This window comes from Melopsittacus undulatus, chromosome 3, assembly GCF_012275295.1.
Source record: "Melopsittacus undulatus isolate bMelUnd1 chromosome 3, bMelUnd1.mat.Z, whole genome shotgun sequence".
NCBI classification, from domain to species: Eukaryota; Metazoa; Chordata; class Aves; order Psittaciformes; family Psittaculidae; genus Melopsittacus; species Melopsittacus undulatus.
The window spans coordinates 81,786,143-81,858,231 of NC_047529.1; the positions used below are offsets into that span (position 1 = coordinate 81,786,143).

Sequence of the window (72,089 nt, forward strand, 5' to 3'; positions counted from 1 at the left end):
CAGATCAGGATTTATTCTGCAAGATTCCCAAAACCATGAATTTGTTGTCAAGTAAATACCAATTTTGATAGTTTATGAAAATAATTCCACTTGCCTGGAATTTGAGGTCATGAGTGGCACACTCAAGAACTATTAAAATCTTGGCCAAATTAGTGCCTGTTATTTATCTATGAATCTATGAACTTTTCTATTAAGGTTTATCTCAGAATAGGAAAGGCTTTTGGCAACATTTTATATAGCAGTAAACCTTCCATAATGATCTTAGCTTGAGAAAACAGTGTCTAAGTGTGCAGATGACTTAATGTCTACAAGTAAACCAAGAAGGAATATAAGTAGGACAGTTTAGATATAGGTGCTAACTTTCAGTAACTTGAAAGCACTCTGGGGGGAAAAACCACAAGATGTTTCAAAGAGCTTGTATATTTTCATGCACTAAGGAGCAAAAAGTACTGAGAAAGATCGTCATTTGAAAATGGAAGTGCTCACAGCTGTTCAAGACAATGCAGTATGCAATTATAACCCTAACTCTACAGTGTGTGCCACTGTACTTCAAAGGCTATTATAATATTGTTTGTTAACATGACTGATCTATTTTTAGGCTGATCTCCAAATTCTGTTATTCCTTCAAAACAGGTGAAGAAAGAACTGCAAAGTGGTCAGTTGGTGACTTTGAGGCCAGCTGTGGCTTCCATGTTGGCATTGCCTTGAGTGATGGGCTGTGCTAATGGCAAGGCATCTCTGTGCAAGAACTCGAGCTGCAGTGGAAACAGGTCACTATGGATCTCAGCAGCATACACACACCAAATTAAGTAGTCGGAGTCCCCTGTCTATGATCTAGTCTCCAAAGTATGTCATACAGATCTTCTGGCTCTTGGCTGCAAGCTGTTGCCATGACCTGTGGAAGGTTGCTAAGCTGCAGGCTGTTTACACGCTTGCTCTAGGCTGCAATCCCTGTTTTCAGGGGTTTCTTTGTGGCTGGATGAAAACAGTGTTTGTTCCTCAGCAAGGATTATTTGTGTCAGGTAAGTAAATTCAGTGAAGCTTGCTAAAGCTCTTAGAAGAGAAACAAGAAAGGTACAGTTGAAAAAATGGTAAAGACATGAAACCAAGATGAGGGGGCAGCAGCAATTGCACTGGATTGATATAGTGATACAGCAAAATATACAAGGAAATAAACTATTTCTGAAATATTGTTAGTCATACATAAAAAACTTGCAAGAAAGTCTATGTAATGAAAACTAAAGAATATATTTTTCTTAAAGTGGTGACAGCAGTATAGCATTCTAGAACTTTGTATCAACCACGAATTTGGTGAGGGTCCAAAGAACACTGAAACCATGCTTGATTATAGACAGTGCACTAGACTGGAGGCACAGTTACTTGGGTCGAGTGCATCTGTTTTTGAAAGTGGAAGGATTGTGTAAGTCTCCACAAGAAAAGGCACATTCTTCTGCTTAAAACTTCATCTGTCATGTTGCACATCAATTTTGGGTCAGACTGTACCCTACAAACTAATGGAATAAGTTTTTGGCATTCCACACAGCCAAGTGTTTGGTTTTACACTAGGTCTTGTTTTGAAAGGGCTGAACACTTTCCCCCCTGCCCCTCCAATCCCCAGCAGGTATTTTAATGGGAAACCTAATATGTCATTGCTGGTAAAAAGCCATTTTCAAACAATGTACCTTATAATCAGTTGGCATAGTAACAATTTACTATTACTGTTTTTCACACAAGCAGCACTTTTTTCACACAAAGCACTCTGCAGTCACTGAATCCTTCTTCTCCTATAGGAGTTTCTGCAAGCTCTCGAGTAAATCCCTGGTCCCTCTTCTGTTCCTGTGAGCCAGGCAGAAAAGCCACATTGCCAGAACGCTAGTTTGCTTGGGGACATACTACCCCCATGAAGGCACTCCACAGATACGTAAGGCTGGCCTGGAACACTCTCCTAAGAACTCTGTAGGTCACTTCAAAGGAGGGAAGGAGCTGTGTGCTGGGCTTGTCTGTGGTGTTTGTTGATACCTGGGTGTTGATGGGGCTGATACAGCATACTGAAAGGGCTCTCTGCTTCAGTATGTTGGGACTTTCTCCAGCTCCCAAAACATTTCAGGCTGGGGAGGATGAGAAATAGCTTTATATTTTTATTAGGTTTTGAGAAAAAGAAACCTACCAGAACAGTTATTCCTGTATGTGTTCTCATAATGTTTACTGTAATGTTATTGCATACTTATGCTGCCTAGTTACTTCTAAAAATAACAAACTTCTTTTATTTTTAAGGCAACAGGCTATACAGAACCCTGTGCAAAAGTGAAAATGATCTCCTGTAGTGTCCCACATATTGTTACAATATAATTTTCCAACACAATTCCTAAAATGGTCAGTCATGTCAGAACTTCTGTAGTTTTGTCTGCATAAAAGGCTGCTACAGGCACTAAACAGCTAAAACAGTTAATGCAATTATCACTGCTCTGACACAGCACCTCAGTCTAAAAAGTAAGAACAGCAGTGCTTATCTGGTAACAGGCTGTTAAATTGCTTAGTCTTCAGGCTGTAGAGATAAAATCTCAGATTTTTTCTTAGCTGCTGTACTGTCCAGTCAGAAAAAACAGTGAAAGTATTAGTTCATACTCCTCTCTGAATTACCACAAGGGCAGTTAGACTTGAATTAGAAGGTTCGGATCCACACATCACTGATTAGTTTTATTAAACATTGTCGTAACTTTCACTTAAAACAGCAGTCTTAAATTATCTGCATTAGACTAGCTGTTTTTTTTTATTTAGTTCAATCTCTGAAGAAACACAGGCTGTGTAAATTTTTCAGCAATGAACATTTTGCCCAAATCACTAATACACCTAAATCAGCTTACCACATGATACAAATGTTTTTCCTTTTTACAAGCAAGTTGTACAGTAAGCTGCCTTTCTCTCCTCTATAATTAGCACAAAAAATTTGGAAATTGCAGTAACACTTTCTCTGTATCTTTACAAGAAAGAAAATGACCTAAAAAGGGAAGAAAGGCTAGTCTAGGAAGGAGCACAGTTAATCTAAACATCACCCACAACTGGCAATCAGGGGCACTCCCCCACTTTCCCTCCCTCCCTTCTCCAACCAGATCCTTTCAGTATCTGTGTTTTGGTTTTGTTTTTCTAACTCTGTCTTCACTACACATTTCCCTACTTGGAAATATTATCATTTGAAATCACTGTACAGCAACAACAGATAAAGCCGTGCCAAGCAGCAAACTGGCCCATGGTGTAAGAAGGCTTGTCATCGGTAAAGAACATGTACTCCACAGACATAGCCTGCTCCAGCATGGAAGTATTAAGTTCATTGGTTGTTTTAATTGTATTCATGCTGTTCTGTGTGCTATTGCTATACCTATTAGACACTTTCCAAATAACAAAATTATGAAGAAAAATATGACTTTACACTTGGAAAGCAGAATTGTGGACTCCTGCATACTGTTTAACTTCTTAATTAGGATTTTTGTTATAATTTCAGCCAGCAATATTTTGTCCAAGTTTCTTGAATGTAACAAATCAAAATTCTTGAGTTTACAAAAATACCAGAGCAATTTTATGGCAGGAAGAGACAGTATTGCAGGGACTTCTGTAGCATATGAAAGCCATAACCATATCTTTCCTGACTAGTCAATCATTCACAGCAATGAGATTTGTATGAATGCAGATCTCATCATTAGCATTTCAGCAGGCCCCTATGCAGAAAGTTAGATTTGTGATTCTGCAGAAATTTAGCGCACAGCAATAGAAAATGCCTTTAAGCATGTTTTATGTGTACATAAATATAATAACAGCTCTGATTTTTGTACATTAAAAGTTTTCTTTAGAACCCTGTTGTCTACAGCAGTTAAGCAGAAAGTGAAGATGTAACTGTTGATGTTAAGTTGGTATACAGCCTCAATGATTACTGCTGTGAAATCTCCACTGCCTACACACAATTTGGATAATAAACCAGACATGAAGGCTAATTATCTGGAAATTACATAAGGCTAAACCTCTCAGTACAAATCGGGAGAAATCCCACAAAGCAACTGATTCTCGCAGAGATGCTAATGCTATGGAAAAATAATATTTTTTTTCATACAATTCCTCCTATATAGTTAGTTAGAAACACAGCATTGACAAGTAGCCGGTAAGGTACCAGGACCAATAAATTGAAGGCTTTAAAATATATCTGGCACTAAGCATCAGTGCATCGTTTACTTAGGTTTGTAGTGAACTGAGGCTTCTATTCCAAAGATGCTGTAGGTTAAGTACACTGCTAGACCCTAAACTGCTGTCAAGGATACTAAGGCATAATGTTTATTATTACAGTTCAGTCCTATCACTAAGATGGTAGCTTGTTTCTTCCCACAGGAATGAACAGTTACCAGTAGTTTGAACAGGTAACAGTAGTTTCTGGAACAGTTAAAAAGCAGCTTGACTACTGGGGTTTGGGCCCCTTTATGCTAGATCTTTTTGATGGGACCTGTAAGGCTTGCCAAGTTGTAAGCAGGACTTAACAGAGGAAAAAACTTAGAAAAGGAAATGGTTGTATTTAATTTTGTGGCTTTAAAAGATGACTGGATTCTAGGGGGAAGGCTTTTAGGTATTAGAATTTTGTTGAGGACTGCAAGGGAAGAGCAGAGCACCGATCTGGCAGTACTAGGATAAGGAGTCATTTTGGCAGAGGAAACTAGCCCAAAACCTTATGGTAATTACAGCTCACCAGTCTCAGATGTAATGATAATCCATCTTGTCGGGTCCACAGCTCTCAGTCCACTATTCGATCAATAAAAATTGCTCTTCTATTCCCATTATCCCCCAGCCATGGGAATTATGAGTCCTAAACTAATCTCTAGTTCTAGTTTTTATCTAGTTTTTATCGCAGTGCAGGATCCAGAATTAAATCAAAATTTTCAGCCTTTCTTGTTTGATCTCTCAATGCTAACCCTAATCTGAACTAAGGTTTTTGAGGAAAGAGCAGGAAGTCAAGCTTGTCAGTTTCTGTCATCTTTAACTGTAACCTAGCACCCAATATTGACAGGCACAAAATGGATTAAGGCAGAACCTGGAAAAGAAATCGACTGAATTATTTATAAAGCTAGTATTTGGCACATCAGTCTAAAGAACAATTTTTTATATCATTCCACATAGCTTACAGGTCTAAAATTAGGACTTGGTACTTAAAGGCACAAAGAAGTTAAGATTTGTCTAAAGGTACATATGTTGCTGGTTTTATTTTACATTGAGGCTTAGCAACAGCCAGGAACTAAGCTATCAATCAGATGTATTATTGGATCCTAAAGTTTCTTAGCTGGCACTATGACTGAAATGAACAGAAGTATATGGTTTTATCTAGACACAATATGCTGGGGTGCTTTTATTGCTAGTGGCGAGCTTGAACTGCAGGATAAAACCCTATAGTTCATAGTTACATTCTGTATTGCCCATAACACTAAAACTAAGGTGTATGGTAAAGCAGTAGAAAGACAATTCTAAGCAGGTTATCTGTAACTCAACTGTCAGGTTATGGAAAAGGTAAGACAAAAATGTAATGTTCTGTTCCACAAAGACAGCAGTGCTACAGTGAGGGCTGGTACTAGCAGAAATGCAGGGAGCACAGCCAGAATTCCCTTACCTTTGGTGATGTCTGAACAAACAGTGGTGTATCGTTCACACAAGTTCAATGAGGACCACTGAAAATGAGCTAAAGCACTCTTAAAAATAAATTTGGCAGTACATACACTTCAATGTGTCATCACCCCTGAACGCAGGAAACAAGCAGCCGCCATTTGAGGCAGGATTCCTTTTGACTCACTGAAAGGCCTTCATCCTGTTCACACAACTTGACCTGAAGTTATAACTTCTCTTGTTTCTGTCCTTAAAACGTCCATGAAATGGGTGTATTCACACAACAATGGACCTATCAATGGCTGGATTGCATCCTTTCTCAGTCATTCCTTGCAAGTCCTACAAGTAGCACCTGCCAAATTACAGACAGAAGGGCAAAACAGAGTACTTGGGAGCTAAAGAATTCTTTAAAAAGCTTTCTAACCTCCCCAACATTTCACATTTCTGATCTCGCCACAATTGGCTTCCCCGCCTGCCAGGAAGATACACACATCCTGCATACCTAAGCGTTACTTGAGGCTAAACCTTGTTTGTAACACTGCACATATGGTGGTTATTTAATGACATTTGCTGTGCTAAATTAAGTCTGGGCTCCCTAGAGTAACTGCAGTAGCTTCATCTAAGGAAGCGGTAACACATGCAAAAGGCTGTATACACAACGTGCACCACTTGCAACCTCGGATCCCAGTGTGTACTCTCAAAGGTAATGCTCCAGTCCCAACTTTAGGACCCTATCCGGGACAGGTATCGGTTTAACTCCCAGAAGTGTTTTGGGAAGGAAGTCCTCTCTGCTACGTGCGGGCACACAGGAACACCCCTGAAGGACAAGACGACACGATGCTCGGTCCAGCCCGGCCACCCCCAACCCCACCCCCACCGGCGCCTCGGCTCCGCCCGGAAGTGCGGGCCCGACACGACCCCCTAGCGGCGCCGCGCCCGAACGGAAGAGGCTCCGGTCAGACGGAGGCAGCTGCCCGCCATGCTCTTTCGTTTTGGTGTGGTGCTGCCGGCGCGGATGACGGAAGGCGGAGGCGTGCTCCTGGTGGCCGGCTCCCGGCCGGAGCTGGGACACTGGGATCCGCAGCGCGCCGTGCCCATGAAGCCGGCGCGGCCGACCGCCCCGCTGGCCGGCCAGGAGCCCTCGCTGTGGCTGGCAGAGGTGTTGCTGCCGGACCAGGACGTTCCTGACCCCTTCTGGTACAAGTTCCTGCGGCGGCAAGGTGGAGACCTCATCTGGGAAGGTAATAGGGGGCACGCGGCACTCGAGGAGGTGCTTGCGGACCCCGATGGCTGGGCGGTGCCACCGCTTTTGTCCCGCCCCGGGGAGGGGTTTGGGCCTGGGGGCTGAGGCGGTGGCGCTCGGTAGTTACGCTCACGTCGTAGGGCGGGTGGGCCCGGAGGGGTTTCTCTCCAGGGCTGGGCCGTAGGCTCCAGCAGCGCCGCCTCGTGTCCATCGTCCCGGAGTATCACCCAGGGGCCGGGAGCGGCGTCTCGGGCAAGCAGGTCGTGCTCTCTGCCTCCGGCTGTCGGCGGAAACGGCCTCCTCCTGTAGAGTGGATGGCCTAAAGCCTGCTTGTAGGTAGAACCTCCTAGCCTGTCGTGACATGACATGTCGCTAATAAAACTGTTTTTAACGATGTGATGCGGGAGAGTGAATGCGGAAGGCAGCCGCTGTTCTAGGTTAGTAAAAGGTCCTGGAAACTGTTTCATTATCTTTTCGTTACTTTAGGTACCCGTTGTCATGGTGAAGTTTTTGGTTCTTTTTTTCTTTCTTTCCCAACAAGTAAAGATGTCGGAAGTTCCTACTTAATGCATTAAGGTGTAACTTTATTTCAGTAAGCTGAAATGTGCTGATGGCACTCTCAGGCTGGTTAATTTTGCTATTGGAATTGATTAAAAGAAAAAAAGGGAGAAGTTCCAGGCTTTGTGCTGTTTCAGTAGTACTTCCACGGAGATTTCCTCCTGTTCTGTGTTGTCAAATGTTGAATAGCTTTAGTCGGTTTTCATGTGCTGTTCTGGTGTATTTAAGTATGATAAATAAAAGAGAACATGCATAACAATTGAATGCTGAGTCAAATAAAGTGCTAAATATACCTCTTGTCACTGAGGAGTGGATCCAGCTCAGTGAAAGGGAGACAGATGACTAGGTAGTTTGTGAGTGGTTTTTTGTTTTCTTTTTTTTTTAACTAACAAAATAGTTTTATAATCCATATTCCAAAATAAAATATTGTAGAGCAGTTGCTCTTCAGCTATGTTTTAGGAACATATATCACCCTTTTAAAGTGCCATTCTGTTACATAGACTAAAACGTGCATGTCATCTTAACTGTTCCATTTGTTTTTTCTTCTCTATACTAATAAAAGACTCTGTGTTGATAGTGCATTCACAGAGGTTTACATCATGAAGTACTGTTTATGTCATGCATTAGTATTTGTTTTATTTAGCAGCTAAAATAAATAGCGTATTTGCCTGTTTTAACCATGTTTTTCTTTTGCAGAAATGCAGGAAAAGAGAATTTATGGAATAGAAATCTTTACATCTTTCCAAGGAAGCAGAATTGGGTCTCTTTTGAAGGTGCTGTTGTACATAACATGCCAATGATGCTGGTATATAAAAGAGGTCCTCACCACATAGAATATAGCATTAATAAAAGAGTGTTTCAGTCTGTAGGGAATCTGCAATTGTAAGGTGATGGTTACTGTATAGTTTGGAAGCAGTGATACCTCAAGGTATTGTCCATACCTGGAACTGCATTTTGTAAATGCAGTCTGAATAATAAACATACTCTGTTTTGGCAGTAGGCCTACTGCTGCAGCTTTAGGATTAACCTCTGTGGAATTTTGTTCTTGCCATGGTGAATGCTTAGCAATTTGAGCTTACTTAGCTACAGTGATGGAAAACAAATGGGTGTATTATTCAAATGCAGAGGTGGTTTTTAATAAGTCATTCATATCAACTATTGTTTTCTAAGTTATTATTTACAGGAAAGAACTAAATTTGAAATTTGTTGTTGTTCATGTATTATATGAAGGGAGCATAATAAGGTTTTTCTGTGCAATAATTAAGCAATATCAGTCCTTTTTGATCTTATTTTAGTGATTTTTTTTAAATTATTATTTCAGCTGTAGATTAATAAAAGTTTTGTCTGTCATCTGTTCGTTCTTGTAAAAGTCACAGTTTGCAAAGGCAGTTGCCCTTTCTAAAATAGGAAAACATTTTGGTGATACACAAATGATGTGCTTTGACTTTTTTGTATCCTGTGTGTTTAGGATTAAGATGTGCTTTGGGAGACATATAACAGTTAATGGAACATCTGCAGTTTTGAAGACATGGTTGTAAGAGATAGAGGAAAGTGCAGAACGATACTTGCTCTAAGTTTATGAGTTGAGGCATTCATCTGTAACCAGAGAAACTCCTGTACAGTTATGGATGTCAGATGTTTACTTGGATGGGATGTGAAATAATGTACTATGTTTAAGAAAATTACTCCTCAAGTTTTTTATTAGTATGCCTTGTGTGAGGATTCCACTACTAATGCATATGATTTTTATATTACAGTACATGTTGCATCATGTGTTTTGAGTATGAATTTAGTTTATCCTTACAGCCATTCAAGTGCAGTGAGGAAACTGAAAGATGAAATTAATGTATTTGTTCCTGTGGTCTAGAAGAGTCAAAGTCATGGGGCAGTGTTGTGTGGCTTTTGGGTTCTGTCAGGTGGTTTGCTAGGAAACTTCAGGTGAGGCTCGGCCTGTGGAAGGGCTTTGTTACTTGTGTCTGGAGGGAACTAGTTCTCTAGGAGGAGGAGGTGGCAGAGAAAACTTTTGTCCTTCTGAAGAGTCACGTACTTACTGTGCTGCCCCAGGTGACAATGCCAGTCTTCATCCAGAGCCTGTCACAGCCATTTGGCTCTTCTGGCTCAAATCACAAAGTTTCTGTATGGACTCTGGCCCAAGTGATGTTTCTTCAAGTTTGGTACTTTGCTTACCCTCTGTGAGTTAAGCTGAAAGGCCTGTTACCCAGGAGGGTTTTCAACTGCTAAAGTATCTATGGAAAAACAGGTTATGTTGAACTATAGAATCTGGGAATAGGTTTGCCCATTAGAAAAAATAAATGAATGTATATACCCTTTTTTTGGTGTGTGTTTTGTTTTTTTTTTTTTTTTTTTTCTTTTCCTTCCAACTACATCCCATGTATCTTTCTGTGTGCTTTGTTTTTGATCTAGATTCTGCAGAACTCAGTTTATTTCTCCCTTCCAGCATGGAAAGTAAAAGTATATTGTTCTTACTGTCAAAACTAAATAAACACAAGATGAAACTTATGTTTGAATTTGTTTTTGTGAGTTTGTTTGAATTCTTGTCAGTGCCTTTAATCCCCTTTAGTCTGGTCTAAATAAACTGCAGGTACTATACAAGATACATGTTCCATAAAAGAACAGAAGAGTTACTAAGGGTATGCCACCATCTGTATTTTGAGATGCTGGAGTGCAGTTTGTAGACACCTTATGTTTTGTGAAGGGGTAAAAAAAATATTATATATATATGTATATATATATATGAATAAAAGCTGATATTCTAAAATATTGATCCAGTTTCACATAACCTAGTTTGATGAAGTTGGTGCTTGCTTGAAGCTAGACAGATGCCGTATTGCCAGTTAAAGATGAAAAACACGGTTAACCTACCTTGTAGTAGTTTGTACAGGTGAGGCAGAGCCTTATGCATTCAAAAAAAAAATCTCTAGTTTTGAGTGGGGGAAGGAGAAAAAAGAAAGTGTTTTTTTTTTTTTTACACTTACCTGCTCCTGTGCTCTTGGGGGCCCAAACCAGACAGTACAACACAGTTCAGTTTAGAAACAGCTAGGTTATGCAGCCTGTGGCTTGGTATCTTGGCTTTCCAGCATTTCCAGTTCATGCTCCTCTGAGATCATTAGTTACATTTTAAGCTGTCTGTTGGACAACAAACACTTATGATGGTAGTTAAAAGACTTGTACATTTATGAAGTAACAGAGCTTTTAATGATACTGTAATTAGTGAAAATATCATAAGTAAAATTTGATCATGGCTTTTAAGGGTTGAGCACTTCATGGGCTGAAAACATCTGTGATAGTAAAATATTTCACTTGAAGTGGCAGTGTGTTGAAACTGGAATCACAGAATCCCAAGGGTTGGAAGGGACCTCGAAGGATCATCTAGTCCAGCCCCCCTGCAAGAGCAGGGTAACCTAGAGTACATCACACAGGAACTTGTCCAGGCGGGCCTTGAGTATCTCCAACGTAGGAGACACCAGAACCTCCCTGGGAAACCTGTTCCAGTGCTCTGTCACTCTTGTTTCTTGGCCTCAATATGAAACTAAATGTGTATAATTCTGTGAAAGCTATATGGGAAGTTAATATAATGCTGAGATTGTAGCAGAATAAAAAATTATCTGTGGCTAAGCCATTGGCAGAAAGTAAAAACCCTTTAAGGCTGGTCTGGAGAAGTACAGTTGGATGCAACATTATTTTTCTGTAACTGAGATGCATCTCTTTTTCTTTCTTTCTCAAAGTTAATGTACAGATACTCAAATTAGGTAGCAGTTCTATTACTAAAAACAAAAAGATGGAGAAAAGAACCTGAAGTAGAGAACATTTCTTCATACCTCTGTTAATGCAGGTATTTTACGCAGTGTTCCCACTGGGTGTCGCCGTTTTACCTGCCTATAGCCAGTGCGTACCTAAGATTTTGCAGCTGCTTGCGCATTTCACCAGAATCCAGTGTAATCTGCTCTGCTTTTGAAAATAATCCAAAAATTGCTTCCCCCATCCTAGTCTTGTTTCGAAGTAGGTAGTGACTAGGAAGGAACATAAAGCATAACTGGGTGTTGATAGCTGAATAATTGTGTATAATATGCATCTTGTCCAAGCAAGGCTGTTACTTTGTGGACAGTACTAGATGTTTAACACTTTGTGATTGAGGAAACTTTGTGCGTAAAAGTGGATTACTTGAAAACTACTACCCAATATGTCTAATGAGTAGAGAGAAACTTTTGTTTACAAAGTATGGTAAGTCCTGGTGTTTTATCCTTCAAGCCCCTCAAGACGTATATTTATTGTGGATCGTAGTATAATTAATTGGTAGCAAGTTTTTCATTACTTTCTGTGTGTCAGCATTAACCAATTTATACTGAGCAGACTGCTGAAGATCAATAAAGCAAGAGAGTTGCTCATGAAACTGCAAAATTAGAAGAGTAAAAATAGGATACATGCATTCCTCTGGATTTCATAGATGTGTGTAGTTTCGTACCCACAAAGATAATAGGGGGCCTGCTCTGCCTGCTGTGAGAACCTAATTAGAGCACTTGTGGTTATAATGGTAAAGTTAAAATAAATGTGTTATTTACTCAAAAACTTTATTTACTAATGTTCCCATCCCTCACTTCACTCCCTGCCCTCACGTCCAAGTGACAGCAGCATGCAGTATGGGTTGAGAATTTATTTTCAAGGGCAAGAAGCACTAAGAAGTGATAAGTAACTGGGATAATATCTTGGTTAAGATTTTTGTGATGGTTACTCTTTTGGTGTAGCTTGTTTCCTGCCTGTAGTTCAGTGGTCTTTCTGGTATTGTAGAAAGTAACAGTAATAGACAGTACAATGCCATAGACTGTTTCAAAGCAGTTAGGAAGACTATTACATTAAACATTTTGTTGCTATCAGACATTCTCCTATCATCTATTTCCTTTATTGTTATTTTCCACCATCTCTCTGAGAAGAATCTCTTTCTTTTGTTTGTTTGTTGTTCTTTTTTTTTTTACATGATCTGATTTCCCTTTTATTTGCTTTTCTCTGTCTTAATCTACATAGTTAGATTGGGCATTTGCTTGAAAAGTGTTAGTGCAGTAGCAGCTCCCACTCAGAAACACCTGTGTCTAAGCAGACCTAGAGAGATAAATTCTTATTTTCTCATCTCTGATTTAAAAGAAAAAAACGGCCTTGATTAACAGCATTAAGCACTGAGGAAGGCTTTCTTGTAAGCAATTTAGTTATAATTCTGGCATACTTTTGAAAATCCATTAAAAGAATTCTCTTAGGAGTAAGACTAATAGACTAAAAATATTGAATTCAGACTGGATTTTTGTACAAATAAAAAAACTTGTTTTCTTGGTTATATACCAAGATGAGAAGTTGAAAAAGTCTGTTTTAAGTCTGGTAGAAAATAAACATGCAGTGTATGATGCAGCTAGTCTTCTTCTTTTTGGAGATCTCTTTTGGGCTGGCAAACGCAAGGAAATGTTTCTGAAAAGCAAACCAGTCATGAAGGAGGAGTTAGTGAACTAGGTGCTGCAAATTAACAATTTTGTCTTATAACAATATTAGGTATGCAAGTAATACAGTAATTTCACGTACTGTTGCAGAATCTAATGGGAAGATGGTTTATTGACAGCCAGAAAAGTAGCATTAAAAAGCAAACCAGGCTTTTATTAAGCATACAAGTAGGGTTAGTACGTGACATACAGAATTTAAATGTGTTATTTGGTGCTATTTGTCAGAGGTGTGAAAACAAAGGGCAATTATTCAGGGGCTTTGCTGAGACTTTGGGAAGGTGGCACTCCAGTCCAAGATCCCGTGGCAGACTCATACTGCTAAAATACCTGCCTCACTCAGTTCCAGTGAGGAGAATCTAGCCTCCCCTACTTCTTTTTTTTTTTTTTTTTTAACAGTCAGCAGCAATTTGGCCTTTGGGGGATTGAGACTGATCCTATTTCAAGACCTCAGAGACTGAATTTCGTAAAGACAGTTAGACAGCAGGGAGACTTCTGTGGCAGAAGCTGGTGTAAAGGTTAAGTAAATTTGAGTATTTTGGGTATAGTGAAAGAAGCTCAATTAATGTCTGATAATGACGCCATGCAGTAGCACATTCAGGTAACTGAGTTGTGTCCAAAATAGGACTTGAGGCTATTCTTCACTGTAATGTTGGTATGAAAGATACATAAGCTAGCAAATACTTAATCTTTTAAATCCTTAATTTCTGAGATTTTTTTCCCCATGTGTTTCCTTTAGTTCCTGTTGTTCTATTACTTTTTTTTTAATCTTCTATTCCTCAAGCCCTCCCCATCCCTTTGCCCCAGAATATTGATAGTGCTTATGATGTTACTAAACACCTCCAGGGGAATTTCTAAGCATGAACTCAAGCTGCTCATTTACCTTGTTAAATGACCTTGTTTAATACTGCAAATGTAATTATGTATAATATTTAGGCATATTTAAAAATGTTACTTGCCATATAAAGCTTGCTGCAAAATAAATGACAAGTATTGTAAGAGTAAATCTTTCTTCTTACTGATTTGTGAATAGGTGGTCTGAAAATTGCCTGGATATGTGCTGTTTGGGTTTCTTAGTTGCCATTGAAGCTAATGTGCATATACAAGGTTATTTAAGTAGCCCTGTGGTTTTTCAGAGGTAGCAGTGAACTGCAAAACATGTTGTCCTTGCTGGGGTTTCGAGGTTTGGAAGTTGTACACCTGTGGTTTAGGGTCTACCTAAGGCAGGGATGAGATACACATCACCTCTGTGGCTGTTGCTGTGCCCTGGAGTTTCTACATACCTTTCCTCACACAGTAGAAAACAGACAAATATTAAAACTTCCAGCAAGGTATACAACAAGCCAGTGGCTGAGCAAATTATGACTGGGCAGTGCACTAGTGCAGTCTCTGCAAAGGACACAGTGAAAGAGGCAATCTTAGTTATTTTTTATTCATTCATGTTTTTCTTGTTCACCACACTCAGTGGTGCAGAGAAATTTCATTGACCCAGATTTGGCTCATTATCTTTTGAGATCAAGCTAGTAATTTCACTACTGTGGCTCTTCTATGCAATCTGGGTGCAGTTGTCCTCTCTTTCAAGATGAGTCTGTGCTGTTGGCAGAATGCTGGATTATATTTTTTCATCCCTGAAGTAGAGCTGTAATAAAATACTAATTGAAGATTTTTCTTTGCATTCTGTTACTGTGTGATTAGATCAAATTTCAGAAGAGCCTCTTTTGGTCCCTGTTTATCTTCTTCTAGTCCTTGGTCTTTGGACATCTTTTTCTTTCTTACTGTATCTTCATGTTTTTCTTTTGTTTTGATCTCATCCCTGTCTTTTGCCAGTGCCATGTATCAGTTATGTGGAAATCTTCGATTTTAATCTTTTGTTTGGTTGTTTGTACAGCCAGCTTCCTTCTTATGCTGCTTTGATCATTATTTGTATGCATTAAAGCAGGAGCCAAAAGTGCCATCATGCAGGTTTTGAAAGACCCCTCTGTGAAGCTTGAGCTGTAAGTGGGACTGCTTGGTTCCTTTGAACTCTAGCAACAAGTGAGTTGCAAAAGCAATGAGAAACTTTCTATTTTAATGCCTAGAAACTAGCTTTTATGTTTCTCTTTTAGACAAGCATTTTTGCTGTGGAGAGTCACAAAGAATTTAAATAAAATCATTCTGGACCTTATTGAAGGGAAAAGGTGATACCCTATTGATTAAACTAGGACCTGTATCTTCTGACAAACTCTTATGAATTCCTTCTGTTCTTTAATTAGGAAAGTCGACATGATCAATCAACAAGAGAATCAGTACTGTTCAGATATTTAACTTACCCTTTTTTATCTTTGAATTTTACATGTTTTTAAATGATTGTGTATTTGCTTCCCCAAAATAATTAAACCAATGTTTGCTACTTGGAATGATATGAATAAAACCAAGAAGAATTAAAAATACTGATTTAAAAGTGTCTTGAACTGTAAAAACTTGTATTTCCTGTTGTGTATTGCCCTTTCTCAAAGGGCATTTGTGCTTGTTTTCATTTCTGCAAAGGTGAACAGGTGGGTGGAAAACAGATTTGATTTTCTTTACTTTACTAGGAAACAGGAAAGTTGAAATGCTGTTGAAATTCCTCCAAATCTTTGAAGTTGCACAATGTTTTCTTGACTACTAAAAAACCCCAAACTAATCATGCAGATAGTTGTTTATTTAGTATTAGAAGTGCCTGGATGCCTACCCAGTGGTCTTATGGTGTGTGCTGTGAGCAGCATGTTAGTTCTGAGACAGGCGATATTGCTGTCTCACAAAATGCAGGTGAGGAGGTGCACAGATGCTGTGCCTGAGCAACATGTTTAAATGGGAGTTGTGATGAATTCCTGCTCTGGAGACTGGTAGAGTCATGGGGGGCTTATTCAAAGTTTCTTGAAGTCTTTGTAAAAGGTTTGGGTAAGGTTGGGAACACTATTTAGTGTAAGGGGACAGACACATTTACATTAACAATTTACGCATCAAAGGGTTCGTTTTGGTGAGAATTTGCCTTGCAGCTCCCTCAGGGATTCTGTGGTACATCCTCACAGTCAGCACTCTCTGTTTCAAGCTGTTGCCCTCCTAATGAAATCTAAAGCACCCGACTTGTAAAAGGGATGTGAATCTCTCCAGCCATTCAATCTCTGAGTGTAATGTGCCTGGGATTGGCAGTGGTGCACGCTTTGTTGTTGGTAAAGATGTAAAGTGCATTTGTGGTCCTGGAAGCATGTTGGATTGTAGCAAACTATACCCTGCACCTTCTCTGTTTGTGCTATGCCAGACAGTGGTGTGGAAGCACCATGGCAAATGTGGTTTCCTGGCACAGTCAGGATAGCCTTCCCAGCTTGTAGGTGGGGCCCTTTCCAAGCTTCATGTGCAGAAACTAAACTTCAGTACTAGGCCTTCAGTTTTGGTAACATACTTTAGGAAACACTTTGTACATTTGAGAAGTGAGCAGTAAGGATGAGCATGGTTTCTGTGAGGAAGGGCTTCTGTGTCTGACTTCTTAGCAGAGTCACTTAGAAAATCCATAGGTGCAGTGCCCTTCCAGATAAAGCAGATAAGGGGGATTTCTGGAGTAGGACAAATGTAAACTTTGAGTGGAGTTGGGAGTTGGTGTGGATATGAGCAGCTTCAGGTATGAGCAGGCATGTCTGGACTCTCCATACAGGCAGTCTCATGTAATTTCTGTCTGCACTGGGTGCTATCTTTTATCTCTTAAGATAGATAAATAGATAGATTTATCTCTAAGATATCTCTGTGCCTAAGCGGAAGTTAAGAAATATGAAAGGGCAGCAACACATTTATGATGCACTGAGAAGAGTCAGATTCTGCTGAGCTTGGTCCCACTGCCTTCATCACACACTTGTTTCCTCCCAGAATAACCAGCCACATCAACAGCCCTGGACTAGAGAGAGAGCAATGAAGTGATGGTCTTTGGACTATGGTGCTGCTGGTCACTGCCTCAAGCTTGTCCTGGGCATGGGAAAGTCCCCATGCTCCAGGGATCCAAATGCAGCAAGATTTTTGCTTGGCCTATTGTGGTGATGGAGGAGAGAGTAAATGTTTCACTTTGTATGTCAGGTTTTTGTCCTGCCTCTGAAAGCTGTTTTGCTTTTGGCAGGAGCTCTTCGAGGGCTTGTGAGAAGTCTTGGGCTGGCTGTTCTGAGTCAAATCCGATGGAGTCACATAACTTTACTGCAGATGAGATGTAAGGAGTCTACTCCATCACTGGAGCTAAAGGGGCTAAAATGAGATTAAAGCATGTCTTGCCTGGATGTACATCATACCATGAGGTTGATGTACCTTGCTTCAGACAGAGGAAACTTGAGAGTAAAGTTTAAAAAAGGTAGGGGCAGACCAGCTAATGATTTCTGCTCATCAGCCAGGCTGTGCCTATTTTCCTAGCTGTATACATTCTGCAGATATATAACAGAACATGTAAGTGATGCTGATTGTTTTCTATTTGAAACATGGTTTATGATCAGTTACCTTGAATGAAAGCTGGTTTAGTTGGCTGACTTTTATTTTTATATTAAATGATTCTGGAAGATAAAAAAATGCAATCTTTAGCTCTTTTGTAGCAGCTTGAAATAATTGATAAGTTCTACATTACTCCTCCAAACTTGTCACCTGGCTCTACTTATGAAACTTTTCTTGCATTGTTTTATGGAGTCTAAAATATTATGGTTTTCCTGTGACAAACTGTGCTAGCAGAAGCCTGATATGAAGTGATATAAAAACTTCCTCCTTTTTTGAAACTTATTTGTTAAATGTGTCTTGTGAAACAGGCTGTGTCAAGAAGCACCTGTGTATCATTTGGATGATACCTGGGTAGTGAGATCTTGATCATTTGTGGTAATTGCTTTCTTTCATAACTCTTGCAAGGGGAATAGAGAATTCGGCTTCCTGAACACAGTTCAGTGTGATCATACTGTTCTCTAAATTAGTATTTCTTTCAGATGGTAGCACTCTTGCCTTCCTGTCTGAAATTATAATGTTGTATTTGTTGAATATATATAATTAAATATATATTCAACAAGTAAATGTATATACACAATATATATACACAACATACATATATGTATGTTGAATGTATATTCATATACATACTGTTACACAGACATCTTATTTCAGTGAGAGGGTTGTTAATTCATGGATCGTGTATAACGTAAGGAGTAGTAAAAAGCTATGCAATTCTCATTAAAAATGTTAGGAATGCAAGTAGTTAATGTTTACCTTAGTATCACAGGCAAAACAGAAACTAACTTTTGAGATTCCCATTTGAATTTAGGCCACAGTGGAAGGTGAGGTTGAGGGGTACAGAATAATCAACAATGATAAATGACAATTAGAGAAGGAAGCTTTTCAGAATGAGATTTGACAAAACCTGTTTGAGGGAACAAATCAAGCAGCATCTCTTGGTAATTTACTCTAGGCCCTGCTTTTATGTGGTGTTGTAGGCTGGGTAAGGAGTGAATAGTGGTGAAGGTGAATAGGTTACAAAGCCAGGAGTTTTCTGCCGTTTAAGAAGACAGATAATAGAGAAGGGGAAAAAAAATTAAAAGACAAGAATTAAGGCTGGAGAAGGAGAACAGAGAGTAAAACTGCCAAATGACAGAAGTCCAAGCACTTCATGCAGCTGCAGTTGTAAATGGGAAAGTAGGAAGTATGTACTGGTGCAATTGAGATCATGAAGACAAAGAGTGAGGCTTTGTTGTCTTGTAGGGCTGACTAGTACCTTGAGGAAGGAAGAAATTAAGCAGGAGGAAGAGGTCATAGGTTGTGATTGCCAACATTTATACAGGAACCCTTGTGAGAGAGGAGGAAGAGCTGTGAACAATGGAAGGAGCAGTCCTTGAGAGAGCCAGAGTGGGTATGAGGGCACCCACATGCAAGATAAAATAGGACTTGGAGTAGCAAAAGAGGCAGAGATCCTGAGAACATGGTTCAAAACTGCCAGTGGCAGTGAGGGCTGGCAGCTACCTGGAGGCTGCAGGACACCCCAAGGGGCTGGCGGTCCCAGGCATCAGGCACCTCCCTGGAGCCTGGGGATGGGGCTGTGGCTGGGATGGGATATCTGCCCGTCAGCAGGTAAGGGTCAGGATCACACACAGCCTTGTGATGGCAAGGCAGGGCCATGGTGATGTGCTCTGCTACAGACAGTTGTGAGAGAGTAAAATGGGAAAGGCAAGATGTGTTATTTGTGGTTGTTAAGATTTTGAATATGACAATTATGAATATTATTTGTGACAAATGTCATAAACATCCATAGGTTTTGTTACACTGTTGTATTTATTAATGTAAACTGCTGTCTTTAAATATTACTTAGAAGTGCTAAAATGTGCAAACAATTAGAAATGTGATATTTGTAGCTTCAGGAGGTATGCACTTATCTTGCTCACCGTATTTATGAAAAGCTGTGTCCTACTATGGCATATGGTGCCAAGTGGTTCAGCAATACAGAGAAAGTAGTTTTCTGCTAAGTATTATTTTTCTTTTTGGTAAATAATATTTCACAATTACGATAAAATACTCTGCATGTCATTTGGAAATAAGGAGGTTGAGCTTCGGTATTTAATATTAGTCTTATTCTCTAATCATTGCATTAATACGTCTCCCAAAACACACTTGCTCTAGCAAATTTCCCTAAATGTGGTGCTTGGAAGCTGGTCATGTATTCACGTGCAGTGTGAAATTGAAGATACTCCTTTGGGCTTAATTTTACCCAGAAATATTCTGACATCATTAATAATGTATAAGTGTAAGAGTCATACATTAAAAGAAAGCCATAGACTAGGTCACTTCTAATCTGCACAATAATTCCTACATGGCAATTAGTATTACAATAAGTATGTAAAAATAGGGTAAGGGGGAGAATATATATATGTTAAATTTTTGGAGGCTAGATAACCTTTTTATTGACACAGCCCAGTTAAATTGAAGATGCTTATTCTGTCATGGTTTTTAAAAATTGGTTTTATGTACTAAAGCTCACACTATTGCTATAAGAGTAGAAGAAGGGGTAATGGATATTAGGTTGTGGAAAACTAAGAAAGTATTCTTACCTTAGACAAGACTGTTTTAGGTAATTGTGATCACTCCCAGATGTGACCATCTCTTTCTGGGTCACTTTGGGCAACTTTTACTGTATATGAACAAACTCTGTAAGTGGGATGTATGCATCTGAAGAGTACAAAACAGCTATTTATTGTTTAGCAAACATAAAAGATGGTAGGATTTAATGAACTGCTAGGCTAGGCAGCAGTGTGCATCCTGTGCAAGACAAGACACCCGAGAGTCTTTGCTGCCAGGCAGCTGTGGATGAGGTGGAGGAAGACCAGTCTTTGTTCCCTGAAACAGATCTTCAACACTTCTGGGTTGCTGTCTGCCACCTGCTTGCTTTTCTTTCAGATTTGATCCCTTTCCACAGAGGTGTTTTTCATCCTGAACCCTTAAGCTAGTGACAAATCCAGGGTCACCAATCCTACCTTTGTTTGTGGTTTTACCTTTCTGATCTTGAACAGAAACATTCTCTGGTTTCTCTTACGTCATTCTCGTAGCTGGGCAGTTTCCTTGGGAATAAGCCTGAGGCAAGGTGACAGTGCCGTACTGTGTCAGAGCTAGACTGTGCCACAGCAAGCTGGATCACCCCCCCAGTGGAGGTCACACAGCAGAAACATTAAACACTGAGGTCACATATTATCAGACATCAAAAGAGGAACTTAAATGAAATTAATTATTATTGAAATTTTAAATGCCACAGTTGATGATTTGAGAATTTTATACACCTTATTGTTTGGGATTTCAAAAATAATTTGAAAAATGCTGAACACTTGCTTTGTGGTAGTGCTTCTGTTAGTAACAGAAGGTTTCAGATGTTAATGATGTGTTATGAGAAATGCACTTTGAACAGGCAGCAAAAACCACTCCTCAGTTCACATCTGAAAAATCTTTCTGAAGATGAACAGCCTGCAATTGTCCTTTCTTCTGTTTTAGGTGATGGGCCCCATCATGATCGATGTTGTGTTTACGACCAGAGCAACATAGTAGATGGAGTTTACTGCCTCCCAATAGCACACTGGATTGAAGTCTCTGGACATACTGATGAGATGAAACATACAACTGACTTCTATTTTAATATTGCAGGACATCAAGCTATTCATTACTCCAGGTAAAAGAAAAGTGCTGGTCTTGGCTGGTGTCAAGCATTCAGACAGAATACTAATAGAGTAAAGTGAATTTGAAGTAGTGAATGGCAGTATAAATGTAACACAAAAGTTTAACAAAGATGCAGCACCTCTTTGCAATTAAATATATCTTTTAGCAATAACAAAGAGAGATTCTGAGTTCAAGGGTACCTGCATCCTGTACAGGTGTGTTAAATTGCATCGTATCTGAAAATGAGTAGTTATAATTTATGGATAAATTTCTGAAAACCTGTCATTTTCAAATGCTTGTCCATACACACATGTAAACATGCATGTATGTAGTGTGTTTGTTTTGGGATTATTTTGCTGAAGATCATCTCCTAAGAAACAAAAATTTATTCTGGCACCAGAACTTTAGGGCATTACATTATCACTCGTGCAGCAGTAACTGCTCTTGTAGAAGATTTCTACTTCTGTACATGCATTTGAAAAAATACCGAAACTTTAACAAGTCTTAAAATGTTTATACTTCCATGCTGTTCACTTGAGTCCACTGCAGCACCAGTGGAACATTCTGGCCTGAATAAGGAGAAAGTAAAGCTTAAAGAGAAGAGGGCACCTACCCTTTAGGGCTGCAGATAAAGCACATGCTGTACTTAGAGCAGCAGACTTAGTGCTGGTGTTTAACAAAGAGTCACTGAAGAAGTTGCGACTATTTGTAATTTCTTCCACATCTCCAGTCATGGACGTGGCAGCAAGTTTGTTGATTGATAATGGTTGCATGAATGCTGACAGCCCTGATACACCATGTGCAGCTGGTGATGGTTACAGAGCAGTTAGTGATCCCAAAGGGGTATGCATTTTTTAAAGAAATCAAACCACCTCTTACTTTCATTAGGTCTTAGCATTGTGTTGTGTTAATGCCTCCAGATTACCATTGCAGCTACACCAACCTCACTGTCTCATCTTTTCTTTCTACTCTTCGGTCTCTACCCTCTCACAGGGTAGGAAGCAGAATTATCTGTTTTCTTGTCAGAGTTGCAGTGTATACGGGAAAGACTTCCTGCTCTTATTGTCTTCTGGAATAGTATGGATTCATGAGCACTGTTAGGCATATGTAGGTGTGTGGCTTGGTACCTTTTCCCTGAGACCCCTTCAAGCTATATAATACACCTGACAGACTATACTGTTATCTGTATCTTATGCATCCATTTCCAACACCCTGTCAGAGAAAAGATCTTGTTTATTCCCAAGCACAGATTTGTCAATCCCAAATAATCTTTGCTTGGCAGAGGAAGTTTGAGAGAAAGAACAGCTGTCAGAAAAGGAATATCCAAACACCAGAGGCTAACTTATCTTTCTTTCTGGGGGCAGCAGTGATCTGTTTAACACTGCCTTATCTGCATGACTGTATGTTTCCAAGATCAGGTAAAAAGCTGCAGATTCTGCCAAAGAATATCTGAAGAAAATTTTCTGAGTTGTGTAGTCTTTTCCAGCTGAGGATCCCCTCCTCCATTCCCCTCTCACGCACACATACCTTCATTGGAAAGCAACCTTTTATTTACATCTTCAGTCATTCTTATTTCAGTTCTTTGAGCTATATTAAGTGAGCATATCCCATAATAGCCCTGCTGCATAATTATTTTTAGTACTTTGAAGATATGCAGCCTTAAATGACTTCTTAACAGTTTGGGGCTGGTTATAAACAGCCCAAAAATTATTGGTTAATTAAGATTTTTAGGGGTTTTTTTTGGTAGAGCAGCTGCAGTGAGCTGATGAAAATGCCTTTATTTTGTAATAGAGTTATTGACTCAAAAGAGAAATATGCAGATTAATATCATCAGAAATAATAAGCCCCAAACAAAAAAACCCTACCAAAAAATCCCCAAACAGAAGCAAAGAACCAGTCTCTCTGCTTCTGTGGTTAAAAGTATGATCAAAGTTATCCAGCTAAGGTAACTTTTTCCCATGCAATAATGGAGGCAGCAGTACCATGGAGATCTTTATGGGCACAAATTCCAAGTCCTGTCACTGGCTGTAGGATCTTTACAGAATGGTAGTAGCTGGAAAGAAATGATTTATCAATGGAAACTTTTGAAGTGAGTCCCTTCCCTATGTTGCTTCACTTAATAGGATTGCCATGTGTGAATTAGCTGGAGAGGAAAGTTTATCTCTGTGAAAATGGCCTACATGAGCCCTTGGACTGATTTTACTTGTGGGCTGTCTGCTCACAACAATTAGAAACAGTTGCTCAGAGCTTCGCTACTACCTTGCTGCTTCAACTTGAAAAGGGCTGCAGCAGGATAAGGAGATCCTGCTCTCTGCTGTGGCCAAAAGTCATTTTGAATCATGCTGGGGGTGATGGGAATGCTTTGAGGAATCAGATTTTTCTTGCTCAGTATAGGTGTATTCACTCATTGAATTCAGTGAGTAAATTCAGTGAATTTATGTTTAAACTTATATTTAGAGAACTTGCTTTGTGTTGGTCATTTGGGTCAGGGAGTGTATGGTGCTTTTTTTAAGCACAGCAGGATTTGAATGAATGTTTTTTTTTAATGTGTGATATGGAGCTTGTCTGCAGCTAGAGTCATGACTGATAACCTCCCTGGTGTTAGTGTTCACTTGTTTCGGACATATAATGACACACATCACTGAAATCTGATTCAGAAAAAAAAATAATAGCCCCTTTCTCTTTTGTGTTAGATATCCCTGCAATAAGATGCCTCCAAATTACAGGAGAGTTCACTTAGGTCACAGTAATTTTCCAAATTAAATTAGACTTACTGTAATCTTTTCTGGGAGAAGATAACTTCAGAAAATTTGTAACTCTGGGGCATGTTAGCTCTGTTCCAGTTCCATCTGTGAAAGGTGGAACTTCCTAATTTATAGCTGTTATGTGCCTTGTTATTTATATAAAGAACCTCTACGGTTCTCAGAATAAAGGTATTGCATGAGAGCAAGGGAGGGAGTGACAGCTGAAAATACAAAACCTCAAAATAATATTTGGAGACAATGATGCTTGATGGCAGAATTAGGTGTTTTGGAAATGAATAGCACTGAGAGGAAAAGACATTTTATTACAATTTTCCATTTTCAGACTAATTTTAGGTTTCTAAGTCCACCCCTGTTAACTAATGAGTTTGCACAGTTTTTGCCTACTCATTCAAATGTGCTGTATGACCACCATCTCTTTATTTTAGGACATACACTTTGATGCCATGTATGGTGTCTAATTTTTAATAATACATGTTTCAAATATATTGTCTTCATAACTGTCATTCATTGTGCATGCTTTTTGTGGGTCATGCCTCCTAAATCTGAAGAAGAAAAACATTTTTTACATTCTTTGTGTGTAAAATGCAGCTAAGCTAGATTCTGTAAGTTCCCCAATTACTTTATTGACATGCATCTTTCATTGGGGTGGAAAAAAAAACAGCTGGTTGAGTATGGTTTTGTATGAGAATCACTGGAGCAGGAAAATAATGTAACTTCTACTAATTTATTTGGGTCATATGAGGCACAGTTATTGCTATTTGAATGTTAGAACACTGCTGCTATTGATGAACATAAAGATATATATAAAGGCATCTGTGGTAGGACTCAGCTTGAGATTAACATCACTAGATTCATATGTGTGTATACAGCAGTTCTGCTCACCAATAACTAGATGTCTACTTTAGAGTGAAATGAAGAATTGAGTTGTTGGTGAGCTCCATTGATGAAGCTGATGTGATCTCAACTGGTTTGTAATGAGGCATTAAACATCCTGTCTGGTTGCTTGAATGTTGCTGTCTAGTGTCATCTGAGATGCTCTAGAGTTTCCTGTCTGGCCTCCAGCTACTGCGCTACAGGAACATAGTTTCTTACAGCTTGTTGGCCATATCTGTAAACCCCATCCACCCATCCAGCTGTTCCAGATGCTATAGGATGTCTCAGTTGTGAGTGGGAAGCCGCCTTCAGGCAATGCATTGAGCATTGTGCGGAAGACACCCATTTGTAGATGACCAGGGCTTGGTGTCTTCATCTTGATCTTGTATCTCATCTCTTAGCTGTATTAATGAATAATGTCCATCTTGGTGCAGTTCAAATTCAGAATTACCTTTGAATTGTGTCACTGGAAAAAATATTTATATTTTTACTCTTTAACTTCTCTTCTGACTTACAAGTTTTAATTCATTCACAAAATAAAATACCCTTCCAAGTGTAATTATGAAGTAATTTTTTTATTACTGAACTATAAAAAGAAGCTTTAAAGAGAAATCTGTCACAAAAAAACCCTGGAGTGCAGTGAACTATGCTACTGTAGTAGAAAACTGAACTGATATTTTATGCCTACATTATGAATTAAGTGAAGAGGTGATGATGTCTACAGAGATTACCATAATTAACATTAAAAACTGAGAGCCAGCTGTCCCCTGTGCCTAAAAGATACTTGTGGTATTAGAGCAAAAAATAAGAAATAACGAGCTCCTGAACAAAAGTCTTCAATTGTATTCTAGTAAAATAATCCTGAATAAAAATACTTAACATCAATAGGAATTTGCCCTTTCATTTCAGTACTTGGGGTTCTAACTTTAAAGGTGTCTGGCCATTTTATACTTTAAATGATGAAAATATTTTTAGGCAAATTTTGTGATACATTTATCTCATAAACGAGGACATTGGCCACTGATTTGAATATTTTTTTTTTTTTTATACTGAGCTATAGTCTTAAACTCGACTAAATTAGAGCCATTGTTTATTTAACAATGGGATTCATCTTTTATAGAATGGTTCAAAGATTAATTCTATGTTTCGTCACTTGTATATCTTCATTTTTTTCCTGTAACACCCTCAACTGGAGCTGTGAACTGCTCTTACTAGGCCCTGCTGTGCAGAAAATGGATTTTATAACAGTGTAAGAAATTACTTTTAAGCAATTTTATTATTTAAGTTCTTGAAAATTAAGAGAGCATGAGGAAATAGGAGGAGGGAAAACAATTTATAAGCTCAGCATTTCGTTTGGTTTTAAAGTCCTTATTTGTTTCTTTAATTTGGATGTATCTCTGTATTGGGTAACAAATGCCTTTTTCTTCCACATTTATTGACCATCAAACAGAAAGTTTCGTCTTTCATAAACTCCCTACTCTGTGTGCTCCCTAACAATGGCTGAAAACTTGAAAACTGTTTCTGCTTACTAAGGGTTGTTACGTTAGATGAACAGGATGGCACCTGGCTGAGATAACCTAAGCCAGGCTTCAAAGAGTTAGCTACAAATCTTAGCATCAAAGAGTTAGCTACAAATCTTAGCCCTGTGACCTGTGAACAGAAACAGAATTGTAGACAGTACATCAGTACAGTCACAAACCGTGGTGCCTGCATAATGCTGTGAATGAACTGGATCGTGGGAACTCACTTTTCAGTCATTTTGGTTTTCTAAGCATTGCTGTGCTGAAGACACCCATTTGTAGATTACCAGGGCTTGGTGTCTTCATCTTGATCTTGTATCTCATCTCTCAGCAAATAGCTGTTCTCAAGCACATCTCCCATTCCCTCACTGTGACCTACAACCTAGCACTTGAAAGGAACTTGAAATGGGAGCTCCTGGATGTCAGTTACTTGTTTCTAATTGCATTTCTTGTGAGTACCATAGTAACAAGCAAAATCTGGCATTAGAACAGGTGATGTAAATTTTGCCAGAAGAAAAAAAAAATCAGAGCTTTTAAAGATTTTTGCATGACAGTCTTCAGTGTTTGAACTCCGAGTATTACTGCTACCTACAGTGACTGGTCTCTTAAATCTCATGAGTGGCTGCTAGCCAGCATGTTGTCAGGTTTGTTGTGTACTGTATTGGCTGAGGGACACAAAATATCATCTAGACTTTGGAATGACACTGTTGAAGTACTGGCTGATGAATGGTAAATCCTCTGTGAAACAATGATAAAATTGTGGGAGGGAATGATTTTGGTAGCAAAATGGGACTGAAAAATAACAAACTTATGAACTGTTAATGTTTTTATGTCAGTGATTTTTTACCTGGCAAGCATCATTAATATTCATCAGCTTTTCTGGGTGTTTACTCTTCTTTCCATAAAGCTACAATGTATACTGTCATTGATGAATTAATAACTTTGAACAGTTCACACATATAATCTAAGCAACAGAACATTTTATAAATGTTTTAATGTGGTATTTTACATTGCATTAGATTATTAGAGCAATTAGAATAATAAGTGATTGAACAGTAAGAGCACGATGGATTTCATTTTTTATGAGAACGAATGTGTTTCTAATGAAGGACAGAATATTTTCACAGCTAAGGAATTACTAAAGCCATGAAAGGAATGCCTAGCACTCATCTGTAGTAGAAAGAGATGCTTCCACAGCACCTTCATTATGTCATTTGCCTTCTTAACTGTTACACTCCTCATGAGGGAGAACTGAGTTGTGAAGTTCTTTCCATTCCTTATCCTTGCAAAGAGAGATAAAGGAAATCTTTTGGATGTTACAGATCTGAAGAAGATTTTTTTTCTTTCTTAATAAATTCTGAGTCATACTCAGAAGTAATGTCAAGGACCTTCAAGCTGCCCCGTGGCTCAGCCAAGGAAGAGCCAGTTGGTGTCCCTAAACTCTGAAATGGTATGAGTGTGCAGTAGTTTCCTGAGAGTATTGCTATAAACCCTAAACAAGAATGCCCATGAGGCAAAAGAGTTTTTGCAGCAATAAATCTCTTTATATACTTCTGTCTCACAAGTTAACGTAATTTTGTCATTCACAGGGCTGGGCTTGAAGGGGTGTGTGCAGTGCCACTGCTGGACTGTGCTGGTGTATGTAGAAGCAGGAGGAGGAATGGGACCACAGCTGCAGTCCTGCTGCTTGCAACACCAGATCGGCACACAGCTCTCTGAGGCAGCAGCTATTAGACATGTCATTCCTCTGGAACCCAAATAATTTCTATGTATAAATTATAAAGTAAACTGAACATGGCTCAATGTGCTCCTAGTCAGCTCAGGGAATTTGGGAAATATAAAAATTTTTTAAAAAACCTGGTAAAATGTGGGTAGCTGAGTTGGACTGAGGATTGTGAGGTGACAGAGGGAAAGCTGGAAATACTGGCTGCTTCATGGAAGCAACTGGGTTTTACTCACATATGAGGAGCTTGTGGCTTGTGAGGTGCTTTAGAAGAAAACCTGAAACGAGGGCTGAACTCAAAAGAGCTAGTAATTCAACCAAGTAATTTCTGAACAGTGAGTGGGTGACAGGACACAACAAGCTAAAGGGGAGCTTAACATGCTGTCTGTATAATCTTGAGGGTTTTATCTGGATTTTTTCCTGAATTTTTCTTTACCATTCTGCCATTCATATGTGGCATATGGAATGGACATTTGATTGAGAGTTATTTATTTAGAGGGATAATAATTTAGGAATGAGTATTTAATTAATAAAAAGGCTGCAAGCAGAGACTGGCTGCTGATGGGAAGATGAATGCCTTTCATCAGCTGGCTATAATGGGTAATACTTGCAAACATGGTTGCTCTTTAAAGTGGATCTTTTTATAGGTGTGTTGCTGCATGCAATTTCCTTACGTCCTAAGAAAACCTTACAGTTCTGTTGACACAGGGAGCAAAAGCTAGAAGAAGGATTGGAAATCCTCTATGGAAAAACCTTGAGGAATAAACACACTGTTTCTCTCTGTGGGATATAACAGACAAAAGTTGATAGTCTAGTAAATATGAATTTTGTGGGGGGTATCACTTCTAGGGAGCAAAAAATGTTGATGCTCCTAATTTCTCTTTCTGTTTTACTGTGCTTCCCTGCCCCTTGTCTGTATTTCTTCTGGAGGTCTTCAGCTTTTTTTGCTGCCTCTTCACTGTTTAACATTCAGGCTGTCAGTGAGGGAGTAAAGTTCTGTTTCCACTGGAAAGCAATTTGCTGATGTTGCTGACTGTGAATGAAATTGAGTGAGATTGTGAAATCCTGGGCAATTTAGCTCACAGCTGGGATGGTGGGGAAGGGGTAGCATCACTCTTTCACCAAAGATAATGTTCCAGTTATGTTGCAGATACTTATTTCCTCTTAGCTTTTTAATTCGTTAGGTGCTCTGTAATCACTGGCATTTCTTTATATAGTTTATCTAAAGATAGCAGAAGCCCTTTTTCAAAAACAGAGATAGTCTACTCAACCGTATTGCTATTTAGGCTACCAGGAGGGAGCAAGTTCAGGTATTTGGTTGTTACCAGCAGAACTTAATAGAAGAACTCACAGAATCACAGAATCCCATAATTTAACTCCATAATTTACAACTGGTGAAACCTTTGAACAAGGGACTTGTATTTCCAGTGTGGACCCACTCTGTCTACCCTTCCCATGGTTTTTTAGCAGGCACCACTCCTAGGTTGTTGATTACCCCAGCAAGCCTGCAGCTGACTTTTATGGAAGAAAAAGCCTCAAAACAAGAGAGTTTGCAGTTCCCAAAAGCTGATAGTTTATTTACCATCAGATAGTTTATTACTACTAGCTGTTTGATATCTGCTTGCTCAGCTTATTCCCTATTTCTGAAAGAGGTAACCTGCAAGTCAGAAAAGTTGGAAATAAACAACTGCATAGTTGTTTCAGCTCAAATGAAATGGGATAGTGTAAAAGATACCTCAGTTAAACCAGCATCAAGCTGAAGCTAGTAAGTTATGAATTCTACCTCTATTTTCAGTAATTTTTATAAATGCTAAGAGATATAAGTGCAAGTTATTATGCTTAAATACTTTATATATTCACAAGATAATTTAAAGAAAGCTCCTCTGCATAAAAATGTACAGAATCCTATTTACAGGATAAAAGATTATTTATTAGACAGGAAACACGAATGTAGGTCTAGTTTTTTTGGAGTTTGGCTCAGAGACAAAAGTATTTTATTTCCCAAGAGTAAATAGAGATTATCAAATTGCTACTGTAATTTCCCATATATATTTCTCTCTCTGCAGGAAAAAACAAAAACACAAAGAAATGAACTGTGTCTTCCCAGGGAACATATTAAGAGGCTGAACTGAAAATCTCTTTTCCCCTCCTTTATAAACTGCTTGTACTTTGGGAAATTTAATTTCAGGGAGTCAGGTACATGATTCCTGCTATTGTTCAGAAGTTTAATGTATGCCCTCTTGTGAACGGTGATAAAAATTGAGTCAAATGTCACGGACATTGCCAAGTTATAAGAAATATAAATTTTCCTTTATTGGTTTAATAGATCATGTTTTGTAAGTTTAAATGGAATATTTTTTTTCTTTGAAGTGAAACACCTAATAATAGAATGATGATTTTAAAGAAAATGTAGAATCAGTAATGAAGTAGAAGCTTCCTTCCTCCCCCCTCTTCTACCTTCTCCTTCTCTTCTCCCTACCAACTCGCCCACCTACTTTCCTATCTACCTACCTGTAACTTCAAGTGAGTGATAACAAGCAGAAACAGGAAGGTAGCATTCATGAGGAAATTCCATTCATCAGCTGTGGGGCAGCAGCAAGACTCTCCATTCCTGTGTCTTTCAGTTCTGGGTCTGGATGCTAGGAACTAGTATATACATGTGGGTGTTGGTGGGCTTCTAGAAATTTTACTTTAGTTTATCTAGCTTCTCCAGGATTGCCACTTTCAAAACCCACTGTCCCAAGGTGAAGATCTGATAAGGAGGATATACAGCTTCCCTAATTTCTCTAGTGTTTGTTCTGCAATCCAGCTGCCAGGTTGAAGGGTTGGCTGTGTGCAAGCGAGTCCTAAACCCAGTGTCAGCTACTGCTCTCAATACAGAAGACTGAATTCCTCAGCTCCCTGTAATAATGAGTTGCTTTGATCTGGTGAGATGAAAGGAGGAAAAAAGCTTCTCAGATATATTTGAGTTCTAGGTAATAAGGCTATCCAGCCTGAGTAACGATTTACAAATTTACAAAGTCAAGCTTCAGCCAAGAATGTAAACACATTTACATAAACTTTAGTGGCAGTAGATCACTTTAATACATTAATTCAGATGCCTGCAATTTCAATTTCCAATCAGGTGGGATGATATTGCTAGGAAAAGAAGGAAATCTTAAGAAATAGACAACCCTTGGTTATTTTTGTCAGTCTTTGGCCTCCAATAAAACCTACAGCATTGCTCATTCATAGGATTTATGTCATACAGATTTTTTTTTTCCCTTAAACATCCAGTACTTCTTTAAAAGATCCCACTATACTTTGCAGTGTAAGAAATCTTACACAAGTCCTTCTGGGGCCTCTCAGTAGCTCTGTTATAGTCTCAGCCTCAAACTTTGAGGCTGGTAACTCATCCACAAGAGTTACTAATTTAATGTTTATAATCTAGTAACCAGTTATGCTAGCTAAAATGAAGTTTCCTGACAATTTTATTATGGTAGCACCAAGCAGCTGTTGTCCCTTTGATTGACTTTATTGTGGGAACACATTACTTTAGATACTTATGTAGCTGACTGTGGTGTGTATTGATTCCTTTTTTCTCAGTGTTTCTAAGATGTTCCCTGCCTGTAGTACTCTAGAATGTGTCTGTCCCTCATTAAAATTAATGTAAATGAGCTTACATGGGTTTAAAAATTCTGATAAATAGGCTAGCTGGATTGAACACAGATACAGAGCCCTTCAGGACTGTTGTATTTGAATGGTACCACAAGGGGTGGATGTGCTGCTTTCTCTGGCTGTTGCAGTTCTGAGGGGATTGCAGCATTTTGTGCATATGTGTGTATGCTGCCATGTGGATCTCAAGGCCACCTTGCTATAAACTGTGCTTTGCAGTTATGCAGTTTTCATGAATATGTGCTTGTTTCTGAAGCACTGGAATGCATTTCCACTGGATCTGAAATGCTACATTTTGAAAAGTGGTCTTTTATTGTTTTCACAGTCTAGGTTTCTAAGCAGCTGCTAATAAGTAAACTCTGAAAGAAGACAAAAGATACTTTTACCAGCAATTCCTAAAACTTCTCAGGCACTAACTTAAAGTTCATGTGTAGCAGTTTAAGTTAATTTTGTTAAGATGCTTTAACTTTAGGATGCCAGCAGTGGCATCATTCCCATTGCTAAGCATTAATGTTAGAAATTCTCATTCCTAATGCCAAGAAATTCATGGCTTATTACGATCTGGCTTAGTTTAGCAGCCTGTTGTTGTGTTTCCAAGTATTCTAATTCAAAACAAATGGGAATGTTGGCAACCTAACAGAGACCTATGTAGGAAGTAACCATTGGCAACCATAGCTTTTGTAATTGGAGCATTTAAGTATTAATCCTCACAAGCCAATGGGGGAGTCCTTTCCAGTTTGTTCAATGCAAGCTTTGGAACTTGATTCTCAGGCTGGATTTTTGCGATTGGCACATTATTTTCTTCAGATAATGTTTATACAAATGAAAGTATGAGAAGAGTAGTTCTCTACAAAGGGAAATCCTGCTTTGTACTGTATTCAGTCTGTTCCTTAGGGATCAGTAGAAACCTCAAGTGTATGTTTGAAAATGAAGTCTGACTAAGTCCTGTAAGGCTAGATCTGGACACTCTGTCTTACAAAGCACTGGTATGCTTGTGAATAATTAGTTTCTTATCTCCACAATAGAAATATATAGTGAAGTATGACATAAGATGTTTCACTTTGAATACAGGGAGGTTAAAATTTTATCTTCCACAGTTTAGTTTTGGCCATATACTTAAAATCCTCCGAGACAAGTTATTTTAGATTATATCTAGGGTAGAGATAAAATACATTATAAAAATGTATAAGATATAAATTCATTGGCTTTAAGCTGTTTAATGGAAGGAGGTGAATGAGATGGGAGAACTATTTATAGTGTGGGTTTTTTTCCCTATATAGGTTCAAACGCACTGCAAGCTTAATGAGAGCAAGTCTGTTGAATCTATTGGAGCATGCACTCTTATTCTACAGAGTTAGATAAATTTGATCTTTTGTCTGAAGAACAAAGATGGTTTACAATCCCTTTTGCACTTCCATTCCCCAAGGGGGCACAAGTCGGGAACCTGTTCTAGTCCTGGCATGGAAGACATCAGCTGTATCAAGCTGGTTTATCTCATCTATCAGTAATTGACCAGGCTGTATAGCTTTTATGACACTGCAGTTGAAGCTAAATAAATTGGCTTGTCAGGAGCTCTGTGGCTACCATTGCTTGACTTATGGTGTCTGAGATAGATGGACAGGATAGTTAACTGAGGACTGAGAAAGAGGCTATATTACTATTTATAAAAGACATTCACGAATTAGCACAAACGATGAAGAAGAATTATTGAAACTGAACCTGCTTTAAGATCAAATGGATATTAATTGCTTCTGAATGAATTTAGGATGTAAATTAGAAAAGGGTTTCTGACATCAAAGGAATGATGTCTGAATTCTGGCATGACCTTTCAAATTAGGCAGGGAAGATTGGGAGGGTAAATTAATTTAAGATGGAGCCTGATAAACTGATATAGATAGTGAGCCCAAAGATGGAAATTAAAGTTTATGATTATAGTATCATAGATCGTAGGCTCAGAGAGACCTCAGAAAACATCCAGTCTATTTCCTTGCTCCAGCTTAGTCTCAGTTATATTTAAATCATTCCAGGTTTATCCAGCCTGATCTTAAATATGATCCCATCTCAGGGATGAGACTGTACAGCCCTGATACTCTCCATTCAGTTACCTCACTATTCCTACCATTAAAAAGCTTCCCTATTCTTCAGTTTTCTTAACACAATTTAATTTCTTCTTGTCCTTTCCACAGCAGACTTGGAGAATTAATTAGCATCCCACCCCTTTATAGCCATCTCTTAAAAGCTTGGAAACTCCTACTCTGTCTCCCAGAATCACAGGATGCTTGAGGATGGAACATCTCAGTGTTTTCATTTTGATTTTAACCCTTGGTTCTCTCAATCATTTCTCTGAAAACTTGCCTTCTAGATTTCTGATTGCTCTGGAACTCTGCTGGGCTCTCCAGGTGTTTCTCTTCCTTCCCGTTTCTCATTATGGTGGTCTACTTATACTGAATACAATAGAAGGATTATTTTGTGACTCTGGGGCATTGTGCCACTGCTTATATGTCCAAGTATTGCTGTCATTTTTGCAGTGTGGAATGTGGTTTCCTTCACAGTTGTCTAGGTGTTTTCATGAAATACTTTCCCTGCTGTGGCTGGGTGTAGGGTGTTAGAAATGCCCTTTGTCTCTGCAAGCTTTCCTTATACAGTGTTTTTGTGAGTTTCTTCTAATAAAGCTGTGATGCTCCCTCTAAAGGAATGTTTGGGGTGGTTGTGAAAGGGGAGGAGGGGCCATAAACAGAAAACTTTGGCGATCCATTTAAACTAAACTTCTTTTATGTGGCTTGTGTACTTCTTACCCTGTATCCTTGGGGCATTCAAAGCTAGGACAATCCATAAAGCAGACATAGCCTACAGGCCTCCCCTTAGTAGAATCCACCAGAAGGTTATGAACGAGTAGGAGAGCTGGGCTGTGCTTGGGCATTAGCATGGTTCCTCCTTGTCTCATAACCTGAAGAGGGCTCCATGCCACCTGCTGTAAATTCAGATCGGTGGGTGAAGAGGGGTCAACCAAGCCCTTTTGTGCTATCAAGCTGTTGCTATGGAAATCTACTCCTAAGATAGCAGAACCTGAGGGCACTGTACCACTGCTTTGTAGCTGAATGTCTGGGTAACCTTGTATTTCAGTTATCAGTTTGATATTATTCTTAACTGGTTTTATTTAGGACATTGTCAGCTTGGGGTTAAATCTTTATGGCTTATTTGCTCTGCATATCAGCAAATGAGGTAGTTTGATGCCAGATTCATGCATAAGCTTAAAAATGTGAAATAAATCAGATCCTATTAAGCATAACACTCAGAATCCAAGGGCTTGAGAAACTTTGCGTATAGCTAAGATGACAAAGTGCTGTTCTAAAGTGATAAAAACAGGTGTTTCTTTTTAGTTTCCAAGTCTGCTCCCATGTGAGAGGCTAGATAAGTAGTCCAAATTACATCTAAGAAGAAAATTTGCCAGAGCTTAATTACTTTTCATCACAGTGCCAAATAAGAAAAAAAACCCCACCTTGGAACAACATTGTAGTCTGTTTAATTCTCATTTAAAGCCTGGAGGCAGAATTTTTAACTTCACAATAAATTGTACGTTTTCAGGGGTAAAGCAGAACAAATTTGTAAGCAACAATTTGTGCTCCTTCTACATTGCCATTGAGGTAAAAATGATTTTTTTTTGTTTGAAACCATAAGTAGTTTTTACAAGGTCTGCAGCTGTGTTGTTTCAGTGTAATATGGTTTTATCATTAATCAGCACTTTCCTCTGATGACTTCTGCTAAGGTTATGAACATTTATTCCATCGTTATTGATAAAAGTGATTGTATTAGGACTGGGCTATTAGATCTTGATGTCCTGTGAGTTAGACCATGGTATCATCAAACTTTGCTTCCTACTCTGGCCAGTAGTGCTTTTCTGCATGCTGGGCAATTGAGTGCATCAGACTGTGCTCAGTTAATCCTACTTAAGTCAAGCCTTTCATCACAAAGCCTCCATCAGCTTGTCTTCTGCAAGGAGACTCTCTCGGTAAGTCAGCGGGAGAAGAGTTTGAGACCACAGCTGTTTAACCAGGTGTGCTGAGCAATGGGCAGTGAAATGACCATGTTGTAGACCCTCAGTTCCACATTATTATTTCATTGATAAGGAGTATTTTGCTGAGAGATCTCTCTGTCCTTTATTTAAAGAAAATGTAGTGAAGCCAAAATTCTTGTACAAGCCCAAACCTCTGTTCCAGTATCTATGTTGTCAGTACCTTGGAGGAAGATTGCAAGAATTAGAAAATGGAAAAAAGAAAAAAAAAATCTGCCATTTTTCTCAGCTGTTGGTAGTTGCTTTATAGGTGAAACTATAGAGAAGTTGAGATTCTTTACTTCTTTAATGTAGATAAAGCCAGTTGATTTGCCCTTCCCATATATTTTACCTTTAAGTAGTCATCTAATTCCCTCTTAAAGCTAACATTTCACTCTGCCCTCATATGAAAGTATATACTCAAGAAATAGCTGGTATTAACTGTATTTTGAATGTTTTATTTTTTCTGTATCTTTTTTTTAATACACTAAAAAGTTAATAGAAAGTTCAAAGTTTGAGTGCATAGAATGAGATCATTGATTTTCAGAATGTTACTGTAAATTTTCTATTTTCAGTTCACTTCTTTGTACAGGCTGATATTACCATTTGACCTCTCTATAAAGCAACACTTTCACCAAGCATCACTGCAAGCATGTACTGTTTCCCTTTCTAACCTATTATAGTTCGCTTAAAATCCAGTGATGTGTATGAGCGACTGAGATTATTTATTTCAAGTAATGCATGATGCATTACTGATATGCATTCATCAGCTGTGAATCTCATTTGCTCGTTTGCTGCATATTCATTTTCATTTAGTTTTATTTGATACCACTAGCAGCAGTAACTAATAAAATCTTAAATAATTCTGTTTTGGGCAGATTTTACTCTCTTCTTGAGTAGGCTTGTCTCTCGTGAGAGATCTTGAAAACAAAATTCCATAGTGAATGTAGACCAACAGTGTCATGCTGTAAAAGGACAGTCAGGGAACTGTAAAGAGGGATGTAGCCTTTGAGACACAGGAAGTAACTAATTTTCAGTTCTTAGAAATGGTGAGACCTCTTTCCACTACTAGTCATAACATCTTAAGTAAGATGTTGACCAGCTGGACAGTCCAAAAGCAAACAAAAATCATCAGGTGCTTTAAATATGACAAACAAGTGTGTGTGTGAAGAATACAAGGCTGTGTGGGTGTGTTTTAGTAATTTTCGGATAGGTAAAAGGATTTTGCATAGCAGAAAGTAATAATCTGTTCATTTTGTCCATTATGGAGGCAAGATGTCAGTGTGACCTATGACTGTACTATTCATGTTGGACTTTAAGAAACTATTCCTGAAGGTGAGGGTAGTTATCAGTGTGCTTTCTACATATCAAACAATATTTGAAAGTTTTCAGATCTTCCACTGGAGAACAGAATTTGGTGGTTTCAAAATCTGTATGTGTTTGTAGATGCTTTTCAGGACATTAGATAGCAACCTAAGTAATGTTTCTAGGTTGCTCTGACACAAGTACAGGAATCTCATCTGATTTCTAGCAAGTGCTCTTAGTATTTTTACTGTCACAGGTTCAGAAGAAAAGAAAAATAGGCCCAGAAGAGAAATGTCTAACTTGGTTCTTCGGGGAAGGCATGCATGTACCTAAGAGTAAGCTGCTGTATGTTGTTAAAAGGATGCCAATGGCAAAAGAAGGAGCACATGCAGGATGGTAGTTCTGGGTCATCATAATCCAGTGGTATCAGCAATTTAAAGTGATGTGTGAAGGGCAGAGAGTAGAGAAAAGACAAAAGAACATCTCAGCTACAGCTGGTAGGATTTCCTGTATTCTCATTTTGATTATGTCCAAAGCAACACTTTTGGGGAGCCTCTTTTGTGTCAAATGAGAGGGAAAGAGAGGTAGGAGGTTTTTTCCCGCCTTCTGTCTGCCTCCCTTTATTTCTCATCAAACATTCGGTCTTTGAAGTAGTTTAAATTTGGTTAAATGTGGAAAGTGTCAATGCAAGCTTTTGATTAAGACAGATCATAATTTTCCATTAATAATCCACCTTATAAAAACATTCTGAAGCAGTTTCTATTCTAGTACCATCAGGGAGGGGAAAAGGAACGCACTGTAACCGAAAGCAGTCCCCAATAGTTACAGTGCTGCAAAAAACATCTCTGCATTTTGCTTCAGGCCTACATTCCCCTTGGGCTGCTTGCTTGTAGTGGTGTTAAGGTAATAACATTCCATAATGCAAAAAACACTCTATATGCATATGAGCACCACAAAATGTTGGGGTCAATTGACTGAATTATATATGTTGTTCTTCTGGGGATGCAGAAGTTTTCTTGCAACTTACATGCAGGTATGGTTGCATGCTACACCTTTAAGAAATAAAAGCATTAAGAGAGGACACGGCTGTTGTTTCAGCTAAATTGCTCTGTTATATCTATATATTAGCGCTCATCTTGCTGTCATCAGATGCTTAGTGATATCCAAGGAAGACTGGTGCAGACAACTAAAGTGCATTAGAAGCTTTAACATCAGGTTCCATCTTGACCTGGCACTGAAGGATGAATCAGTCCATCTCTTCTTATTTAAAATAATATGCTGGACATTGGTCAAAAATATTACTGATATAAACAAATGGCATAGTTGATAGATCATTCTGTTGCTAATATAATACCTGAGTATTTTTCCTTAGTTTGGTAAAGTCCTTTTTCTTGATTAAAGCTGGCAACTATATAGGTATAAAAGGATGTCTGAAATACTGTATCTGATAGGTGTTCTAATGAAATATGTTCCCCAAAGGCTTGAATCCTACCCTTTTCTGTAAGAGCTGTGACTCCTCAGAAGGGTTGACTGATTTTAGGAGAGATTGTAAGACACCTTCTCCAAGTACACTGATGATTGAACAGGTCTGGAAAACAGTACTTGAGCTTACCAGCTTACAGCCCACCATTTTAAAGAAATTTTAATTTGCTGCCCATTTGCCTTAAACCTTTATCAACAAAAGTAACACAGGATGTGCTTAAGCAGCAGCACAAGCATGTGCTTCATTGAGAAGGAGTTGACTGCCCGATGCAGCAATGTGGTGTCTTCCCTGGGGCAGGTTACCCTCCCTGTGAATTAGATCCCTAAAGCTAAAGTTGCTGTGCTGGTGATCACGAGGTCAAGCCTGGCACCTCTCCTTGTGGGCTCCTCTATTACTTGCAAGAGGAAGTTGTCTTCTACACAATCAAGGAACCTCCTGAATTGCTTGTGCTGGGCTGTACCATCCCTCCAACAGATATCAGGGTGGTTGAAGTCCTCCACAAGAGCAAGGGCCTGCAAATGTGAAGCTGATTCCGATCTGTCTACAGAAAGCTTCATCCACAGGTTCCTCCTGATCAGACGGTGTGTAACAGATCCACATAGTAATGTCTCCCATCGCTGTTCTCCCTTTAACCCTGACCCACAAACTCTCTGTTGACTGCTCACCTGTCTCCAGACAGAGTTCCATACTCTCCAGCCTATTCCTAACATAAATAGCAACTCCCCCTCCCTGCCTGCCCGGCCTTGTCTTTTCTAAAGAGCCTCTAACCTTCCATTCCAACACTCCAGTCATAGGAGCCAACCCACCATATTTCTGTACAACAGTGATATCATACCCCTGTAGACATGCACACATCTCTAATTCCTCTTGTTTATTCCCCATACTATGGGCATTTGTATAGAGGCATCTGAGCTGAGCTCCAAATGAAACCAACTCATTGGTTGGAGCAGCTGAAATAGCTCTGGATCGCTCCAAGCATTTATTACAGGTGCTGGCAACTGACTGGGTGTGTTGGGATGGAATGATGCCCCCCTCCCCCAACACATCTGGTTTAAAGCTTTCTTGACCAGCCTGGCAAGCCTCCTACCAAAGCAGTTCTTCCCCTTTGTCAGACCAGCTCCATGAGCCTCCAGTAGACCTGGCCTCCCAAATCAAGTTCTAAATAACCAAACCCCTGACTATGGCACCACCATTCTAACCAGTTATTAACCTGGCAAATCCACCTAGCCTTTTTAAGGTTCTCCCCTGTCCTGGGTTCAGCAGTAGCAGTCATTTTTTCTCCTTCTTGGTAGCTGGTGCAGTTCTGTGTGTTGACTTTCAGGCTGAGAACGGTTGCTGATAGCAAGTATGTTTTGAGTTACTGCTCAAATGTTTGGTTTGTCCAAGGCCTTTTCTGAGCCTCATGCTCTGCCAGGGAGGAGGGGAGGCCAGGAGAGAGCAGAGACAGGACACCTGACCCAGGCTAGCCAAAGAGGTATTCCATACCATAGCACGTCATGCCCTGGAGGTAACCGAGAGTTACCCAGAAGGGCTAGTGCTCTGGAGGGGATGGAGGAGGTATCAGTCAGTGCTCGATCGTGCAGGGTGGGGTGAGTAATGGGTCAGCGGCTGGTGAGGTGTTGTATTCTCTTCACTTGTTATTGGCTTTATCATTATTATTAGTAGTAGCAGTAGTGATTTGTGTTATACCTTAGTTATTAAACTGTTCTTATCTCAACCCGTGGTAGCTACATTGTTTGGATTCTCCTTCCCAGATCTCCAGGAGTCGGGGGAGCAAGGGGGGGGAGTGAGTGAATGAGCTCTGTGTGGCTTGGTTTAAACCACAACATCCCCTTTGACTTGGAGAATTGATGAAAAACTATCTGAGCCCCAGAGCCCCTAACCACTTCTCTCAGGGCTCTGTAGTCCTTAATGATTCCCAGGCTAGTGCTGTCAGTATCACTAGCACCCACATGGACCATGGGAAGTGGGTAATAGTCAGCGGAACTCACTAGACCAGGCAATCTCTCAGCAGCATTCCTTATTCAAGCCTCTGTCAGGCAACACACCTCCTTTGAGACTGGGTCAGGCCGACACATGGGTGCCTCTGTGCCTTTCAAAGTAGAGTCACCAACTACTATGACCTGCCACTTTTTCCTGGAGGCGCCAGTAGTGATCTTCTTTACCAGTGCATCAGCTGATTATTTGGCAAGGTTTGCATTTCCTTGTTAGCCCCCTGCAGAACTGCGAAGTGGTTTTGGGTGGGAATGTCAGCTTTTGGAGGAAGCCCCTTGCTGTTAATTGTCCTGTTCCTCCTGTGCCATTAAAAAATAAGGATTGGGATGCCAATCTTCCAGTGCCTTAGATTCATTTTCTCCTTAAAGATGGGAAGACTATTTGCATATACATTGATTAAATGGAATGCATTTGTTGTTTCAGATGCATTCATAGTGAATTGTTATTATTTAATCTAGGCTCTGTAGGGTCCTGGGGGAAAACAACCAAGTGCAATGTATAAATACATCATTAAAAATAATTTAAGTGTGATGACAGCTGGAAAATACCCATAGAAGTTGAATCTTTGGTAGATTTTGTGTAAAAGGGGAAAGGGGAAGAAAATCTAAAACAAAATTCTGAGTTGCAAGTTAGACTGGATGCTAAGTATAGGAAGAAACAAATTTTTATTTGACCACTGAATTGCAGTTATTTTTAGCAGCTCTCATCAAGAGACCTTGTTTATAGAATGTACACTTGTAACTGAGTATTCCTCTCTTTTTCTACCAGTCCTTCACTTTTCATAGTATTTAAAGAGAGATCAAATTTAATCAACATTCTCTGTCACCACTGAGACTAAAGTAGAAAAGGGCAGTTGAGTCATCCAGTCAGATCACCTCCTAAGTAACCTTTGATTAACTTTTTATTTGTGGGTGCTTAAGAAAAGAGTTTGCTTGCCTCATGTTTCTTTGATTGCCAACCACCCCAACAAACGAAACCCTAGAAACCAGCTGCTGTGACATTGAGGTGTTTGATTTGTGTGAGAGGGTTGTGTCATACTTCTGCTACTCTGTTTTTTTAGAAGCTGCCAGTCTGCAATGCAAGGTAGAGAACAGCTGAACAATTAAAACTTGGCTGTAATAAAGCACTAATGTGTTTGTAACACATGCTCACCTTTAAGAAAGAAGTGTTCCATATTTATTCCATGGTAACAATAAACTGTTGTTGGTTTTCTCAGTTTACAATCAAAAGGCAGGTTTTTAGCACATCAGCCCTCAGTCTGGGCTTCACTGCCCACTTTGCATATACCAGCCCCATGGCAAATGCTGTATTCAAGGCACAACCCCACATACTGGTAGAGGAAGGGTGTGTCTCAAAAATGCTCAAAATCTAGCATAACTAGCTTGAGCATTCCCACTTACCAGAGAGGTTAATGAAAGTCTGGATTAAAAAACCTAATTTGAAAACAGGCCTCTTAATATTCAGTTTATATTTATGTCAAAACCTGTTAGAACATACGGTAGTTTTATGATAATTAACAATGGGAAATGATAGAAGTCTTGAAGTATGATGTACATAAGTACCAGAAATATGGATGTTAATCCATTCCACACATACCTCTTGATCTTTGCAAAATTTCTGATTCTTCAGACCTTGAGGATAGCTAGGCATGTATTCTCATTCTTCATTTTGTTCCTGCTAGACTCCACAAGACCAGAGAAAGAAAATTACTTATTAATTTCTTATTTTCCTCACAGAAGGGTAGTTTAAGTTGTGGGTTTTTTTGGTTTGGCTTTGTTTTTCTGGTATTGTGGTTTGGTTTTTGGGGGGGGGAGGGAGGGTAGTTTGTTTTGGGTTTTTTTTCTGTCTGCTTATTATTTTGGTAGCTACAAAGCTAGAATAGATCTATGTGTTTGATTTAATAACGTAATTCAGGTCTGGATCATGTGAATCTTTTAGGTCTATTTTTTTGGCACAAACTGCATGAATTGTCAGAGTTTTCTTATTCTAGTCTGTGAGGTTAGTAAGCTTCTGTGGCAAGCTTAATGATGGATGCCTTGGAGACCAGCACACTAATTACACTCTGATTTTTTTCTCAGACTGTCTGGCTTTTTGTGGTAGGTTGTGAACTTGATCCCCAGCATCAAACATTACCAAGTCAACTGTAATGAAATAAGAAACTGCTTACTGCATGACATGAAAACGCTGCACTTATCAGTTTTCATGTGATGATGCTAAGCAGGTTTGGAGCCTGAATGACGCTTGACAGTTTCCTTGTTCAGATATTTTAATCAATACCACTGCAACTTTTTCTCAATGCTAGAATTCTGCCAAACATCTGGCTGGGAAGTTGCCCTCGGCAGCTGGAGCATGTGACCATCAAGCTGAAGCATGAGCTGGGTATTACTGCTGTGATGAACTTCCAGACCGAATGGGACATTGTTCAGAATTCCTGGGGCTGCAACCGCTACCCAGAACCCATGAGCCCTGAAATCCTCATGAAACTATACAAAGAGGAAGGTCTTGCCTATGTCTGGATGCCAACCCCCGATATGAGCACTGAAGGTGATAATGCTTAGGCCATTTTTGCAGTAAATGAATGCTGATCTGCCAGTTTAATGAATGTTTGGGGGTTGTTTTTTTTTGTGGGTTTTTTGTTTTGTTTAAATTTTGCATAAAAACAAAGCTAACACACAAGGTACAATTTCGCTGTGTATTATCTCTAACAAATCATTTGTATTTGCTTCTAGGCAGAGAGGCCATTTAAAGTACTCTGTGTCTGATAGTGCATGTGTATTTGAGTTTAAAGCCATCTGACATTGATAATTGTTTGACTGGTTTTGCTTTGAACTTGAATTCAGCCCATGTAATGAAAGTGTACTCTCTATGTGGAAGACTGCAAGCTTGCACAGCAGGACAGCTTGCCATCCTGGTGGTTAAAAATTAAGAGACAGTGCTGTATGTCTGTCTCTGCTATTCCCTTTTCCCCCAGAGTAGTTTTTCTTTAGCTGTAGTACCCCAGTCTGATGAATCTCCATACAGTCATTTATATAATTATTTGTAATTAATTTAGAATATGCATAGCACCTGATGTTGTAACACAAATTACTATTTTTAATTCCTCCATTGGAATGCTCAGTTCAAAACCTTGTTTCCAACCAGAAGGTTAGAAAGTGTGCATGTTGTCAAATGAGTAACTTCCCAGAAGAAGAGAGTACTTTCAACAGAGTGAAATACTGCTGCCACAAATAGAGCTGTCATATCAGTAGTAGGACATCAGGGAAGAGAGGAGCCCTTAAAACAGGGATTTGAAAGGGCTTAATGTCAGTGCTAACCTGTGCCATGAGGAAAAGTTAGGCTCTGATGTTTCATTTCCCAGGGTAACAGGGAGAAAAGGCATCAGAAAATATGGTGTATTCATCCCTTTGGGAGTGATAAAAACTATTCTGTGTTGTTTAACCATATGCTTGGTACACAATTTAATTGTATGAGTATTAGGTTGATAGGAAAATACTCTTTTGCTCTCCCTCCCTTATTATTGGTATAAAGGCCTTTATTACAACGTTTTGAAAAGCAATAGTACATAGGTAGCTTCACAAACCTCTGGTACTAAAAAAAACCTGTTTCATCTTTGGCTTGCTAACTTTAACGCTATGTAAGATGCGCTGTTTAATGTAGTTTGCTACCTTGTCTCAGTTCCTGTGAGAACATATATGCCACCCTCTCAGTGTTAATCAGAATGTATATTTAGAGAAGACTTGGGGCATTTTATAGATTTTTTCTGATCTGAGTCTACGTTGCAAGAAAAAACTAAGTTTGGGTAGAAGGTTATTTGAAAAAAAACCCCAAACCCTTAAGTATGTCAGGTTTACCATTACAGTCCACAGTTCATCAGGCTGTTCAGGCATAATCTCAACTGTGAGTCTAACTTCCTCCAGTGCAAATCAACATGTCTTGTTTTTTAACCTTAGGAAGAATACAGATGTTGCCACAAGCTGTCTGCCTCTTGCACGGGCTACTGGAGAATGGACACACTGTCTATGTTCATTGCAACGCTGGTGTTGGCAGGTCTACAGCTGCTGTCAGTGGCTGGCTGAAGTACGTGATGGGATGGAGCCTGCGAAAAGTTCAGTACTTCTTGGCTTCCCGGAGACCTGCTGTCTACATAGATGAGGAAGCTCTTAATCATGCTGAAGATGATTTCTACCAGAAATTTGGGCATCTTCGTTCCTCATGCAAAATACAAGAGTAGAAAAGCAGAAGTGGAAAAAGGTGAGGAGGAATCCTTACTTTTGAACGCCAAGGACTTAGAAATCATGAGTCAGATGACACCTGCCTCTCCTCTTCAAATTATGAACTTGTCGTAAAAGTGAGAATTTTGTTAAATAAGTGCCTTTGAGGGTTTTTTATTTGCTTTCTTTAAGCTGATATGATTCATGTTTTCAAGCCTTTTGCTGCAAGTGTGAGACTTAGAAACTCTGCAAAGGGAAGCTAAGATTTTAACTGCTTGCCTACAGGAACTGAGGTTTTAGTGTATACAATAAATAAGATGTGAGGTGAAATAGCTAGGCTTGGCAATATTTCAGTGACAAGAAAGAGAAGGCATTCTCAGAAAAGCAGATACAAAGTTTGACCAGATGAAGGTTCAAATTAGGATGGATCTGATCATTGTCAAAGCTGCTCAGTTGTTTTAGGTGGAGTGTGCACTATTGAAGTGTTGATTTTGTGGACAAGTAGTATTAATGAAATAGACCAGAAGGAAACTCATTTTTCAACTCAGTTTCTTAACCAAATGCTAATGTTTAATGCAGTGAATTAAAAGTTGTTCTCTGCCTATCTAGATAATGTTAAATACTATGAGTTATAGATATATTCTTTATATATGGGGTGTGACATGAAGAGAGGAATCAGCTCCACTTATTGCAGTCCACTCTGGTGCAGGCAAAGACTGCTATTTATACATTATCCTACACTGTGAGATATCTATGTTAAAGATATATTTTGCTGCTTTGGTCCTTGCAGTGCTGTATAGTGGGTTTCCTATGTGCTAAGTCAATCTCAGCAGTAACCCCTGGGCTAAACTGGGAACTATAGGAACTATATGACAAGCCTTGGCACATGATTGACACCACAGCCTCTGCCTTGTTGACCTAGATTAATTTATGCACTATAGCAAAATTCTTTCCTTGTGCAAGCAACATATAGATGTTCACAGATGCTAGATTTAGCCAGTTGAAACTATCTGTGGGGTGACTGAATGAATACCTTCCCCTGTAGGAGCAAAGAACAACTCTGAGGAGGTTTTCTTAGAAGCTTAGCCTCAGTAGGCTAATGTTGGCTTTTGGAAGATCCCTAATGTTTTCCAGTGCTGCTTAGTCCCTTAGCTAAACTAAGCAGTGGCACCAAAGCCTTCCAGCCCTACTCAGGTAAACCCAGTTTGCTGTAGGTTAAGTCCAAACAGAAGGGAGAGAAAGCGTTTCCTAGGGAACAGAGGATTAGCAATGTATGAACATTAAGAAAACTAATTTCTATAGGTTTATTCTTCAGTGAAATCTTTTTTACCACCCAACTTATTCCTCTAAAGACCCAGTCAGTGCCAGAGTAGTTTAGCTATTATATATTGATTATCTGAATACTTAATGGAGAAACTATTAGATATGAACTGTTTATGAAGAATGTCCAGAATAATATACTACATTTTATTTATCCTATACTTCAGTCACTTTCAAAAGGAAAATATTTATTTAAGTTATTCTATGTGTGTGTTTTTGATCATGACTTTGTTTCTAATTTTTAGAAATAATACTTCCTGTTTAGAAAATGGATGAAAGTCATTCTCTGTTAAATAAATACATTATGACAATTTCAGGAACCCATTTTTTCATATATCTTTGTCTCCCAATTTCAGGAGTAGCAAAGAGGGTTGTGACTGATATTTCTGTACAGAGGTAGGACCAGCCACTTTAATGTTAACAGCTCATTTCTTCACTGCTGTGGTGTGCCAGTTCTGATGGGCTGTTGTGGAGGGACTCTCAAAAAACAGCCCAGCAAAGATGTGTGGATGATGTGGCACCTCTGGCACCTACAAAGACAAAAGAAAGAGGTTTCTTCTCCTAGCCTGGTGCAGAAAGCAGAGGGAATGTGTCAGTGCTGCTGTCTGGCTGCTGGGCTCTTGTGTGAATGTGCAGAGCTACAGATGACTGTGCAGGAGTTACCTTGTTTTGGCTGAGTTTAAGGTAGAAATGGTGACCTTTTGCTACCGCATGCTTCTCAAAATCAAGTGCCGAGAGGAGGAGGATGTAATGAGAAGTACAGAGTAGAATTTGCTTAAGTTTATATTTCTGTTGAGATGGATTTGAAACCCTAAACTTAAAATGTGTTTCCAAGCATCAGCAACAGACAGTCCTTTCCATCAGATGCAGCTGGTAATATATGCTGGGACAAGTACTTGTGGGTTTGGTTCTTGTTTCACACCTAATTATATTTCTCTTTTAGGCCTGTTGGGACTGAACAGTACAAAATCTGGCAGAAACAAGTAAATGTGTGACTAAGTAGGTATAACTGTGCTGTGTCAGTTATTGCCTAATTCTGATTTTATTGGGAGTGGAAGCAGATTGGTGTGTGATTTATAGAGCAGGAATCCAAACAATATGGAAGCCACAGATTCAAGGAAGCAATAACAAGAGGTTGTTAATTCGTTGTTTATTGTCATTTCAGTGAGGAGTTGTTGATTCATTGTATATTGTCATTTCACTTTGCTTGACTGCTGAACTGCTGGGGGCTATATCATTCACAGATTGCATTAGCTGGTGAACTGCAGGAAAACAACTTGCCAAAACCATGTTAACAAGGAATGCAAAGAGATACTATGGCTTGAAACCCCTTTGTACCTATTTGTAGCATACTTCTTTTCATGATAGCCACCTTCCTGCCGTTCTCATTGGAGGACACCCTGTTGACTAACATTCATCCAAAGCCTCATGTGTTGAATGCAACTAGGAATATAAATGCTAAAGAGATCATTGCAAGAGTCTACGTCAACAGAAAAAGCAATCATATAAAAATATTCAGTTTCTCCCACTGTATAATTACACGATAAATCTGCATCTAGAGATTATCTATTAAAATTCCAATATGTAATATGTTCTTATGCTGATTGGATCATTAGCTCTTCCCATAGACTAGTCTCTTGATGTGATTGGGATGAAAGGATTAAAACAGTCTGTTGTTTATATACCTGTGTATTTCCTTGCTACTTTAGTAGTGCTACAAAATTTAGAGAAGAGGCTTATAAAAGGTAGAAGCAAGGACAGGTAACCTGGGAAGAATACAGGGGTGTTGTCCAGGAAGCTAGGGACCAGGTTAGGAAAGCTAAGGCCCAGTTAAAATTAAACTTGGCTAGGGATGTTAAGGATGAAAGGAAGGGATTCTATAGGTATGTAGCAAATTAGAAACAGACTAGGGACAACATAGGCCCCCTCCTTAAGCTATGGGGAGAACTGACTACACAGGATTTGGTGAAGGCTGATGTTCTTACAGACTTCTTTGCCTGGGTCTTCACTGGCAAATGCTCTGACCACACTACCCAAGTCTTGGAAGGCAGACACAGGGACTGTGAGAATGAAGACCCTAGGACCACTGTAGGAGAGGATCTGGTTTGAGACCATCTTAAAAAACTGAACATACACAAGCCCATGTGGCCTGATGAAATCCATCCACAGGTCCTGAAGGAGCTGGCGAATGAAGTTGCTAAGCCACTGTCCATCATATTTGAAAAATCATGGCAGTCAGGTGAACTTCCTGACGACTGGAAAAAGGGAAATGTAACCCCCACTTTCAAGAAGGGGAAAATGGATGACCCGGGGAATTACAGACCAGTCAGTCTCACCTCTGTGCCTGGCAAAATCTGGGAGCAGGTTCTCTTGGAAGGCACGCTAAGGCACATGAAAACCAACAAGGTGCTTGGTAACAGCCAGCATGGCTTCACTAGGGGAAAATCCTGCCTGACCAATTTGGTGGCCTTCTATGATGGGGCTACGTAACTGATGGCCAGGGGTGGAGCAATTCATGTCATCTACCTGGACTTGTGCAAAGCGTTCGACACTGTCCCACATGACATCCTTGTATCTAAATTGGAGAGACATCAATTTGATAGGTGGACCACTCGGGGGATAAAGAACTGGCTGGATGGCCACATGCAAAGAGTTGTGATCAACGGTTCAATGTCTGGCTGGAGACCAGTAACGAGTGGTGTCCCTTAGGGAGCGGTGTTGGGACCAGTCTTGTTCAACATCTTTGTTGAACCCACATGGGCTGTGGGATTGAGTGCATCCTCAGCAAGTTTGCCGATGACACCAAGCTGTGTAGTTCAGTTGATACATTGGAGGGAAGGAATGCCATCCAGAGGGACCTTGACACGCTTGTGAGGTGGGTCGGTGCCAACCTCATGAAGTTGAACCATGCCAAATGCAAGGTCCTACACCTGGGTTGGAGCAATCCCAGGCACAGCTACAGGTTGGGCAGAGAAGAGATTCAGAGCAGCCCTGCAGAGAAGGACTTGCGGGTGTTGGTCAATGAGAAAATGAACATGAGCCAGCTTCAGTGTGTGCTACAGCCCAGAAAGCCAACCGTATCCTGGGCTGCATCAAAAGAAGCGTGACCAGCAGGTTGAAGGGGGTGATCCTGCCCCTCTACTCTGCTCTCGTGAGACCTCACTTGGAGTATTGTGTGCAGTTCTGGTGTCCTCAACATAAAAAGGACATGGAACTGTTGGAACAAGTCCAGAGGAGGGCCACGAGGATGATCAGGTGCCTGGAGCACCTCCTGTATGAAGACAGGTTGAGAAAGTTGGGGTTGTTCAGCCTGGAGAAGAGAAGGCTGCGTGGAGACCTCATAGCAGCCTTCCAGTATCTGAAGGGGGCCTATGGGGATGCTGGTGAAGGACTGTTCTTTAGGGACTGTAGTGACAGGACAAGGGGTAATGGGTTAAAACTTAAACAGGGGAGGTTTAGATTGGATATAAGAAAGAAATTCTTTACTATTAGGGTGGTGAGGTACTGGAATGGGCTGCCCAGGGAGGTTGTGAATGCTCCATCCCTGGCAGTGTTCAAGGCCAGTTTGGACGAGGCCTTGGGTGATATGGTTTAGTGTGAGGTTTTCCTGCCCATGGCAGAGGGGGTTGGAACTGGATGACATTAAGGTCCTTTCCAACCCTAACTATTCTATGATTCTGTGATTCTATGATTCTAAGAATAAGTCTTACAGAAAGAATTAGAAACAGATAAACAGTAAAGTTCTTTATTTTTAAAGTGGGCTCAAGAAGCCAAACTAATACACAAATGGTAATGGGAACCAGGTAGAAATATTTTGATAACTCATCACTGAAAAACATCACTTGGGGAAAATGGTTTTCTGCTGGTATGCGCATCTGTATTCTCTGCCCTGTTACAGACAGGTTTTTATCTCTGTGAAATTAAAGAACAAAGTAGCATTTGCTGCAGGAAATGCGAACATTTGAGTCCAGATACTTAGAGTATCTCAATGTCATTATTAGGCCAGACAATAGTGTATATTCTTTCCCAGGGAGTGAAGCAATAATAGCTCTTGCAAGTGATTTTGTAAGAAACACAGCCTTTGAGGGATATGTTGGGGTTCGAGTGGTGCAGTTTTGGGGATATTTTTCACTTTGACTGGCCTGGCTGGCATGACAGTTGAATAACTGCCTCTCTCCTTTACTCCATACTTATTTCATGCTTTCAGCTTTGGTCCCTTTGGTACTCATCTGCTGTAGCTGCTTAGGTTGTGAGTCTATGGTCTTCTCTCTCTGTGCCACACCAAGCACAGTGAAACTCTGAATGTGGCTGGAATTGCATGTTTTGTACCAGGCTGTACTCCAGAGCAGCTGGAAAGTCTGACACCAGAGTTGTGTGTGCTGAATAAAAACGTGCAAAACAGTGTCTCTGATCTGGAGTGGAATTAAATTTTGAGACTGACAGTCAAACCTTTTTGGGCAAAGATAAAGGAAAGAGGTTGGTGCAGGAGCAGGTAGTAAAATCTCAATTTAAAACAAGAATGTAAAAAGCCAGACTTACTCTATTACCTACTATGATGTTCTTTTTGAGTTCTAATTTATAAAACCTTCTGACTTCACTGGTCTGTAATTGAGGAAAAAAATAATTATCTGAAGTAACCAAAAACACTTGCCAAAACTGTATTATCCTATTGCTTCTTTTATTCTTCATCATTAAATTGCAATGAGAGGTTTCAAACCAATGAAAAAGTTAAAAAAAAATATTCTTAAAAAATACACTGGGACTGTGCAACAGGAAACATATGAAGAAATATTTAGATGCACAATAACTATTGCAAAAGCAATTATTTGGCAAGCAAGCGCTACCTTATTGAGGAATAATGAACATCAGGCTGCCCTTAGCTAAAATGGAATTGGATTAATGTAGCAAAGAACAGAATATAGATGACTCTCCCCAACTCTAACATTCTCGGTGGTAAATCAACACCTCTGCAGTATTTCTGCTGGAAAAAATGTGGTTTATTTTTCCTCATGTATATAGCTTAAAGGGAAGGGGCTGCTCTGATGGAGCAGACTTCGGAATGGTGAAAATATAACAGAATTAATCCTTTTTCTGTTGCTCAGCAACACAATGACATCACCACCAGCAAGACCAAGCAATATGACTTCATAATTTACCTTCTTCCTAAATTAACAGAGGAAAGCAATTTTTTTGACATGATCACATATTGGCATAATTGCATGACTGTGATATAAGCAACCCAAAATACATGTTGTTGGCTCTTCAGTTTTGCTAACAGTGAACCTATAGGGTGTTTATTTTTAATTAGACATATTCTCCTCTTGGACAGCACTTTCACCTCAAGTTCCTTCACTGCAGTCTCGACTGGTTGACAAGTGGTTTTGTGGATAACAATTGTCACATTTGTAAAGAGGAGTAATAAGTATTTTATTAAAACTTTTTATATAGCAAGGCTTGTCTGGGGATAAAGAAACAAGATCTGTTATACTCTATTAATCAAGGATGGTGACACTGTGAACCTTAGCCCTATATAATTCAACCTTTTTGTGCTTAAACAGGTTGCCTAATTTGGGAGATTGAATTTATAAGGATTGCAGGATAATGCCTGTGATTTGATAATTGCTTCAATGCTGATGTTATATTTGCCTCAAGAAAAACAGAAGGCCTGTTTATTCATGAGCTGGTAAAACATCAAATGATATCTCATTCTTGATTTAGATGATGTGAGGAAAAAACATAAAACAGCAACCAAGAGAAGATTTCTAATGCTGGGCAGGTTTCTATGGTCTTTACTTAATGTCATTATAAGAAAATTTATTTTGTAGTAATGCAGTTTCAGCAGGGAAATAATTAACAGTCAGGCTGTCATCCAAGGGTAGCAGCCATTGTTAAAGCTGGGCAGCCAGCCCGAAGTCACTGCAACAAATCAAATGATGAAAATGAATCCAATTTTCAGAAATTCAATAAGATACATAAACACAGAGGTTAAGAAATGTATATAAAGTTTGCATTTTAGAAAGAAAAAAATGTAAAGTATAAAACTAGCTAATGTCAAAGGGAAAAATATTTTGTGGTGGGATAGCAAATATCACAATTCACTTGAAAACATAATCAATGTGTTAGATTAAAGTATAGCTGTTATTTAAAGTTCATTAACCAGTTAAAGGGATACCACCAAGCTGTTTAGATACATTTAGCTATATAAAGAAAAGTGGAAGGGTAATCTGAAGAGCATAGGCCAGTTGGCCACCCTCTCTTGGGCAACTAACTCATGGGGTATACTCAAGCTGGTGAAGCTTCATGAGCACAAAAGTGGTTCATGGTGCACTGTGGTTTGGCAGTCAAACCCCTCACACAGAGATGTGTTCTACTGCTTCCACCCACAGTGGCTGTGTGGGTATGTGTGAGCACTTGGTCATATGCTATTTCAAGTACTTTGCAAGTCCATGTTAACATAGTCTAAATAATTGGCTGAAATTTCACTGGGAGCTCCTTGCCCATGGCCCTGACATACTTCCCTGGCATGTGTGTGATTATTGCAGTTTGATGGCACTCTCAGGCAACATGAGGTCTAACAATAAGAACCAGGACTCTGATCCAGCCTTCTTCCCAACTGGTATATCTTACTCAACTGGAATAAGGCTGTGTGAACAGATGCTGTCATCTTCAGTCAGACTTATCATAGTTTTATTGGTGTCTTATATGCCACTTTCCATCCAAGTGATCTCTGTAGAGAATAATGAGAGCAATCATGATAAAGTGTTCTCAGCACCACTGAAAATCTCATTTGTGGTGTGGTTTGAGGTTTTTCTTAATATTTATTTATTTATTTATTTTTAATATAACTTAATTTAGATGCCCAGCTATGGACAACTAAAATAGAAAATGCTGTTCTGAATTTTTTACATCTTCTGCTCTTCCTAAATGGTTAAATAAATACATTATTCTGCAGTAATTTTAGTGCAAAGGACTACAAAGCATTTGATAATAAAAGCATTTCATAAAAACATTTTATCTAGCAAAAACTAGATGTACTGGACCACCAGAGAAAGATTTAGAAGCAGGAGTAGGAAAACAAGCCAACTGCACAAAGGAGTGGGCTGCTGAGATGAGGCAGAGCAAGTGGCCAAGTGGCCTTCCTTTCAGTGCTCTCACATCACATGGAAAGCCAAAGAAAAAGTGAGGGCTGGTGATGCAGGCTGAGGACAAGGAGGAGAGGTAGTCCAGGCAGAGCTGTGTGATCCAAGAGTGTCTGGGAATTAACAGCCAGGAACTGGGGCAAAGTCTCAGAGGTGAGCTGTGAGCAGGGCTTGCTCCCTGGGGGCAGCAGTGTGACTGCTGCAGTCACATCATTGCTGTTATTTCAGTGCACTTGGAAAGATCTCATTCAGCAGTTAGCAGGCACAAGGACAGGGGCTGGGAAAATGTGTCAGTGAGACACAAATGCATCTGAGCTCACTTGGATCACTGTAAGCACATGATATCCACAGGAACAGCAAAGCCTGGCAAGCTATTTTAAAAAATCTGCCAAGATCATTATTTTTGAGAGGAAAAAATTTGATTAGGTCTCTCTTGATTGCTGGGAACATGACTTGAGTACACTTCTGGAAATGCTGAGCTCTGCCGTTTGTGTATTTCTGCTTATGGAATTGAAATCAATAACTTAATTTTAGCTGTAAACATGGTTTTATTTTGGTTTCCTGAATAGCAGTGATTTCAAGGTGTCTTTCAGTGGCACTATGATTTAAAGAGGAAAACACCAAAAAGAATCATATCAGAAGTTAATATAAGTTATGTCTATAGAGGGTAATTTCTGTGTTTTTAATGATGATCATCCTAGTTTATTTGGCATTACTGAGCTTAGAATGTTCATTTACCTTCTTTTTACTTAACTACTGGTTTATATTCCAGGCTAAAATATATGCTTGCGTAGCACAGAAAACATAAAAAAAACCTAGTCTGAAACTGTTCCTGAAGCTGCTATGGTTTTGTGCTGCTAAGATCCAGGGTTCAGTATGTTAAAATGTGTGTTTAAAAACCACACACCTGTAAAAAACCACATTGGTGAGAAATTACCCTATTATCATCTGCTTTTCATTTGACAAGGCAGGAGAGAAAATGGAAAAATGGAAAAATGGAAAAAGTTTTTAAAGACATGCTTACACACATCAGCATTCCTTTTCTCCCTCTTTTTAGCAATGGATTTGGGCAGAGGATCTGCTGCTTCTCTTCCTGTTCTCTGAAAGGCTCTGCTCAGGGGCCATATCCTTAGATAGAAACTGATCTAACAAAACACTTAACTGCTTGTGGAAATTTAAGGTCCTGGGGATTTCAAGTTGAGAACTTTACCCTTGGTGCCCGACTGGTTTGCTACATTCTGCACCTTGATTTTTGATTAAGCAAATTCTAAATTGGTGCATTGCTGCAACCAAAATGTCCCCAGCAGATGCCACAGAGTTCTGAGCCATTAGAAAAGGCTATGGGCACTTGCTTGTTACATGACTGTGACTTAAACAAGCTGTGAAAGGTGGTAAAGTGAAATCACTTCATCTTTCAAGGGAGTGGGTGATAATAGATGTTGGAATTACATTACAAATACAACTGTGTTGTGCACACCAATGGAGTTGTTTGAGCACCTGTATTCATGTGCACCTGCCTAGAAAAGAAAGAAAATGGAGAGCAAGCCTACCAAAGATCAGAGTTATCAAGACTTCAAATTAAAAGAATGAATGTGTATGTGTCAGATACAAAATGGCTGGAAACTCAAATGAGCTCTGCAGTGTCTTGGGGAGACCATGCAATTTTCAGCAGTATTTCTGTTGTGTTACGCATGAGTGTGATTTTATCTAGTCTGTACGTATTTAATCTTGTACTTTTCTACTTGCTTTCTGCCTCTGTTTCTCCTCTTATTTGAACCAGACTCAAATGCTACATAAATTTTGAGGAAAATTCTTTGACTTCTGGGATTTTTATTCTCCTTGGGCTTCCTTACCCTATCCTGGTAACTACTTGTTCTAGACTTGACAAATACCAGATCAAGACTGTACCTGCTTCAATGCCACAGCCCCTTGTTACACCTGTTCCTTCATAGTTCTTTAAACCTGAAGCACAAAACTACATAATGATTCTACGTGGCTCTGGATTGCCTCCAAGAGATGTGCAGAAATCATAGTAGATAAATAGAAATCTAATTACTGAAGAATCTGAAAACTACAGCTGAGCATTATTTTTCCATCAGTCCTTCTAGATGTAATCTGACCCAGTGTGCCGTTTCTTCCCACACTGGCTGCTACTCAGGAAACCCCTATGTTTCCTTCTCCTTCAGTGAAGAGACCTGGTCTTGAAGAACAGTTGGCAACTTGCAGTGGTTGTAAATGATCTTTTGGTCTCTTCAGCACACAAATTCTACCAAATTCTGATACGTGCCTAGGAGCTTTTTGGAGCTGCATACTAGATACCAGAGCTACAGCAGTTTCTTATGAATGGATCTCTGCTTATTTTTATATTTTTCTATATCTAGTTCTTTCAATGCCTGTGTTCTGGCACAGATGTGCTGAAGCTATTCACTGATTACAATTAGTAATCAGTATGGCTGGTAATACAATTCCTTCAGCTGGTGTTCACAGCAGTTCTGCCACCAGCAGGGTCCCTTGGCTGCACAGGAGCAGATTCCGCAGCTGCAGGCAAGTAGGGGCATAAGTGGGTACCTGACCCTGACAGAATCAAGCTCAAGGTTATTCTGCTGTTCATAAAATATTGACTTGTGTTTTTAATAGTTAGCACAAATGCTAAGATAAGCAGTGCTCTTTACTAAAGGTGTGTTGGCATTTTATAACGTAGTGACTTCTGAGAGGCGTTCCAAAGTGCTGCACACAGTAAATGGGCTGTGTTGAGTTTGCTCTATAACTCAGTTGTCTGTGCTGGAGGGAAAGTGACATAAATCCAAGGACCTCTGTTTCATGGTGGAGCTTCCGCAGGTCAGTGGGTGGCTAAACAAGGACAGTTGGTGAGCGCTGATTAGCAGCAGCTTGAGATTGCTTTGATTTATACTTGGTGTCTTCCAGGGGTCTGTAAGAATGGGATTTCTTTTCTGACTTCTGGGGTGAACCCTGGGTCTTCCTTGTTTGTTCAGCACAAAAACATGAGTTGTGTCCATGGGTATCCTGGAAACATGGTCTGAGACTTAATCTTGTTTCCTGTGTTTTTAAAGCAAGCCTAATGATGTTCTTCTCTCATCGGCTATAGCTGCACAGGGTGTTTCACTTACAGAGCAGCCTGCATGAGCACTGAGGGTTCCCCCAGCCCAGCATCCTGACTTGGACGGTCTGCTACACACTGTAGCATCACATTATTTCAGTTGTTCTGCAGTGCATCTCACATCCCCTGGCTTTTGTACTGGAAGGAGTCATAGTGTAATTAATCTCTTCCCCACCTTCTCCATCAGAGAAGCACGTGCTCTGTTAAACACATGCGTAACAATATTAAGCACTTGTTGAAGTCCAATGGGAAAAAACCAAAATCTCAGCCCCAACCTAAAACCAAGCTCATTTGCAAATGCTTTGCTGAGTGTGAAGGCTCAAACAACATTGCTGTGTAGCTAAACTCATTTTGGTCTGTTTTAAAATGGAACACCTTGCTCTGAGCCTTTGCTTAGGTACTGACATTTAAAAGTTCACTTCTAAACCTCTGAGTTCCTTGAGACAAACTTTCTCCTTCTATCCCTGTTTATTATCTGCTGCCTCAAAAACCTTCTGGTTTTATTACAGTATTAAATAAAGTGTGCATGCCATTCACACATAGTTTTCATTCTTTTAACACTTGCTTACCTTTGATTTCCCTTTGTTCACTGCCCCTGATCAGAGGCCACCAGCATGAAGAAGGAAGTGTCACCTGCACTCATCTGGACATCACGCAGAGGTCTGAAAAATGCCAAAATCCCGTAGGCACCAAATGTTGCTTCTGAGTGATTAACCAACAAAGTGAAAGCAATCATTACATTAGCATTGCTTTGTGGCTTCTCTGGTGCTTTCACTACTGTAATTCTGGAGAATTGTTTTATTTATAAAAATCTTGATGCATATATGCATAGATAAAAGACCTAAAAGACCTATGGAGGTTAACTTCAAAGAATAAGAGTCTTGAGGTATGTGCCCAAGTATGTTTCTGCTTAGTGCCTCCTGAATGCCTTATTCCAATCTCCATTGCTTTCCCCAGAGCTTTATTTATGTGTAGGTGACCTGTAGAAGTTATGTGACACTGGCCACAGACCAGACAGAAAGAAGTTTCTTAATAAGCCTTTGTTTGTATTGCCAGCTAAAAGCTGAGTAAAACCATGTAAGTTTTAGATGAGGTGATATTGCTATGTGTCCCAGCCCCAATGTGCCACCTACATGCTGACTGAGTCCACCTGGAAATGCCTAATAGAAAATCAGAAAGCAGAGGGAAATCTGATTCCTGCCTTGGGAGAACTTCTGATAAGCATCTCTGCCTGCCTGGGACACTTGTCTTTCAGGGTGGTGGGAAGTGGTGTGAAGTGTTCATTGTGATTATCCAGGCCTTAAAATAGGCTTAATTCACTCTTTTGCCCAAATGCTTAATGTGGGGATGTGGCCCTAGATGCTGAGCTGTATTGTATGTGAAGGAAATTTATGTTAAAGAGCTTTAACAAACCAGAAACATCCTGGAGAGCAGGAAGGACATCACCAGGTTCCTTGTCAGCCATAAGTCCCTTGGTCTCCAGATCTCACCATCAACATCTCTGTTGTCATCAACATCTCTTTCTGGCCCAGTGGAATCTCAAATCTGTTCTGCACACTGGCACAACTCAGGCATGATGCTGGGGCTGGTGGGGAGTGGGTGAATTGATCCCACCATACAGCAGTCTAGCCTAGAGTTTATTGGTAAAGCAATGTTCAGATTTTATGCTCATTTCCAAAGGAAGCGTTCTTATGAATAGACTATTATGCCAAAGAGATATCACAATAATCTCTGGTATTTCAGAAGAAATAGGAGAAGTAGTAGCATATGCTCACATCAGCATTTGAGATACCCACAGCCAGTAAGTGATATTTGTGCTCTGAAGCCTAAACTTTCTGACGTGTCTGTAGTGTTGTAAAACCTGTCCCTTGTGGCTGAGGTATACAAGGTGTAGGAGAGCTCTGTGCTGGCACTGCTAGCACCCCAGAACCTAAGGGAGTTTTTGGATCCTAGCTTGTTTTGAGGTTGTCATCTATCATGAGAGGCAAAAAAAAGGTGTTTGGTGAATCCCTGTTTTATTCAATAGATACCAAACATTGGTGAGAAAGAGGAAAAAAAAAAAAACAACCAAAAAGCCAACAAACAAACAATCAAAAAAGGAGAAGAAGGAAGTGAGAAATGTTCCCACCAAGTGGGAAATGTTTCCTTTCTTCCCCTTCTTAACCCATATAAGATACTCAAATACTGCCAGCAAAGGGGCCTATAAGGATGCTGGAGAGGGACTCTTCACTAGAGACTGTAGTGAAAAGACAAGGGGTAATGGGTTAAAACTTAAACAGGGGAAGTTTAGATTGGATATAAGGAAGAAATTCTTTACTGTTAGGGTGGTGAGGCACTGGAATGGGTTGCCCAGGGAAGTTGTGCATGCTCTGTCCCCGGCAGTGTTCAAGGCCAGGTTGGACAGAGCCTCGGGAAACATGGTTTAGTGTGAGGTGTTTCTGCCCATGGTAGGGGGGTTGGAACTAGATGATCTTGAGGTCATTTCCAACCTAACTATTCTATGATTTTATGAAAATGGAGAAAGATTATAGGTTTGTAATGTAAAGATTTTGATTTTCCTGTTTTTTTATTCTTCTCCCCAAATGAACAATTTCAATAAAAATTTAAAGGAGAAAACTGTGTCTTTAGGCAGAGCAGTCATCCAAATCATCAGTTCACCTGTGCTTTTCTAAAAATGGCAGCCACAAGGGAAAGAAGAAAAGGAAAGAGAAAGGGCATGTGCCTTTGCAGCCATTCCCATACTCTTTATCTGCCACCCTCAAACAGCTTGCGCCATGGTGGGGGAATTCTGAACTAGGCTGAAGTTCAGAAATGTATTTATATGAAAAAGAGGCCATTCAAAATCATGACCTGAAAGTGGATGTCAAGGTGAGAGACGGTTTTTTTGGTTGCTGTGGGAGTTCATTGCAATCTGGGAGAGCTGTGTCATGCACAGATGGGCAGTGCCTTCCTGGTGAGAAGCACCGATGCACCAGAGGAACAGATTTGAGGGCAGCGTCACAGCAAACACTGGCCCCTTCATCTCAGAGCTCCAAATGATTGTTAAATACCGTAGGCCCACTCTGGCCACCTCCTGAATGGGGAGATCTTGACAAGAGAGCCCAGGGAGCTCCAGTAACATTTTTCAGGAAAAGCCCTTCACTGTGGAAAGGGCAAGTTCCTGAAAGACCCACCTAAAAGTGCCTTTTTCTTGATCTCACTTGATAGAGCAGACTGTGCCAGGGCTATGTGCCCGCAGGGCACCACGTGGTGTGAGAGCAGGTTTCCTCCATCCTTGTTCATCCTTTTACCCTGGAGATTTCAGGTCACTGACCGCAGCAATGCAGGATTAATTTCCTTTTTGCCTTTTACATTTCCAAAGCTGGGTAAAAACAGTACCTGTAGAATTCCAGATTTCCTTCTCTGGCTGTGAGCAAGGGCAATTTTTTGAGCTCTCTGTCTACTGAGCAGCCAGTGCAATTAGCTCCTCTTGCTGCTGGGACTGGATGGCATGTCTGTAAAGCTGGTGGGGATGTTAGGAATACAAACACTGAATATGTGTCAGGTGCTTGTGGAAAAATCTGAGCAAGCCTCTGAAGTATTCTGTTTCAGTCAATATTCTCTGCACTTGAACTGGTCATTCCTGGGCATACTGCCCTTTATAATTTCGTAGTCAATTCACATGAGAATGTCAAGCTGGCAGACTGGGAATCTTCTCTGTAATATGTACGCAAAGGACAGATCTGTAAACCTGACAGGAAGCAGCTCATTGCTTCTGGCTTGTCTAGAACTGGTGTGTTGGAGAGTTTCTTACCGCTGGGGTAGGGAATTAATGCCCTGCCACAGGTAGTTGCTTTGCTCAGGATCATAAATATTAACACATAGAAACATAACGATACCCTGCTTTGTAGTTTAGGTTAAAACTGTCATTGATCTCGCTGGACTTCATACTGCTTTGGATGGGCAACATCTGGCCTATTAGAAATACAAACACATCCATGTGAAATAGGTACAGTGTAAAAAGTGAAAAGTAAAGGATAAAGCTAATAGCAACACTTTGCCAAATGCATTATGGGTTTGAATGTTGATCGACACATCAACACCTTCTTTTATTACTGACTAATGTGCAGAACTGGGACTCCCAGGACTGTTATAACAGTGTTTGTATTCTTTTCTTAAAGCATCTTCCAAATTGAGTTGACTTCATTTCTGTCTCCTCTCTCTCCTTCTCTTCTCAAGTGTTCCCTTGCTGTACATTTATTGAATTTTTAAGTCACTGCAGTTTTTTGTTGGTCTTTGAGAAAAAAAATGATGCAGCACCCACATATGGGTTTGAACAGCCTGACACCGTAGGGCTTCATTTTTTAAGGATGTGACAGTTTTAAAGAGTTTTACTTGTAGGGCTGTTGAAGATTTTTTTTCCTGCCTTCATGAGACCGTTCCTCTTTTCATGTTTTTAAAATGGAGTTTTCATTTTCATTCCTATTGCTTGAGGAAAATGAAACAGAGCACCAGGAAAGGTGACTTTCCTCATTCAGATTAGATTGATGCAGTTTCTCATAAAAAAAAGGAGAGAGAAAAAAAAAAGAGGCAAGCTAAAAAGGGATAGAAAGTATGAAGTACTTGACGGTGCACCCATCAGTCTTCCCAGATCTTAATTTTTGGGAGGATGAGGGGTTTCTGAGTTAGTATTTCATCAGACTGTCAGGACATTATTTTTCCTTATAAAGTGTAGTTTCTGTTTGCATTTCTGTGGAATCTTCAATCCCAAAGGACTGACAGCACTTCACCTTCTATCCATCTGGTCTGTCTTCATCCTCTATTGAAGTAAAGCTGCCACAGTCTCAGAAGCACAAACTGGAAATGTGTTTAATTGTGTATAACAACAGTGTCCCACAGTGAAGGACAGCAGCAAAGCACAATCCAGCAGTTGACCTTCAGATAAAAGTGTAGCTAAAAATGAATATTCAACTAATATAGTTTTCCAAAACTAGATCTCACTTCATTTCTTACCTGTTTTAAGCTTTTTTTTGTGTTACCGGTATCATGTGGAAGGTATATGGTCTACCTGTCACAACTTATAGCTACTGTTTTTCAAAATTTTGGTGGTAACTAATTTCTAGTTGCCTCTAAATTTGCTTAGGTAGGGTATGGTTTCTGAGTCACAGAGGTGCTCATGTCCTTGCAGAAAATCAGTGGGTAGTAATGGGGCCCAGCTCACATACTCATCCCAGTGAAACACAGGGTTCCCAGATAGCCCAAGCCAGGAATGTCAAATGAATGCTTGCTCCTGAATATTTTGACCATTACAGCAGTATCCTGCTAATGCATGATGGATACATGTAAGAAAATTGGTCAGGACCATAACAGCCTGTTCTAGCTAGTAAGGTGGTTCAGGACTGGAGGTAATGACAGGCATTCAAAATAGCTGTAGTTTACACCTACTGTAAACGATGGAACTTCTAATGGCATAATAGCAACAGTATTCTGTGACTTTAATTCAGCAAGTGGATGGTTAGTGATATAATTTTGTGTAGCTTCTGCATTGCTGTCTGCAAGAAAACAGGGCAGCAAGCAAAGGAGCCCAGAACATACCATAGATGTGCTTGCTTTTCTCAGGTGGAACCTATTTTAGTAGTGAAGGAAAGAAAATGGAGCAGTGGTGTGCTGACAAGCATGGGCAGGGCTTCTTGGCAAACAATCCCCAGAGTAAATGGCTGATTACATGGAAAGATTTCAGCCCAATTAGCTGAAATTGTAGGGAAGAATGTTTAGCTAGTAAAAAAAGAGTTTGAAGGACAGAAATTTGTTGAAGTCAGTGAAGTGCTATTTGTATAAGGCAGATTGAAGTAGTAAGGTCATTGTAGGTAGATTCTTGAGAGTCCTGTTTTCACCAAGGCTATTCTAACTTAATAACACCCTGCACGTCCGTGCTGAGGCCATGTGTGTGACAGTGTGTGCTCCAGAGTCATCTTTAGCATTGCCCGTTTTTCTGTTCCTGGACACGGTGTTTAGGTGAATTAGTCTGCTGAGGAGATTTGGTATTCATGGTAGCAGTCCCCTTCCCTACCTTCCAGTCATCTCTAAGGACTCATTTGGTGATGTCTATCACATACAATTATGTTGGAACCCCATTAATTAATTAATATTAGTTGCTAATGGTTAGGCAATTAATTGCATTTGGAAGAATATAAAATTGAGTAAATAACATCGAAGTGTTTAGTCCTATTTGGCAAGCAAATACAGCTCATCCTGCCCAATTACACTGATAAGATTTTAAACTAATGTTAAAATCACACTGTGCCTCTCTGTTACCTGACATTCAGCAGCACACAAAGATTAAAGGGATCCAGGGAATGATGTGCTTGTAAAACCAGCAATATTCACTCTTAGTTCTCATTTAAGCATAAATGCGTATTAATTCACAAATGAACAATGCTTTATATGGAGGTTGCTATAGGAATGAGCATTTTGAGAAGTCTGGGACTTCTGCTGGCATTTTAGGTTAAAAATTATAGAGGACCTCATTACACAATGGCAGATGCATATCCCAGAATCCAACTGGCTCACCACAGCGCTATAGGAGCAGAGGGTTCACCATACTGGATTAAATCATTTGTTCATCTAACTTGACATTTTGCCTTCTGCACTGATGTTTTTGAGGGAGGCGGAAGGCTCCCATAATGCCTATTACCTATCCAATTTTGCAATGTGGTGTAGAGGGAAGAAATCTTCCAGAGCCGTGCAGGCAATTAGCTTACACCCAGAAGTGTGATATTCAATTACCCTTATTATTTCAGCATGTCAAGCAGCAAGAGGTGGTTAATGATTGCATGAAATTATCCAGCCTTTTAAAAAATTCTACTCAGACTTATCAGAACATTACCTTGCATGCCAGTAAAACCTGTATGAGACCAACTAGCAGCAGTAAAACTGTGGGAAGGCAAATGACAGATTATTCACATGCACGGCAAAATTTGGTTTTTTGAGCTTCTTGTTCATACCCACACAATCAGTCCTGGAGCACATTTTACAGGATGATAATATTCATCCAGAAGCAAATCTATTACTCCCCCCTACTGCAGCTCCTGGCGTTTCATTTGCTATACAGAACTAGCTGTTTTTCAGAGGTTTTGGGCTGCCAAGCTCTAAGCTTCTGTTGCAGCACTTTGAATTCAGTTGATAGTGACCATATCCATGGTATGCTGGTGTCTTGTGCCAGTCATCAAACTCCCAGTAAAACACCCTATAGTAATGGAGAGGATCTGATAAAATCCTTCAGTGTTGTGAATAAATACTTTTGGAGGATTAATTACTTTTCATTTAATAAGAATGGACAGCTGAACTAATTATCAGATAACTCCTTTGAGAAGAAAACTGAAGCTGCTTAGCCAGAACAAACTAAACATTGAAAATTGAGTTATCTTTCAAAAATTGTCTTTTAAAAATTTTTGTAATAGGATTTGATCTTGGACAGGCTTTTCTGCTGTCATGTAAAACCAGGGCCAAAGACGCCTAGCTCCATGTAAATTACACAGCAGGACTGTATAAAAACATTGATCAACAATGTCTGAGTCCTATATCAGACCATACAAGAGAGGAGGTAGTAAATAATAACTGCCATGAGAAATTATACATTTGATACCTATTTAAACCAGACAAGAGATCTGGGCTGGTAACTTTGTGTCCTTCAGAGAAAGCATAACGGAGATGATGACAAAATGAGTCTTCATTTTTGATGGTACTAAACAAGGGAACTTTGTCAAACTGACATTAGAAGTGGGCTGCAGGTGAGATTTTACAGGAACTTCAGTCTCTGAAGGATACATACTCTGATTAAGATGGATTGAATCATTACTTATTCAGTAAGAGACAGTTAAGTTCTGCCTGCTAAAAATTCAAGAATAAAACTTTATCCTTAAGGCTTAAAGTAATTAACTTCCTTTTAAGTGTAAAACTGTCTGCTAAACCCAAAACTGTCTGTTGGGAGGATGGGTGCGTCTTATGGCTGTGGACAGTCAACCAAGTATTTAGGGTGTCAGAATATAGGTTAAAATGCAGTCTCACTCACCAGTACTGATTGGATCAAGTGTGTACTCTATAAATATTTTCCACTGATGTCCTTATTTTGGCCTTTTTCACATTAAATAAGTAATTATTTAATTCTACAGCCTTTACAGAAAAAGACATTTTGACTAAATGTACTTTCAAAATGGACTATTTTTGACATAGGGAATGTGAATTTTAGTCTCTGAAGTTGATGATGGTGTTTTAGGCACAGTCTTGGGATTCAAAAAGAGGGTGTCATAATTTATATTCCCCAATGACAGAACTATTGTTCCTGGCAAACAAACGCCAGCTGCCTCTTCATGGGTCCCGGCAACCACACCACTTTGCCACACTCTATTATTGCAAAATTCTTTTCCCTAACATCTCTGTTTCCTGTAGCAGGTGGTAGGAAAAGTGAGACTCATCAGATAAAAATACTTTCTTTTTTATACAGGGGCCCAGGGAGGTTGTGAATGCTCCATCCCTGGCAGTGTTCAAGACCAGGTTGGATGAAGCCTTATGGTTTATGATATGGTTTAGTGTGAGGTGTCCCTGCCCATGGCAGGGGGGTTGGAACTAGATGATCTTGAGGTCCTTTCCAATCCTAACTATTCTATGATTCTATGATTAAAATTTCAAGGTTTGTTCTCAACTGAGATAATCTTGAATACCTACAACTGTAGATTATTGAATAAAATTAGTATAAACTAGAAAAATAGGTGGTCTTACTTCTCTCATTAATCAGAGGAATAAATTGCATTAAGATGCTGACATTTCCCTCAACCAGAAAACAAATGATTCTGTGAAAAGTATGTAGGAAATAACACCAAACTGCTGCAAGCCTTCTAGCAAGAGCCACAATCATCAGAGGTAAACGAATAATCACCAACAGAGCAGAACAGCCATTAGACATAATGATAGAAAACCTCTTTTCACACTAACAGATATCAACCTTTTTGTGCAATTATGAGTTGGCAGAAGCAAACAATTGGCTTTAAAACAAGATAAAGAACTATGAGAAAACACGACTTTTTGCTTCAAGTGGACTGTGAGTGAATTCAGCTGTTCTACTCGGAAAAGGGAATGAATGAGAGCATGCCCTTTTGCAACTTTCAAATAAAATTCAGTGTAAGAAAAAAATCAAACTGTTTTAAATTCTTGTTTCCTAAATTAAACAAGAACTACCCAAAATGTCCAACTCATCTGCAGTGTTTTAGAAGCAGAGCTAGTAGGACCTCTCAAGAGAGCCTTTAGGTTTATGTCCCTCATCAGGGGTGCAGAGAAATGGGCAGGGTGCTGATGAACAGCAAGAGCAGGATAAGGGGAGCACTGCAAGCTGTGTCTTCATCCATGTTATCTATTTTGCTATTGACTTCTTTCATATCCCTTCAATAAGAGTAATTTCATGTCCTGTGTGGCCTAACATGCTTGAAACACTATTTGGTTTAGTATTTAATGATGGGTTGTTTTTGTTCTGTGAAAGAAGTTGCCAAAGAAAGTGGAAGATGTAATTTGATGGGCACATGGTAAGAGATATTGACGAAAAAAGGAACAACTTAGAAAGGGAGGAAATGTGCTACAGACAGAGAACAATTGATCTGCTCAGTGTCACAAAATAAAACCAGGGTGATATCCCTGCGGGTGCCTTTCTTTGTGTGTTTGAGATATGGAACTGTGAAATTTATCTGGTTTCCCTTTTTGTTGCTGTTCTGAATTTCTGATAAATTCTATTTTCCACATTGTAAATTCTTACAAAACCAAGTGGATAGCAGTATTTCTCTGATCGCCATTTTTAACTGGCTTCAGCTAATTCATATTGAGAATCACAGAATCCCAAGAGTTGGAAGGGACCTCAAAAGATCGTCTAGTCCAATCCCCCTGCAAGAGCAGGGTAACCTAGAGTACATCACACAGGAACTTGATATCAGACAAATACAATCTATATATCTCATCACTGAGCAAGAGGGGTCAGAGCTCCATTTTCTCTGTGCTCCTAAATGTTTTTTTTTTTGTTTGGTTTAGTATTTTTTGGAAAGAAGACAGACTTTTAATTAAAGTCCTCCCAATAAAAATGAGAAAAACTGGACTTTTAGAATAGAAGAAAATAAATTACATAGTGCCCTTCAGAAACAGTTTCTGATTTTTGCCATTCCAAGCTAAAATGATGGTACTGTCAGTCTTCTAGATTTTAATTGAAACTTTAGGGCATTTTTAAATTTCAGAGTTGAAATTTATCATTATAAAATTCCTGCAGGGAAGCAGTTTCCCATAGAATGATTGACAGAGAAGAACAATGTGGTGGCCTCTCAGAAGTCAGGCTATTCCATAAATTACGATGGAAAAGCAGATACTTAAAAAAAAAATTAATGTATTTTGACCCTTCTTCCTTATTGTAAGCTGCATGCTAATCTCTTTCAAGCAAAAGGGAAAATATTACCATATCATATAGCTGTAAACCATTTGTTCTACGCTGAAAGAAAATACACAGGGTTTCAGTTATTATATTATTTTTCAGCTTAGTTTCAGAAAAAAAAATAAAAAGGAAAAAGTTGTTTTTCACTGCTTCTAAAGGTTTATCTTATTATGCATTAATTTATTCTCTTGAAATCCAGACCATTTTGTTGTGTGGAAGGTTTACTTTCAGGGCTTCAATAAAATGATAGGTTGCCCAGATGTTTTTCAGTCACTATTTGTATAGTAATATTTTACTGATGTAGGTCCTATACTCACACAGCTAAACTCAACAAAATAGTGTATGAAAATGAAGAGAAATATGAAACTTGATTGTATAAAATGGCTTTTTAGGCAATCACCTTCATAGTTTCTAGAAAATAGGGGATCTACAGTAACCTGAAAAACAGTGTTCAAAAAAGTGTCAGCATGACAGAGGTGAGACTTTGTCAGAAAAAAAATGTAATCTGTATTTCTAAAGCACTGACTGGTAGAATAAGCTAAAGCAAACCAGACTTGTTACAGGCAATCAAGGAAATAATATTTATGCCTGAAATTACCTTATGTGCTGAACTACATCTTCTGACAGCTGTGCTAACAAGAAGCTATTGCCTGTCAGGAAGGTGGTCATTGTTATTTCTACCTCATCCCTAAACAGGACTAAACAAAGTCTTCTTGGCTAAATATATGCAGTAAGAAACTGCCACAGAGTTTCCTGACAGATGGTTTTGGAAGCTCTATCAGTCATGGTGTGAGAGGAGTATCTGTGTATCTTGATAATTTCATAACCAGTATGTAAGGTATTTCCACACAACTGGTTTATAAACTTCCAAATTGTATATGCAGTTTTATATATGTATAATTTTTCAAATTATATATATGGAAATTCTCAGTGGTGCAAGAAAAGCAGTAAAGTTTTCTGTTTTCTGTGTAGTTCTCACAGCCTGATACCTGAAGACCCACTGCAGTAGCTGCTATGTAAGAAAGTAATTTTTACTCTTGCAAGTAGATGAGTTGAAATCAGGGCTACTTGTCTGAGCTGTACTTGGCACAGAGATTTATTTGCAGACGGAGAATCTGGGAGGAAGAAAAATAATCTCTTTATATAGACCTATCATGCAGTTTCTGTTTGAATGAATGTACATTATTTCTAAAGTAAGCTAACATTAAATAACTTTCCTGTTATACAAAAATAGCTTTCATGACATTAAATGTTTTTGTCAAGTTGAAGCAGTGTAGTGAAATACTGTAGAAAATGTAATTTGATTATGACTCTTCATTAGTGCTTTTAGTTGTAATTTAATATCATGGTGAAAAGTGCTTTATTGCCTAACTATGCAAAAATTACTTTTCTGGGTTGGCTGGTTTGGCTTACAGCGTTCACTAAAGGAAGTTCTAGCACAAATGCTTGACTATTAGCATATTAAAGTATTGCTGTATGGGAAAGCAGTTAAACACTTAAGCATTTCATTGAACTGAAACCACAGTGTAAAACAGTATTACAAATTGCCATAGGTATGTACATAATACTGGAGTGGATGGAAACACTTAGAAAGAAATGTCTCAGAAGACTTGGGAAAAGATTACATGATGTTATTTACACCAGAAAATAAGGAAAGATAAAAAAAGAAAGAACACAAATGAAGTGGTTGCAGATCACACTCTGTTAGCTGGGATTTCTACTGCAAGGATGCCAACCAGCTCTCATTCACCTCTGCTGTTGAAAATTAAATAGACAAACTAAAAAAGTAAAATTATTTGGAAAATTAATTTATTCTGTTTATGTTTAATTCACTGAAGTTTTTTTTCAAAAGGTAGGCTTTTCATTCACTGTACCTTCTCTTTGAGGCTGCAGCAAAATCTCTCATAGTGAGCACTTGCATTAATCAGGTATGATGGGTAACTGACCTATCTTTGTTAAGTTTGACACTGGAAGAAAAACACAAAAGAGAAATACAGAAAAATAAAATTAGGTAGAAATAAAATGTAAGAGTGGGGATGACAGTGGACCTGAGATTTTAAAACCTACTTGAGTATTAATAGGTTGGGCATCATTGCAGTCAGATTACTTTGTGGGTGCACTAAGGGATGATGCCAGCACCTCTGAGAAGAAAAACTAATTGTCTGAGCTCCCTGGCTCTCAGTACTTGCCCTACAAGGTGACCACTGTGACCCTTGTCATAGCAATGTCAGAGAAAGATGTAGTCCCTTGTCACTCCTGGCTGACCACCGTGGCAGCTAAGGTAGTCAACTCTGTATCAAGACAATGTTTAGGTGCATCAAACACAATTTGCAATTCAAAGATTTTCTCTTCCTGCAGTTGTGCTAAATCAGGACCCCAAGTGAATCCCTGGAGTTTAATTTTGCTGTTGAATTCTCCCTGTATTGCCTAAACCAGGGAGAACCATTTTAATTCTGCTTTGTCAGGAAATGGCTTTTATCAACAATTTTACAGGACACATCTGCAGGCTGAGCTTGGTTGTCTGTTGCTTTTCACATTTTCATTCAGCAAGGCATTTAAAACTAGAAAATGTTTATAGCATTTGCATGCCTCAAACTTCAGAGACTTATGTGGGGATTTATAGTGTAAACAAATAATGAAGATCCTGGCTAGAACCCCTCCTGTGAAATTTTACTCTTCTTCTACTCTCACATTGCATTTAACAGTATGTAAGCTCTGCACAAAATCAACTTCCTGCAGGTTTTGAGCTTGGTTCTTTTGTTGGAGAAAAAGTGTCTTCATTTCCCTGCCAAATATATGACACTTTCCTTGTCAAACATAAATACATGTAAATATATGAACCCATATTTTATATATATTTACTTACAATTTTTTACATATTGCTAATTGATGATGTAATTCCTTACTTTATGCAGTATTTCCCATGGGGCCAGATGGAATTCACCCAAGTGTTCTGAGAGAGCTGGCAAAAGTGCCCACTGAGCCACTTGTAGTAATTTACCAGCAGCCCTGGCTAGCTGAGGAGGTCCCAAGTGACTGCAGTTTAGCAAATGACTCCCATGTCCATTCAGAAGGGCCAAGAGAATCTGAGGAACTATAGACCTGTCAATCTGACCTTGGTGACCTCCATGTCTTGCAACACATCCTTCCTGATTGCTGATGTTTTCTAAGATAGATTCTTTTCCTCATGAGAACAAACTCTGCACAAATAGCTTTTAAAGGTTTAGAGCTCTTCAAATTTCAGTGGTGTGCAAGGCATCTCCTACAATAAGGAGTGTTTTGTGTGTCTCAGGGCTACCCCTGGGTGTGCCAGGAAAGAACACATAAATGCTGTGGCCAGAAACAAGACTTGTAACCTCTAAAACTGAAAACTGCAGACTTCTCTTTTTTTTATGTGTTCTCACTTTCATGTGTGCTCATTCTCTTTCTTCTCTAAGTCTCAGCCTCAGGATCTTAGAGGTTTAGCAACACCTTTGCTAAGCTACGTTATATGGCACTTTCTCCATGGGAGGTATTGGCATCACCCAGAAACCAATAGGGAAGTAGTTTGATATTTGAAGTTAGATGTGTTACTCATATCAGTAGCTCAGAGACATTTAGTAATAAGATACTAGTGCAATAGATTTAAAAATCATTAGCTTGCTGATGGCTTTTCATTTCAGAGGGACTGAGCAGTAGGTGATTTGGTGGTTTTGTTTTGTTCTGTTTTTTTCCCTCCTGCTTTGGTGCAAGTTAAAGGTTTTGAAACGAAGATCTCTTTGGCATTACTACACTCAACAACTATGATGGCTCTACTTTCCACAAACTGGCAGCTTGTTTGTCTCTCACTATTTACTGGTTCACCACCACATCAAGAGCTCATTGCTAGCCCAAGAACCAGCAAGTGTCAGCAGCATCAGTTCTCCTTGCTAAAGCAACCATGCTATTAGAAGTTTCCTATTGCCCTCATCTATCTCTAATTTCTGCATGACTTAAATGTGTGCTTGGCCCTGATGATTAGCTGGGCTGTGCTGCTGTCCTGGGCACCAGTCCCTGCAAAGGGCAACAGTTTGTTCTCAAATTCTCAATAGCTCTGGGCTGATACTTTAGAACCTGTGCCAAAAACTGTAGCGTGATGACTCTTTTGAAGATCAGTTTTCCTGAAATATACACAATACACTCCTAAATCTCTGTGAAGCCATGAATACAGAGATGAAACACAACATGAAATTAAAGAACAATGTCACCATAATTAAGGCACCATGAGGCAATACATGTTTGTAGAGCTGCCTTCTTGTCTGTTTCTGTGATGACTGATTTACTTTTGAAACCTCTTACTCTGTTTCCCAAAGTAAATCTCTTAGTAATATTTTAATTCTGTTGTTTCCTGCCACCTGGGTAAGTGCTGGACTAAATGCAGAAATATCATTTTCCTCACGGACTTCTTGTATTGTTCACATCAGTATATGAAAACATCATATATTTTATTGTCATAACAACTGGGTAAAATCGACTGCTGTTGTCACCCTCGATTTACAACTGGGGTGCTGAAGCAAAAAGCAGTTAAAGTCAAAGTGATCAACAGCCAGCAATCATGTAAGGTCTGAGTGATGAGGGGCACTCAGGAGACACCTGGGTACTAGTCTTCAGCGCCCCTTGCTTTCTGCCCCTCCTGTTGCTCTGCTGCTAAGCAGAATCATTCTCTCCTATCATCTTTCACATCTTGCTTCAATCTCTGGCTGCTGCAAAAGCCTCCCTCCTAAATGTAGGCTGTCCACAAAGGCTGCAGTTTGATAATCTCATGTAAATTAAAGCTCTCCTTAGCCAAGGCAATCCTAATGACTTCAGTAAGAATAGTATTGGACTTCATACATTAATAAACAGAATAAAAAAAAAACAGAGGAGTTGGAAACATATTTTGTATTACAGCTTGGCTGTAATGTAGTCATTTCATATTATACTGACTACTAAAACAAATGAATCAGATGACAAGACCTGCACACAGGCTCATATTTGCAGACAATAAGTCTAAGCAGGGAGTGAGGAACTGTTCTTTACTGTTTTAAGCTTCAGAGCTTCCTGTTGGATTAAATCCACAAGTTCTGAAAAATAAGGCATTTCTTGGTCCCAGAATTCATCTTCTTGTCTCATTATTTATTTGCAGTTTGTATATGCTGAGCTGAGCAGACAACAAGGGAATGATGAGTAGGACTGAGCTGCAGAGGAGCCTTCCAGAGCTGGGTTGTGCTACTGTTTGGATGTGACACATTAAGAGCAGTAAAACTTTGGTGTCTCATGTGAGGAGGCTGTATCCTACATGAAGGACTGGATACAGACTCTGTAGGTCAAAGACCTACAGGGGCAAGGTGCCTTATTTAACTATTTTTAATAAATATCCCCTAAGCGTTTTTTACTTTTCACT

At 39.4% G+C, this 72,089-nt stretch overlaps 1 protein-coding gene across 1 annotated transcript; it reads left to right on the forward strand.

Annotated features, from left to right (window-relative positions):
• The first annotated feature begins 6,587 nt into the window (after positions 1-6,587).
• On the forward strand, positions 6,588-46,310 carry EPM2A (EPM2A glucan phosphatase, laforin). Its single transcript, XM_034061129.1, has 4 exons — positions 6,588-6,872; positions 20,929-21,103; positions 42,762-43,003; positions 44,410-46,310. Exons 1-4 carry the CDS (start codon positions 6,611-6,613, stop codon positions 44,688-44,690), a joined length of 960 nt encoding a protein of 319 aa, XP_033917020.1. The 5' UTR covers positions 6,588-6,610; the 3' UTR covers positions 44,691-46,310.
• The last annotated feature ends 25,779 nt before the right edge of the window (positions 46,311-72,089 follow it).

Excerpts from the sequence above, each read along its gene's own strand:
- EPM2A (XM_034061129.1), top strand. The coding sequence starts at position 6,611 with ATGCTCTTTCGTTTTGGTGTGGTGCTGCCGGCGCGGATGACGGAAGGC. Across the intron at positions 6,873-20,928 it reads TGGAGACCTCATCTGGGAAG|GTGATGGGCCCCATCATGAT; the intron begins GTAATAGGGGGC and ends CTTCTGTTTTAG. Across the intron at positions 21,104-42,761 it reads CAAGCTATTCATTACTCCAG|AATTCTGCCAAACATCTGGC; the intron begins GTAAAAGAAAAG and ends TCTCAATGCTAG.